Below are 72,089 nucleotides of genomic sequence, written 5' to 3'. Positions count from 1 at the left end.
GACACAACTGAGCGACTAACACACACACACACACACACACACACACACACAGACTACCATAATACAGTGGGGGGATCAGAGGAGCACTTACATGTCTCTTGATGAGATCTTCCCTCCAAGCCCTCTTGGGTGAGTAGGATGCTGACAGCAGAGCCCAGACCCTGAGCATGAGTCAGGAAGATGCTTCTCTGAAGAAGCTGACCATCCCCAGGAGAAACACCAAACATGTCCACCTCAGGGGGTTCTCAAGAACACAGCCAGTCAGAGCAGTGGTTCCCAAAGTGTGGTCTCCAAACCTGCAGGTCCGGTACCACCTGGGAACTGGCTAAAAATGCAAATTCCTGCACCCTGCAGACCTACAGACTCAGAACCACTGGGGCAGGGCCCTGAGACCTATGAATACTTTGAGTAGCCCTCTGGTTTTACTAAAATTGAGAACTACCGCTTTTGTTGGAGATAAGAAAACTGGGGCTTAGAGATGAAAACTAACCTGTGAGGAGGCAGACAGCAGCTCACTGCATGCAAGAATACCCCAATAGTCTGGGTTCTAGAAAGCCCAGTGGTCAGCCTTCTACATTAGGGAAGTCCATGGGTTCTGACATTCTTGTCCTTTATGGCTTCTAGGAGAAGTGTGAAAAAGGTTCGTTTTCTTTTTGGTTGTGTGTAGCTATCAGGGTGGAGAAGGCAATGGCAAGCCACTCCAGTACTCTTGCCTAGAAAATCCCATGGATGGAGGAGCCTGGTGGGCTGAAGTCCATGGGGTCGCTAAGGGTCGGATGCGACTGAGCGACTTCACTTTCACTTTTCACTTTCACACATTGGAGGAAATGGCAACCCACTCCAGTGTTCTTGCCTGGAGAATCTCAGGGACGGGAGAGCCTTGTGGGCTTCCGTCTATGGGGTCACACAGAGTCGGACACGACTGAAGTGACTTAGCAGCAGCAGCAGCAGCTATCAGGGAACTTTCAGGATGTCCAGGAATATTTCTCTGTCCTCTGCCTCAACCTACCAAGTTGTGCAAGCAGGAGTTGGCCCATGAGAACTTGGAGGCAGAGACCCTCAGGGCTCAGTAGGGCTCTCCAACTTGCCTCCTATTCATCTCCCTGCCCTCCAAACCCTTCAGAGGCAAAGGCTGGCCCTCAGATACTCTTCCTTCCCCAAAGGGGTGCATAGCAAAAGCAGCTATTCTAGCTTTGCTACCCACATTGATTTACTTTTTTTTTTTCATAACCCTTTAGTTTCCTCTTGATAGGATTATTCCCAGCAGATATATCAGGAGGAAACCTTGACTCAATGATCTGCAAAATTCCAACAACTCTGAAATTCTGTGATTCTGCTGTTATATAACTTAATGTTATATGAAAGATAAAGGTATGCATCACAGGTTTTAAGGGACTCCAGAAATGTCACTGGCTATTAGTGCTTTCTTGAAGTCTCTTTTAGGCATTGACTGCTAGGGTCACATTTCCACTAGGCTGAGGAGAAATCGGAAGAAAAAAGACTTTGAACTGGCCTCATGTGGTCTGCTCTGTGGTCAGCTGAGAACTCCTCTTTGTCCACTGTTATCCAACCCAGCTCAGAAGGGTCCATGAAGAGTGGCTGAGAATAGACTACCTTAGAGGGGACATCTTGGGTTGAGCATGAGCTTGGTTATCAAACACTCCAGGGTTCAACTCTCAGCTCTGCTATTGACTGGAAATGTCACCGTAAGCTCTCAACTTTCTCAACTGAAAAATGAAGGTTATGCCAACCTCTTCCTAGGACTATGGTGGGAATGATCCACATATCATTCCTACTTGATGTCATGCCCCTCTCATAGTAAGAACTGCATCATCTGTGGCTCTTAGTCACAGCATCCCTAACAAGGCAAATTGTTTGCAAGGCTCATGGCATGCAATGCAGGACTGGGGACCACTCTCATAGACATTGGGACTTTGAGTTTTGACGACCACTGATTCCCAAGAACTAAACTAGAAATAGTTACAGCTATCCCTGCTGTCATTAAAAAGAATCAAGAGTTAATCTTGTGAATTTGAATGGATTTTTAATTTGAGCTGGTTGTTCTCATCAGTGAGGAAGAATTTTCTGACACATATTGATAACCAAAGATGGACTGGCGGCTTCAATGGTGGGAGGGTTAATCCACAGAGCCGGGGAGAGGCTTAGGGCTGGGGCAGTGGACCACTTGGCCAGACCATATTAGGGGACACTGTAGAAGAGTCGGTAATGGTTTGTGTGGCTGAGTTTAAGTTTTCCAAAATTTCAAAAGTGCCTCAGAGCTCTCTGAGCTGCCCTGGTAATTTGTTGTTTTTGCTTCAAGTTTCTTTGGTCTTACAAACTACCCATCAAGTAATTGAGAATCTATAAATAAACATTAGAAGCCAGCCCCTAATTGATCAACTTTCAGGTTTTCCTTGATGAGTTTTCTTGAAACTCAGTTCTTGTGTATAATTTTATTCATGCATCTCCCGGGGAAAGACCCTTCCTCCAGTCTTTGAGGAGGGTGGCAAACAGTTGCAAAGTCAAGGCAAGGAGACAGCAGTGCTGCGTTTGCAAAGTTAACAGCCAAACCTATGAAATGAATACCATTTCCATGCAAGGAGGAGGGAGAAGGACAAATGCCTGCCAGACCTGTGCATTTCCTGAATCAATGCCAGTCCCAGGCCACAGAGCCCTGTACTCAGATGCTTCAGCTGGATTGCTTGAGTATTGACATTGCCTTGTAAACTGAGACCCTTCAAAGGAGTAAGAAGAAAAAATACATTTAGGGGAACATTTACATAGAGGCTTCCCTTGGGTTCCTGCTGCCCAACTGAATTAACATCAAACCGTTGCCCTGGAAAGGGGTCGTGAAAGGTGGTTTTTCCTGGCCCCACACAATGAGCGCAGTCAATATGGAAGCTGCCTGGTTTTCATTTGGAAGAAATTTACATTTGATCCCACCCTTACCCCCAAACAGCTACCCTCCTATCTGTTTCACTCTATCATTCTGAGGCCTATATATTTGCAAAAAAAATGCCTCCACTGTTCTTTCCCCTGACAATGTGGCTCTAAAGTTCCGCTCCCTCAATCTTTCTTCCACCTCAAGCAAAAGTCCCAGTCTTGAGTTCAGACTGGTATCAACGAATTTGGAGGGAAAACGCAGAACCAATTCATCCTAAAAAGTCAATAGCTGATAAAGTCTTGGAGCAGTCCTAACAATTTTATGAATTCAAATATCTCAGCTTTATAGTTCCAGGGTTTAAAAGTTAGCCTCTTGAACAGTTCATTTACTAAGATCATTTCATTCACTATGATCAAGGGCAAAAAAGAAATCTGAGCATCAGAAGAGTTACCTCCCCTCTTCTGTGTTGCTCCAGGAAGTTTTACATCTGGGAAGAACAGATGTTAATGTTAATTCCCCAATATTCAGGAAGCCACAGTCAGAATAGAAAAGAATCATGGAAGCCCCCTTAGACATACACGAAAAGAACAGTAACCCCACACAGAATCCTCAAATTCCTGGTCCTTATCCTGGAGCCTCCTTTTTTTAAAAAATGCTAATATAATTACAATGCCATGTAAGGGTCTGCTGCACAAAGAAGTGAACCATCCATAGGCATACATATATCCCCTTCCTCTCAAATCTCCCTCCCCTTCAACCTCATCCCACCCCCTTAGGTCATCACAGAGCATGAAGCTGAGATCCCTGTGCGTTAGAGCAGGTTCCCACTGGCTATTGATTCTATACGTGACAGTGTATATATCTCAGTCCCAATCTCCCAGTTCACCCCACCCTCTGTGTCCGCATGTCTGTTCTCTTCATCTTTGGCTTTATTCTTCCTTGGAAATGGGTTCATCTGTACCATAGGGATTCCCAGAGATGGGCCTCCCACTCCTATTTATTCTTTATTCTCCTTTCCTTCCCACTCGCAGTGCCAAATAAGGAGTGTCTTTGTCCTTAGGGAGTGCGGGCAGAAAGAGCACCGTTTGATGTTAGAGTTTTGACATTCAAGTAATGTGTTAAAACTTGTCAGTGGGTTGCTGCATGTTACTACTGCTCTAAATGCCTTCATTCATTCATTCAACAAGTATTTACTGAGTGCACACTGTGTGCTAGTAGTCACTTCCAAATGCTGTTTGCTCATTCATCCAGTGCTTGACCTCTTACGTGTCAAGTATTGTTATAAAGGCTTTTGATTCTTTGTTCATTCATTCAACAAGGATTTACCAACAGTCTCCTCTGTGTCAGGCACTGATCTAGACTCTGTAGAGGTGAGCCAAGCAAAACTTCTGCTACTTTATTGAGGGCTGCCAGGCAATATGTACACACACACACACACAAAACAAGAAAACATACCGTGTATCAGGTGATGCTAAGTCCTACAGAGATAGATCAGTTCAAGGGAATGGACAGAGCCCCGGGTAGTTGTTGCTATATTTAGGTCTCACTGATGCATTTGAGCAGTGAGCGAGCAAACAGGACGATCCAGCGGAAACACCAGTACGTAGGCCCTGAGGTGGGGGTGTGCTTGGCCTAGCTGAGAAAAATCAAAGAAGGAAGGGGTGATGTGTTCAAGAGGGAGAGGCATACCTGAGACAGAGGGAGCTGGGAGGAAACTAAGCAGGGACTTTTCGGGCTCCGCAAGGGCATGGGCTTTTACTCCAAGTCGGACGGGAGCACACTAGAGGGCTTTGACCATGGGAATGACTTGTTTTAAATGCATCCTCCAGCTGCTGTGCTGAAAATAGACTAGGACTTCAGGGTGAAAATCAGAGGGTCAATTCAATGGCTAGGACAGCAATTGAGGCTGGAGGGGATGGTGACTGTGGGCTGAGGCAGTGACCGCAGAGGCGGTGCTCAGGCCCTGGTTATCTCTGAAAGTAGAGACTGCAGGGTTGGCTGATGGGCCAGATGTGGTACTTGAGAAGATGGTCCCGAGGATTTTGTCCTGAGCAACGTCATGGCTGGAGCTGACATTTACTGAGGTGGTGGAAGTGTCAGAGGAGCTGTTCAGGGGAAGAGTTGGAGGCAGGGAGTTCAATTCGGGATGTTACTCAGTGGCAGATGCTCATGATATCCTCAGTAAAGAGCCCGAGGTGGGCATTTCAGTGTCAGTCAGCCATGCTGGGGAGGTGTCCCAACTAAGAACACAAATGAGGGCATTTGTGGTGTTAAAAGTCACAGACCAGACAAATGACCTGAGCATGTACGGGGTTAGAAGAAAGGTCCCAGCACTGAGTTCTAGGGCACGTCAAGGTCTAGGAAAAGAGGGGGATCCAAAACAGAGAGGAAGATGTAACCAGTGAGGTGGAAGGAAAAACAGAGTCAGCAGTTCTTCTGGAAACGAAGAAGCAAGGAGGTGCTCAAGACGGAGGGAAGCATCAACCACGTCAGGTGCTGTGGGTAAGTGAGATCAGACCAGGGCTCCCTGACGTCCCCTGGGAAGGAGCTGGTGGCCCCAACCAGAGCCGTTCGGAGGAGTGATGAGGAGACGCACCCCATCAGGGCGTGTCAGAGACAGTGGCATTGATGTATTTTTTTTTCTCTCTCTCTTTTTTTTTAATTGTATTGGTTTTGCCATACATTGACATGAATCTGCCCCGGGTGTACATGTATTCCCCATCTTGAACCCCCCTCCCACCTCCCTCCCCATCCCATCCCTCTGGTTCATCCCAGTACACCAGGCCCAAGCACCCTGTTTCATGCATCGAACTTGGACTGGCGATTCGTTTCACATATGATAATTCCATGTTATTATTTTCATTCTACAAATGAGAGAGGGTTGAACTCAGCCATATTAGCATGCAGACATGCCCTTCCAAGCTCACTGTGCTTGGAAACTTGATGCTCTCAATTCACCATGGGCAGTGGAGAGCGAGAAGTCTGCTGGCATCTGAGGACAACAACCAGTAGAGAAAGGGGACAAGAGAAAGGCAGAGAGCGTGACCTCACTCCCACCCCCCGGACTCCCCTCAAATCCATCCTTGCTTTTGGAGAGAAACACTGCCTAAGATGGACTGGACAGGAAAGGTACCCTTTGCCTTTTAAGGGTATTTTATGTTTCTAGAAATTAATTCAGAATCCTTAGAGCATGCCAAGTCTTCTAACAGTTAGAGGGTGTGGCATTAGGTTGTCATTGATAGAGAAGATGACTGGGTGAGGGTTGGCACTGATGTAGCAGTGTCTGGTTGTGAACTCCACACCCCTCAAAATTTATCCATGAACTGATAGCAATCTCCATGTGATAAGAAGCAGCAAACTCAAATTTTCAGGGTTTTTTTTGTGTGTGTGTGTGTGTGTGTGTGCTAGGTAAATGTTCTTGTTAGAGCGGTCTTCATACACTGGTGCTACATTAAAATTTTGAAAGACTATTATGCTGAAATTCTTAAGTTAAAATGTAGCAGGAATGAACGTAGAGCCATGAATTCAGTTTCCAAAATATCAACAGGGACAACAGGGAAGATATTTGTTTCAACAGCAGTTCAAATGAAACAGACACAAGGGCTTTTGTTTAAAACTAAGTGAGAACCAGAGGCATGAAGCGTGTACTGAAGAGTCGACAAGATCTTGGACAGTTTCTACAGAAGGATGGTTTCTGAATCAAGGCTGGACATCACTACACTGTACACTGTGCTCTTAGGTGATTCAGCCTTATCTGGAGAATAGGAGTTGATAATTAGTTGCCACGTCTTAACAGGGACAATGATAAACTTAGACCATATTCAGAAAATAGAGGGTACTGGGGCTAAAAGTCTAAATACCATGATTTATTATGCCTTGAAAGAGCTCAGAAGGTTTAGCAAGAAGAAACAACTAAAAGTGGTGCCAAGACTTATGCTAAAATTCATAAAACTTTTATGACTATGAAGCAATATCTGTAATTTATCACCAAAGGACCTGGGGTTGTTGAAGGTGGCATCCACTAGCACAAAAGTCTCTGCTCCCATCGCCCGAAAAGTATTTCAGATATAAATTAAAATGCTCTACAAACTATTGTTCTTCATAAACAAGCGGTTTAAATTATTCTGACTCACGAATGAAGAGCATTCCTGTGTTATTTACCCAAATAACCAGTCTTGTCCGAAATTTTAGGTCATTCCACCAGTAGATTTCTTCTATTGCTCTGAATCACTAATGAGAATGTTGATGGTCATAAAAGCAAGAAAATAAATCAATCCTTAATAAATAATAAATGTTCCTTCTCTTTCGACAGTGATTTATTAATATCCACTCCCAGAACTGCTTATTCCCTTTTGATGTAGGTTTTTAATTACGTATGAATTTACCAAACCATATTTCATTCAATTAATACACTTCTATCTGTTTTTAAGGAACTTTAGCAAGTGCTTTGCTGTGCCTGTGATTCCCGCTATGTGCCACGATATAAGCGCTATGAAAACTAATGAGGTTAGTATTGCACAACTGCTTTTGTGATCGCTCAGCTCCTTATTTTCTAAGAAGCCTCAATTTTTCTGTTTAATATTCAATTGTCAAATTGTACCAGGAAATAACAATCGTCTTGCTCCTAGGTTTGAAATTCATCTTTTCAAAATTTGGAAGATCCTGTTCCCCAAGGAATGTTTCAGAGATTATAACCAGGGTTCTGGGATCTGCCTCTGAGTTCCTGCTAGACTCTTCAAGACCTCATCTAAACTGGGGAGGAGGCAAATGGCATAGAAGAGGCAGCTTCATGGGAGCAGACAGGTGCAGTCAGTGGTGATTGCCCGAGGGAGGCATCGAGCTGGCAGGATTCTTAAACCTTGTCCGACTCATGCCATTGTGCCCTGGGCTGTGATCTGTCACTGGCTCCCATGAAAAGAGTGGTTGTGGGGGAACTTAGTGTTTCTAATCTAGAGCTAGGTGGTTTTTGTCTTTGAGGTTTTTTTTTTTTTTTCTTTTACTATTTCTTTACCCCTTTAAGCCTTATTTCCCTTCAGTGCATCTTTTTTTTACTCTTTTTCATTTTGGAGATTTTCGTATAAAGGGATAAAATTGAAGAAAACTCGGAAGTAATTAGTTCTGTTGTTTATTAGTTGTTGTTATGTCAGACAAGTTGTTTAACCCTACTTTATAGTGTTCAACTTAATTTTTTCTTAGGCTAATTTTCTGTAGCTGTGATTATACCATCTTGGTCTTCTTAAGTTCTCTTTCTGTCCATGGATTCAATCAAAGGCACTTATCACCCTTTTAAAAACATTTTTATTGCCATAGTTTCTTTTTCCTCAGTTTTATTGAGATACAATTTATATATAACATTGTGTTAGTCCAAGGTGTAAAACATAATGATTGATATATGCATATATTGCAAAATGATTGCCACACTAAGTTTAGTGAACATCAGTTAACTCACATAGATAACAAATGTTGGTGAGGATGTGGAGAAAAAGGAATCCTTATGAACTGTTGGTAACATTGGAAATTGGTGCAGCCACTATGAAAGTCAATATGCAGTTTCCTCAAAAATTTAAAAATAAGAACTACCACATGATCCAGAAATTCCACTCAGGTATGTATCCAAAGGAAATGAAATCACTGTCCAGAAGAGAAAGCCGTACCCCCATATTCACAGCAGCATTATTCACAATAGCCAAGACACAGAAACAAGTGTCCATCAGCAGATGAATAAATACCTATTTTTAAGCTTAAAATTTTTTTTATTGGCGTACAGTTGATTTACAACATCTTTAAGCTTCTAAAGCTTCCTTTCTTTACAGATTTCTCCAGGCTCACTTACTCTCACAGTCTCTTGTGGCCAATCTTTACTTTGGATTTTGGTCCCCATCTCACCCTTTGGACTGGTACCCTTGGGTTGTTCTGTGGTTCCCTGGACATCTTCTGCAGGCACATCCCTGGGAGTTCCCTGTGCTTTCTGCCTACAGTCTCAGGCCAATCCTTATTCCCTCCTGTCCTGCCCTTCTCCTGACACCCGCAGCCCCAGGCTGCACGGCACAGCTTCCTAGAGCAGGGAGGTCAGAGGGTGACACTGAACATGCACTCTGCAAGTGAGAGCACTGAAAAGCCTGTAAAACCTCGAGAGAGCTCTACATTGCAAAATAATCTTAATCCCAAAATGCAATATATTTGAAGACAGTATCAGTTCAGAAAACTTTTTTTTTAGGAGAAAAATAATAGATGCACTCTGGGATTTACAAGGGATTGGATTTCTGAAATATTTTAATGTGAAAAAAAGAAAAGCGGGAAACATAGCATTATTTGTTAGCATTCGGCCCTGCCCTCCCTTCCTCATGTAACTGGTTATTGAATAGGCTGGAGTGAAATAGGAGAGAGCTTTTGGTTCCCCCATCACGATTGCTGGCCCTTAACCCCACCCAGTCAGCTCTTCCCTCCCCCGGCTTTGGTGTCATCTCAGGCAGATTTTAGAATGCTTTGGTCCCCTTCAAATCTGAAAAGTGAACGTGAAATTCACTCAGTCGTGTCTGACTCTTTGCGACCCCCTACAGTCCATGGAAATCTCCAGGCCAGAATACTGGAGTGGGTTGCCATTGTCTTCTCCAGGGGATCTTCCCAAGCCAGGATTCGAACCCAGTTCTCCCACATTGCAGGCTGATTCTTTACCATCTGAGCCACCAGGGAAGTCCAACATTTTGAATTTGGGAGAGTAGTGGATTAAAACTCAGATGGGTATGATTATATTAATAATATTCTGGAAAACTAATCTCAGGATATTCTTGCCTAAATGCTCATTTAAAGATTAACAACATTCTTTCTCAAGTCATTAAGTAAGTGTTAGGAATTCAGTCATGCCCGACTCTTTGTGACCCCATGAACTGAAGCCCTCCAGGTTCCTCTGTCCATGGAATTCTCTAGGCAAGAATACTGGAGTGGATTGCCACCCCCTTCTCCAAGCGATCTTCCCAACCCAGGGATTGAACCCTGGTCGGCTTTATTGCAGGCTGATTCTTTACTGTCTGAACCACCAGGAAAGTCCAGTATAATCCAAATCAAAACTTTACTCTGTCCTCCAACAGAGGCTTGTCCTTTCTCTCCCTGCCTCCCCACCTCAGCTCAGGTCAGACCTGCTCCTTCTTCCTGTCCATCCCCTGCTCTCTCTACCGGTTCCGGGTCCCCCGGGGCCAGAGAGGCCAGAGCCGGGGCACTACTGCTTCCGGGTGCCCTGGGGCCGGAACCTGGCCAGTGGAAGGACCCTGTGCTGTGTATATGCTCCCTCTCATTGCTTATGCACATATATTGGAAAATTCCTCCGGGATCCTTCTGTGGGTTCACTGAGTGACCTCCCCACCGCTACCACCCCGCCATCACTGCCCCTCCCCTAGATGCACCTTGAAGCTGGACAAGGACCTCAGCCCCCGTCAGGGGCCGCACACTTGGGGAGGCCCGTTTAGGAGCCTCTCCTCTCTTCCTGTCTGCACTTTGCTCCTGGGCTCCTTTCCCCCAAGCCCGGGGCCCTCTTGACTGTGGTCCTTTTCAAACTGGGGCCTTGCGGGCACCCCTCCCTCGGCCCTCTCTCCTCTCCTGGCCCTCAGTGGGGCGGTCATCCAACACCCTCCTTCTGGCTGCTTCAGCGGAGTCAGGCCCCAAGTCTTATGACGAGCAAACCCAAGGGCCACATTTCAAGCTCTCCTAGGAACCCTCCTGGCCCGTCAGTCCAGCCACAGCAAAGGGAAGGCTGGAGAGTTTGAGCAGATCAGCCAGCATCTGGGCCGGCGAGTGGGCTGTCAGTCCCCCCTTCCTAAAACCACTGGCATCTCCCTCTTCACTTATCCTGGAGCCAGTGGGAGGTGGGGGAGGGGCAAGGAAACCACAAGGCTCTCTCTCTGGTTCTAGGCATTCTCTCCAAAGAAATCTTTCTTCCCTCTAACAGCCACGAGCCTCCTCCAATGCACAGGAGGTTGTTGGGTCATTTGGCCTCCTGTGTCTAAATTTCGAATCACGTGGTTGGCCTCTCCCCTTTGAACAGGGATGGTGCTTGTCATCCATTGTCTTTGGTTTGGAGGCTTGGGCAAAACTATGACACAGGTGGCCTTCGTTCTACCTGTTGCTCTTGTGTGACTTAATTGAACAAACTTGGAGTGTATGTTGCTTGCCAGACATCAATCTAAATGCTGGGATTACAATGTGAGCAAAACACGATCCACAACCTCCAAAGCTCAGAGCAAAGTGAATGCGCTAAAAGGGGCTTCAGTTGCAGCCTGGGTGCCTGGGTTTGAATTCTTACCAGCTGACGGCCATTGGGCAATTTGCTTTACATCTCTGCACCTCCATTTCCCCACCTGTGCAATGGGGATAATCGTAGTATGGTTATCGTGATACAAACATAAGTACGTAGAACAGACCCTAGCATGCAGCAGTGAAGTGCATTAAACATAAAACATTGTGCTGTCCTTACTGTTTACAAGTTTCAGCTCATCCTGGTCTTTACTTTTTTCTTTCTACTTGCCTTCTAGATTCAGGCTCGTCCTTTGCCTGAGTCTCCAGACCTCGTCTTCTCTTTCTAGTTTGTTGCCATGTCCTTCTAGCCCCCACATCCTCGTTGTAATTCTGTTTTTCAGAGTGCCTCATAACCCGCCCCCACTTTAGTTTCTCACCGTGGGTACCTTTGAAAAGTGTACTTCACCCTTTGAAATACTCTTTCTAGAAACAAAATGCATATCTAGTTATGCCCAGCGTTCCCTTCAGAACGCTCATACCAAGTTCAGAGCACTAGGCCTTGCAGTCCTTTCTTGTTTTCCTGAGAAATGAATCCAGGAGTAAAATCAAGTCAACATTTAGCACAGTTAGATTTCTAGAAGCTCTGCAACCACAAATGACTTTTCAGTCTACTCTTGCCCTCTATGGCAGTGTCCTAAGGAGTCGCTGTAATGAGATAGCCACACGATATTCCTCCTGTATGGAAATTTGGGTGAGGCCCCCAAGCTGAGAACTACCCTAAAACAGTGTTAGATCATCTGTGTGGGAGTGGCAGAAGGGTGGTCCAAAACCTGTTCCCTCACCCACCTTGAGAGCTTCAAAGAGGAACCTGGGAACTTATAGGGGCTTGAAGCAGCCAGTGGCAAGGATTCGTTTGAAGAGAGTTGGCAGGAGCTGGACATGCCCACCATTCTGCCCCACCCCACCCACCTGCTTGGGAGGAAGCAGATGGTTATTTCCCCATCACCTTAAGCAAAGCGAGAAAGGCTTCAAAACTTAGAGAGCTTAATCTGTGAGGCTCAGCATTGGGTGAGTGCAGCCTACCCTCTGCAAAACCCAAAGAAAAGATGTGCTTTCAGCTGCCTCTGCCAGGGAGCAAAGAGACAGGGCTTGGCAGGAAGGTTCCTGACTTAGGGGTATACCAGGGGATACTGGGGTAGTGGGGAGTGGCCGGCTGGATACGACTTTGGCTTCATTAAAAGAACTGCAGGTTGGAGACCCACATGATGTTAGGCGAGGTGCCAAGGGAAGACCCCGAAAGGACCCATGAAAGTGCTACATAAGAGACAAAAGCATCCTGACCCCAGACTGCAGCGGTCTCCACCAAGTGAGTTCGCTGTTGCTCCACCCTGCCCTTCACTCCCCTCCAGTTCTGTGGGAGCCTGAATTGAGAAGGATTTTAAGCAGTGATGAAGCCAACCAGCTCCCACACCACCGCCAGCTCCTTATCTTGTATCAGGCCCAACCTGGCACGAAGAAAAGAGTCTAAATTGTATGACAAATTTGAATCCTGGATTGAACCGGACGTTTTTATTATCTGAAAAATGAGGCTATTTGTTAATTTCATAGGACCTGCCTGAGATTTCATCCAGGAGCAAAGAAGCATTCAACTTAGCACATAAAAATAGTGTAATTGGTTTCAGCTTGCACTCGTTTGAGTCCAGCTCATTTAAGGAAATGGTGACTCAGTAATAAGAAAGCAGAAATCATATCATTGAGGGTCTAGATGGTCTGTGGACACAGAGGGTGATTTGGCTGGAATCTTGGAAGCATGAACCTCACATTAAGCAGCTCCTACCCATTAGGAACCCCGCCCTGAATGCCGGCCCTTTAATCCCCTCTCCTTTTAGTTTTATCCTTTTGCTTTGATCCTCCTTCATCATGAATAGAAGATGCAATAGGACCAGGGGATTCCTGTTGCCATCCTCGGAAAGGAGCTGAGCCCTTGGACGTGACAGACATGGGAAACCTCTGGCAAAAGATGGAACCCAAGGAGTGAGAGGGAAGCTCGACATCCAAGGCTAGAGACGGGGTCTCCATGGTGGGGGCACCCTGTCCACAAATTCAGCACTTCAAGATGGGCGAGCATGGCTGGAGCCACAGAAGCAAGCAGATGTGTAACAGCTCAGGGTGTGGAGGGCCCCTTAGGGTCTGAAAGGCGGGGGAAAGTCGGGGGTGACGAGAGCGAGGGAGAACTGGGCGGAAGAGATCTCAAAAGTGAGAGAAGAAAGAGAGAAGGGCTCTGGCAGTGAGTTGCCGGTCCTAGTAAGTAAAAACACAAGACACCCAGTCCTTCGTTTTCTCTGGTCATTCTACTCTAGAGTAGAATTCTCCTATTGGACCAGGCGAATGAGAATCCGTATCTTTAGCATTTGCTATTGTGGCCAGTGGAGTCATCCGAAATCAGGGTGGAACCAGTGTGGAAATAGATTATTCTCCATGTGACTCGGAGACAGAGCCAAAAAATGTTAGAAGTACTGGGGCACACCACTATCATCATGAGAAAAGAGTAACATGGAAGATACAGGACATCCTTTAGTGACGGAAAAGACACCAGAGAGAGAAAATTTACATTACCTGCTTTAAAGAAAAACGGCTTAGATATAAATGACTCTAAGGGAAGTCATATAACAATGTAAAACATATTAAAAAGTAAGTACCTTCAGCCTTTAATTTAATTCTGAGTCAAATAATCGGGTTAAATTTATTCCTTGTGCGACACATAATTTCAATCTTTTATTATGCATTTCTGACAATTCGATTTAAATTGTGGGAGTCTGTTTGGCACAATTAATTTTAATGATATTTACTATCTGCTGGATATTCCTAAAAGGCAGAACATCTTGAAAAATATGTTCAAGTTATTTCAAACCACTTTCAGACCCTTGTTAGCAAGCAGGAGCCGAGCTCCCGTCAGCAGAGGCTTTTGAAAAACTGACAGACACAAGTGCTAATCTGCAAGCAGTATCAGAAACGTGATTTTCATATCAACAAATTCCTGTGCAAGAGGTCATTGGTACTACCTAAAGGGTCCCCATCACAGGCCTTAGCTTGAGTCATGTGATGAGAGCCAGCAATAAACATGCTCTTACAACAAAATAAAGCTGCCCCCCTCCCCAGTATCTGAAAATCTGAAGCTCTACATGATTGAGCAAAAACTGCTTCACTCTTTCCTGTCCTCCACCCACCTGCCACTCAGATGAGCCGTGAGCATCTTGAGAAATGATGCTGAACACACTTTAGGATAACAGGGCATCGATGAATAAATCAGGAAACCCTTCAGGATGTAAATGGATGCAGCTAGAATTAAAGGGAGAGCTGAAATGCATCTTGCACATCTAAAGGGAGATGTGAAGCCCAGGTGGGAGAAATGATTCACTGAAGATCAATGAGACAGGGCCTGAGAGGCACTCCTGAGACCTGGACTTTATTTAAAACTCTTACAAATATTTTTGTAATTTTTAAAGGTTACTTTCCATTTACAGTTATCACAAAATAACTGTATTCACTGTGCTATACAATAAGTCAGACAGGGAAAGACAAATACTGTCTGATATCACTTATACATGGAATCTAAACAATAAGACAAACTAGGTGCATATACGGAGAAGGCAATGGCACCCCGCTCCAGTACTCTTGCCTAGGAAATCCCATGGATGGAGAAGCCTGGTAGGCTGCAGTCCATGGGGTCGCTAAGAGTCGGACACGACTGAGCGACTTCACTTTCACTTTTCACTTTCATGCATTGGAGAAGGAAATGGCAACCCACTCCAGTGTTCTTGCCTGGAGAATCTCGGGGACAGAAGAGCCTGGTGGGCTGCCGTCTATGGGGTCGCACAGAGTTGGACACGACTGAAGCGACTTAGCAACAGCAGCAGCAGCAAGTGCATATAACAAAAAAGGAGCAGACTCACAGATAAAGACAACAGCCTAGTAGTTACCAGTGGGGAGGGGAGAGGAGCAGCAGAGGGGTGGAGGGGCGGGAGGCACAAACCTCTGGGTCTAAGACAGGCTCAAGGAGGCATTTTACAATGCATTATACAAGAATGCATTGTACAATGGAGTCAATATTCCATAATGACTGTAAATGGAAAATAACCTTTAAAGATTGTATTCCTCTTAATATCCAGGTCTAAAGTCCAGGGTTTTTTTTTTTTTTTTAATTGGGTTTTCTTAAACTGAAGTGCACTTATACTTGTGTTGACATCAGCACCTTAAATCACAAAGTTCCTCTGTAAAGAATATTGTGATGTCTCTAGAAATTTCTCTCCCTGGGGAATCCCAAGCTGTTAGCTCCTCACCGTCCTGAAGCGGTCATTTTGGGAGCCCAGGTGGGTCTCCCCGATGACTTGCTACACCTGAACTTGTTTCGACCATGACCTGGCCTTCTTTTTAGATGCCGCATGTCCTGAAAACAGAACAGCTGCTCTTGGGAAGTCTGCAGAGCAGGCCTCTGTCCGCTCACCCTCCTGAGGACGGAGACCCCTTCTGCCACTTCCTGCCTGCACCCGCCAGCGTTCCCACGAGGGGCTTTGACTTCCAAGGTGCAGCAGCATCTGAAGGCTGACAGAGGATTTGGGGAAGGCCAAGTGCTGTCACTCAACATGAGTGCCGAAATCGTGGGTGTTGATAAGGTACCGCTAGGAAATCGTTGCGGAGAAGGCAATGGCAAGCCACTCCAGTACTCTTGCCTAGAAAATCCCATGGATGGAGGAGCCTAGTAGGCTGCAGGGTTGGACACGACTGAGCGACTTCACTTTTCACTTTCACACACTGGAGAAGGAAATGGCAACCCACTCCAGTGTTCTTGCCTGGAGAATCCCAGGGACGGGGGAGCCTGGTGGGCTTCCGTCTATGGGGTCACACAGAGTCGGACACGACTGAAGCGACTTAGCAGCAGCAGCAGCAGCAGGAAATCGTTGAAGGTTAGGATTCTGATGAATTCCTCTGTAAATCCAGGGATGTGGTAATAAGACTGAGAATAGTAGGAATTAACCTCTATTGGGGTCTTACTCTGCTTCCAACACTCTTTTAAGTAATTTACATGTTAGAGGATATTTAATCTCAGCTACTTAGGGGTGGGCATACCACTACTAGGGGCTTCCCAGGTGGCGCTAATGGTAAAGGGTCGCCTACCAATGCAGGAGACACGAGATGTGATTCATTCCCTGGGTCTGGAAGATCTCCTGGAGAAGGAAATGGCAACCCACTCCAGTATTTTGCCTGGAAAAATCCCACGGCCAGAGGACCCTGATGGGCTACAGTCCTTGGGGTCGCAAAGAGCTGGACACGACTGAGTTTGCACACACACACCAATACTATCCCCACTTTATACATGAGTAAACTGAGGTCCTGAGTTGGGACACTCAGATTCAGAGGCTTGCCCAGCAGTACAGAATCTGTTCATGGTGGAGCCTGGATTGAGACCAGCAGTCTTGTTTGAGCCCATATTCCTAACCACTAGACAGCACTGCCTCTGCCCAGCTGCAGTGGGCAAGTGTTTGGGTAGGCACACGGTCAGGCCTGGGAACCCAAGGATCACTGTTCCAGAGACAGAATCCAGGAAAACAGAGACAGATGGACAATTGGAGGGATGTGTGTGGCTTGCCCTTGGCACCCTGAAGCAGCCACTGTCTGTAAATAACAATTTGGGGAGTTTAATTAACAGCCCGCTTGCAGGAACGCCAAAAACAATGGGAACTCCACGGGTGAATGACTTGGGGGTGAAAATCAGAATTGAGGGGCCATCTTTGCCATCTTTCAAGCTGCTATGGATAGCAACAGACAGACTGAACTGGCCAGGTTTTGGCAGGAGAGTGGGCTCCATTAATTACACAGATGGATCGCTTTGCTCAGAAAAAGCCGATGGATGGTTTGATGGAGTAACTTCTGCAACCATAAAACCAGGAGATGTATGGCCCTCTCTGTGCTAAATGGGGCCCTGAAGAGATTAACCTCACATACAAAGTACAAATGATATGCATGAATTTCACCAGGTGGAGGAAATGCCTCCTGACACTTGATTTCATGCCAGGGATGCTGGATTCAAATGTCAAGCGATAGAAAACTTTTCTTGAAAGATGGTCTATGAGTCTGTAAGGAGAAGTGCTGGATTCTGATATACAGATTAGAACTTGATGTCAATGCCTTGAAGAGAGATCTTTGAATACATAACCTTTAAGGAAGGGATGGAGTTGGGAGTTGTATTTATTTTATGGTCAAGATATATATTCAAAGCAAATGCATTTCAGTGTCATCAACCCAGCTGTAAGCTTTGTGACCTTCCTTCTCTCCCAGGGGAGTGTGAGAGTGGAGCCAGTTGGGGATGGCAGACCAAGCTGTTAACCTCTAGGTCAGCACCCCTTACCACTTCATCAGCCTTACTAGCTGGTCCTGCATGTGGACTGCATTTCTACAAGCTGCGTGGAGACTGCTTTAGACAGGCCACTGCAGAGAAGCAGGACGAACACAGCATTTCAAGCGTGAAGACAGGCGTTAAATCACAGCTCTGCTACTGGCTGATGATATACTGTTGGATGAGTCAACAGCTCTGAGCCTCAGTTTATCCATCAGTGAAATGGGGTAATAATCCCCCACGGGGATGTTGGAAGGACTGAGACAGTGGCTGACACACGAGAGCACCCATAAGCTGCAAACACCATGAGATGCTTCTGAAGTTAGCAGGATTGTGAGGGATAGTGTACCTGATAGCCTCCTTCTACTTCTGGTCTTTCACATTCCCCTTTCGTTTTGTTTGCTTTGGCTATTTTTTAATGCACTAAAATACACAGGCATAAAGATTATGATTGTAACCATTTTTAAGTGCCTAATTCAGGGATATTATTAATAAATACATTCACGATGTTGTACAATCATCACCACTATCCATTTCCAGAACTATTTTATCATCCCAGACTGAGACCCTGTGCCCAATAAATAGCATATCCCCATTCTCCCCACTCCTCAGCCCCTGGTAACTTCTATTCTACCTCTGTCTCTGCGAATTTGCCTTTTCTACATTGCTTCCTATGAATGGAATCATACAATATTTTTCCTCTTTTGTCTGGCTTATTTCACTTAGCATAATGTCCTCAAGGTTCACCCATGTCGCAGCACGTGTCAGAACTCTCTTTCTGTTTAAGGCAATAACAACATGCCATTGTGCAGAGAGACCACAATTTGTGTATGGAGTCGTCTGTCGGTTGTTGTTTCCCGCTTCTGACAACTGTGAATAATGTTGCTATGAACGTCGAGTACAAGTTTATCTTTGATTTCCTGCTCTCAGCTCTTTGGGGAATATGTCTAGTAGTGGGATTGCTGAATCAAATGGTTATTCTACATTTTTTGAGGAACTGCTGGACTGTTTGTTACAGCAACTGCACCATTTTACCTTTTCACCAGCAATGTATGAGGGTTGCAAATTCTCCACATCCTCACCAACACTGCTTATTTTCCTTTTTTAAAAGATAATAGCCACCTAATGGGTGGAAGTGGTAACCCCATTTGCTTTGAAGGTATCAGTTCTATCTCCATGTGGTAAGAAACGCCAGAGTAGATAAAGTTGCCTATCTCTGGAACTGTGGTGTATTAGGGAGCATACCTGGCACCAGGATTTCTTCTGCAGAAGTTTTTATCCGTTTTATCCAAGCAAAATGGTTGTCCGGGAAGCAATTGGGAGAGTACCTTGGGACCACAGTCACCTGACAGTTCTGTCCATCTATTCATTTATTCATCTTTTCACTTATTTCCATGTTCCATAGGTATTTCTTGAGTCCTGGTTTGTAGGGAGGAGGGAGGAATTATACTGTATGCTGTGGCAACTAGATTTTAGAATCCACAATACCAAAAATTGGGAGGGATCTTAAGAATCCTCTAGTCCAAACACCTACCCCACTCTGCCATGTTTCTTAAAACTAGAGAGAGGGACAGAGTTCAGGTTTCCAAAGTCAGTGATCGGCCAGGAAAGAGGGAGCCAAGCCCTGAGGCAAAAATCCTCAGACTTGTAGGAGAATGCGTTTAATTAAAACAAGGGCAAGGCTTTGCAGGGAAGGTCTCTTTTCTTACAATTCACTCACTAAACAGTCCAGTCGCTCGATAAGCCAGTGGGATTTGAACACAATAAAACAAGTGTCAAGAAAGCCTGATTAGATAAGGCCTGAGCACTCACACAGTCCTTATATTGTGATAACCTCCCTCCCGAATGTCACACACAGGCTGTGTGCGATGAGGATTCTGCTCACTTGAAAGCCGGGCAGGAGGATGAGTATTTGATTTCAATCTGGGAAAATTCCAGAGGACTGGATTCAGAGGATTTAGGAACACCACCATACCCAAACAACTGGATTTCATTAACAACACAGACTTATTTTCTAGCTCAGACTGGAACACATCAGCTATGTTAAAAAGTGAAGAGAAAGAGGTGGAAACAGTGGTCAGAACGCAACTCACAGATAAGAGTTCCCACATATATGTTTATTTTACTCTGGTCAATGTTTAAGCCTCAGAAGCCCAAAAATAAACGAGGATCACAGCATCATTTCCTAAAACCACGTTCTCTTCTAGATCCTGTACACCCACCAAAGCCACACAAAAGTGCAAGATGGACTTCATCTACTGGTATCAGGTTGACAGCATCAGTTTTTTAGATCCGGGTGGAGCTTTGCAGTCAAAGTTTCCCAGTCTTCATCACCACGACCATGGTGTCCGATACGATGGCTGCAGAATAAGATTAAATCCCATCACAGTGAACTTTCCGTAACTTGAATGCCAATAGCCCCAGTTACCATTCCGTCTCTATCCCCGGTGCTCTGCCTCGTTTAATATTTTACTACCAATTTTTTTGTACATGTAAGTACTTCACAGAAGTAATTAATGTCTTAAATATATGTAAGCTCTTGGGGGCTTCCCTGGTGGTGCAGTGGTTAAAAATCCACATGACAAGGCAGGGAACATGGGTTGGATCCCTGCTCCGGGAAGATTCCACCAGGCACAGAGCAACTAAGCCCTTGCGTCATCCCTACTGAGCCTGTGCTTTAAAGCCCAGAAGCCACGACTATTGAAGCCTGTGAGCCTAGAGCCTGTGCTCCGCAACAGGTGAAGCCATTGCAATGAAGGGCAGCCCCTGCTCACCACAGCTAGAGAAAGCCTGCACATAGCAGCAAAGAGCCAGTGCAGCCAAAAATAAATAAATGAATACATCTTTTTAAAAAAGCATTAAATATATCTAAGGTCTTTCCACACTGGACTGTTAGGTTCAGGATTGTTCTGTTGGGTGCTGCAAGGTCCTTTGTTGTGTCCAGGTTTCTGTGCTTATACAGCAGGATGCCAGACTCTTCAGAGGAAGCAGAAGGCTGAAGAGTAAAGATCACCTTGCAACCTGGTAAGTGAAGAAGATTCAGCTGGTTCTTGAGTCATCTTTGGTCCCTAACCTCCGTGACTGCCTTCTGCTCCTGACTCTGGACCCTGTTGAGAAGCCCTTCCCAACTGTGATCTCTTCTCCTGTCATTCGTGGCTTAGCACCTTGAGCTGGTCCTCCATGGTTCTGACTTGCTTCCTGCTGCAAACCCCACCACCATCTAAATATTCAGATTAGTCCCAAGGCAGGGGCTCTCCAAGAAGAGCCTCAACTCCTTCAATAGGTTTTGGAAAGATTTGTAGTATCACCAACCTTTTCAAAGAAGGAGAAAGGCATCGGTTAAACTTAACATGAAATTAAACATAATCTTGCTACAAAGCATTCAGCTAATTGAGATTACCATCCAAAAACTAACAGAGGGCTTGCTGCAGATACTAAAGAAGGCTATGCAGATGTCTATCTAAGAGGGATTGATGAGGAAATTTTTAAAAGATTTTTACATTTTTATCAAGATGTAATTGAGAGTCCCTTAGACTGCAAGGAGATCCAACCAGTCCATTCTAAAGGAGATCGATCCTGGGTGTTCATTAGAAGGACTGATGCTAAAGCTGAAACTCCAATACTTTGGCCACCTCATGCGACGGGTTGACTCACTGGAAAAGACTCTGATGCTGGGAAGGATTGGGGGTGGGAGGAGAAGGGGACGACAGAGAATGAGATGGCTGGATGGCATCCCGACTCTGTGGACATGAGTTTGAGTGAACTCCAGGAGTTGGTGATGGACAGGGAGGCCTGGCGTGCTGTGATTCATGGGGTCGCGGAGAGTCGGACACGACTGAGTGACTGAACTGAACTGAACTGAACATATATCATTGTACTAATTTTAGGTATGGCATACCAATTTGATAATGAGGTGGATGAAACTGGAGCCTATTATACAGAGTGAAGTAAGCCAGAAAGAAAAACACCAATACAGTATACTAACACATATATATGGAATTTAGAAAGATGCAAATGATAACCCTGTATACGAGACAGCAAAAGAGACACAGATGTATAGAACAGTCTTTGGGACTCTATGGGAGAGGGTGAGGGTGGGATGATTTGGGAGAATGGCATTGAAACACGTATGTTGTCATATGTGAAACGAATCACTAGTTCAGGGTCAATGCATGTTATAGGATGCTCGGGGCTGGCATGCGGGGATGACCCAGAGGGAGGATAAAGGGAGGAGGGAGGTGGGAGGGGGGTTCAGGAGGGGGAACTTATGTAAACCTGGGGCAAATTCATATCAATGTATGGCAAAACCAACCAATATAATATTGTAAAATAATTTGCCTCCAATAAAAAATAAATTAATTACAAAAATAAAATGATGACCACAATAAGTCTAGTTAACATCCATCATGCCACATAGTTACAATATTTTCTTGTGATGAGAACGTTTAAGGTCCACTCTCTTAGCAATTGTCAAATACACAACACAGGGTTGTTACCTACAGACACCGAGCTGTGTGTTGCATCTGCAGGACTTGTCTTTTAATGAAAGTGCCTTTTAGGCCTCTTCACTCATTTCATCTCCCTCCCCACCAATTTTCAGGGGGAGTTCAGGGTAAGAGATTGAACAAGGTGACCTTCCAACTGTGGGATTTGGTGATTATAAGATCGGGATTGGTAAAATTGCTACTGCTAAGTCGCTTCAGTCGTGTCTGACTCTGTGCGACCCCATAGACTTCAGCCCACCAGGCTCTCCCGTCCCTGGGGTTCTCCAAGGAAGAACGCTGGAGTGGGTTGCCATTTCCTTCTCCAATGCATGAAAGTGAGAAGTGAAAGTCAAGTCGCTCAGTCGTGTCTGACACTTAGCGACCCCATGGACTGCGGCCTACCAGGCTCCTCTGTCCATGGGATTTTCCAGGCAAGAGTACTGGAGTGGGTTGCCATTGCCTTCTCCGTTGGTAAGATTCAGTTCAGTTCAGTCGCTCAGTCGTGTCCAACTCTTTTTGACCCCATAAATCACAGCATGCCAGGCCTCCCTGTCCATCACCAACTCCCGGAGTTCACTCAAACTCACCTCCATCGAGTCAGTGATGCCATCCAGCCATTTCATCCTCTGTCGTCCCCTTCTCCTCCTGCTCCCAATCCCTCCCAGCACCAGAGTCTTTTCCAGTGAGTCAATTCTTCGCATGAGGTAGCCAAAGTATTGGAGTTTCAGCTTTAGCATCAGTCCTTCCAATGAATACCCAGGACTGATCTCCTTTACAATGGACTGGTTGGATCTCCTTGCAGTCCAAGGGACTCTCAAGAGTCTTCTCCAGCACCACAGTTCAAAAGCATCAATTCTTCAGCGATCAGCTTTCTTCACAGTCCAACTCTCACATCCATACATGACCACTGGAAAAACCATAGCCTTGACTAGACAGACCTTGGTTGGCAAAGTAATGTCTCTGCTTTTTAATATGCTATCTAGGTTGGTCATAACTTTCCTTCCAAGGAGTAAGCATAGTCCTAGTTAATATCTAGATTTGCTAGTTTTCCATCACTGGGTGGATGGGGACCAAATCACTAGACTCTGGGTGATTGCAAAGTGCAGACGAACACGGTCAAGTCTGGGAAGGACTGAGCATGCGCCTTGAGCTCCAGGAGTGGATGTTCCTGCTGGAGGAAAGAGGAACACTTAAGAAGCATGACAGGTACAGGAAGGCTTCGGGGGTCCCCATTTTACCTGGTAAAATGTCTACATTTTTAGATCTTTTCTTTTTCTGATCCCATTATTCATGCTACACTAGCGCAATGTACCTGGAGAAGGAAATGGCAACTCACTCCAGTGCTCTTGCCTGGAGAATCCCAGGGACAGGGGAGCCTGGTGGGCTGCCGTCTATGGGGTCGCACAGAGTTGGACACGACTGAAGTGACTTAGCAGCAGCAGCAGCAGCACAATGTGCCAGCCTCTCTGGGCCTGGAGAACCGAGCATGGAGAGTGCAGAAGGCCCAGGCATGTCTTGGAAGTCCACAGGATGCTCAGAGAGAGTCCTGTCTCTGCTCCGTTAAGGGAAACCTTACAGTACAGTGACTGCAGATTCTAGCTGTTGCTGTATAATGGCAGAGATCTTGCTAAGGAGTGGAGACTTTTTTCTCCTGGATTTGTGCTTCCCTGAGAAGGAACCTCTTTTAAGGTCACCCAGAGCTTCCATCCTCCCGTTCTGTCTGGGAAGGAAGTCAGTTGTCTGGTCTAGCATCGGGAGGAGAATCTGAGCCTGTGTGGTTCAGCTCTTCCTGGCTCCTCCTTGTTCTAGATCTGCCTGTGGGCAGTGCCCCTCCTCCTATGCTCCATGCAGGTCTAGGGGCCCAGACCCCTGGGAAGACCTGCTCTGTTCCCTGCGGGTATTTCAGAGGTCAAGTCACAACCGTCAGGCTGCAGATCAACAGCACTATCACTAGCTGGCTTATTTGTAATAAAGCTGACATGGGCATCCCCAGTTGTTGCCTGCCTGTATCTTTCTCTCTATGGATTTTGAACTCAGGTGGAGAAGATGGGTGTTATGTGTGAGCCCCTAATTCCCAAACAGCTTCAGCATTCAGAGCTTTCTTTATTCTAATTGTCCCCCAGTCCAACGCATGTGCCTGGCACACATGCGTGCACACCCATACATTTCCCCTTCCTGTTTCAGAGGCCCTGCCCTCTGCTGTCTTCCTCTTGAGGTCCCAGGCACCTAACACATCAGGATGGGTGATCTGGCCTGAAAGGGTTCCTGGCTTCCTTTCACTGAGGGGGTGCCATGGGTCATGCCCTTGCTAATCTAGCGTGGGCACGCCTCTTCCACTGGGTGGATGGATGGACATCACTGAATCCATCTTCTGTGGAAGACCCTGGGCCTTCTTTTTGTCAGGCCCGACCTCCTTTTCATTCCAGATTCCTGGGGCTGTTCCCTCAACCTTGACGACGGGAACCCTGCTCTGCCCAGCAGGTTTGGCCAGTCATTTATAAGACACAGGCAGTTTCTGGCAGGAAATTAACCACCAAGGAAATAAGACTGTCTCCCCAGTCAGGTCAACGCCAGGTCAGATAAGACTGCCTGGAATTTTCAAGTACCTGCGGGAGCTGGTCCCACAATCTCGTCTCACTTGTGTGTGAGCCTGGGGACACTGGTGATTTTCTGACAGTTGCCAGAACCTGGGCTCTGTTAGAGATAGCATGTGAATGCTGAGTATTCCCCCACGATGGTGATGATGGAGAATTCACTCCCAGTAACACGTGGTTCCTGACGCCACTCATCTAGCTGCCAGAGCCTGGGGGACCAGAAAGGGGCTCCAGCACACCCTCCTAGCTCTCCAGCTCTGAGAACTGCTGGGCACCTTCCATGTGTGTTTATTAAAGTGTAAATGGGGTCACATGGGATGGCAAGGGCCCCTTATACAGAAGAGTGGGTGATAACAACCCTGGAGTCACTCCTTGTTCAACCAGAGAGACGTGGGACCACCCTGGGTCCTGGGGAGACAAGCAGGTTCACACTGAATGGCCTTATGGGGCAATTTTGCCACAGTCTGGGCTGGATTATCAGCTTCAGAGATTTGGCCACTTCATTTATGAGGGGAGCAGAGGCCTCTCTTAGGGAAGGAGCCACCTGAACCATGTTCACAGAGGCTGCTGTGACTAAAAATAGCAAATATACACAACACGGGGAATATAGCCAACATTTTTAATCCCTGTAAATGGAGCAGGGCTTCCCTGATGGCTCGGTAGGTAAAGAAACTGCCCGCAATGCAGGAGACACAGAAGACTCATTTTTGATCCCCAGGTGGGGAAGAGTCCCCAGAGGAAGAGATGGCAACCCACTCCAGTATTCTTGCCTGGAGAGTCCCACAGACAGATGAGCCTGGCGGGCTACAGTCCGAAAGGTCTCAAAGAGTCAGACACGACTGAGCACCCAAATTGTGAACCATTGTGTTGTATACCTATAACTTGTCTAATATTGTACAGCAACTATATTTCAATTTAAAAGAGAGAGAGATAGAGAAATGAACCAGCCACTCAGAATGGACCACTTGGGCTGGGACACATTCTCTGCGGACGATGCTGTGATGGGTAGAGTGGACACTCTATGATGTTCTCGGCTGTGTGGTCAACTGTTTGTTTTTCTGATGGCCATAGTCTTTCTGTTATTTATTTATTTTGCCATACTACATGGCATGCTGGATCTTAGTTCCCCAACCAGGGACTGAACCTACGCCCTCTGCAGTGGAAACATGGAGTCTGAACCACTGGACCACCAGGGAAATCCCCACAGTCTTTCTTTAGAGATGAAGAAAGGTTTCTACGTCCCTATTGTAACCATGTCCTGCAGGGCTGGAAGCAGTCTCTCCTAGATGACTTCATACCTCTTGCTTTGATCCACTGTGTGCAGCCCTAAACCACACACCAGGTTCACTCCCTGTTCTGTGCCTTTGCAGATATGAAACCCTCCATCCGACCCCTGCATCCTCCAAGCCACAGATCTTTACACCCCCCTGCTGAAGGAAACTTTTTTTTAAGAAATTTATTTATTTTATTTGGAGACTATGTGGGAAACTTTTTAATATAAATTTATTTATTTTAATTGGAGGCTAATTACTTTACAATATTGTAGTGGTTTTTGCCATGCACTGACATGAATCCGCCCTGGGTGTACATGTGTTCCCCATCCCGAACCCCCCTCCCACCTCCCTCCCCATCCCATCCCTTTGGGTCATCCCAGTGCACCAGCCCTGAGCGCGCTGTATCATGCATTGAACCTGGACTGACGATCTGTTTCACATATGATAATATACATATTTCAATGCCATTCTCCCAAATCATCCCACCCTCGCCCTCTCCCACAGAGTCCAAAAGACTGTTCTATCCACCTGTGTCTCTTTTGCTGTCTCATATACAGGGTTAAGGTTACCCTCTTTCTAAATTCCATATATACGCGTTAGTATACTATATTGGTGTTTTTCTTTCTGGCTTAATTCACTCTGTATAATAGGCTCCAGTTTCATCCACCTCATTAGAACTGATTAAAATGTATTCTTTTTAATGGCTGAGTAATAGTCCATTGTGTATATGTACCACAGCTTTCTTATCCCTTCATCTGCTGATGGACATCTAGGTTGCTTCCATGTCCTGGCTATTATAAACAGTGCTGCGATGGACATTGGGGTACACGTGTCTCTTTCAATTCTGGTTTCCTCGGTGTATGTGCCCAGCAGTGGGATTGCTGGGTCAGTCTTTTAAGGAATCTCCACACTGTTCTCCATAGTGGCGTACTAGTTTGCATTCCCCAGCAACAGTGGGAAACTTTCTTAACCTTCCTCCCCTTGCTGATCTCCCATTCTCTGAAGCTCCATAGCACTTGGAGATAATGGAACATACTTTAGTCTTAATTGGATACTGGCTGGGTATTGATCACTGCCATTTCCTCTGTGTTCTATTGCATCAATCAGATTCTAAGGCCATTTGAGCCTAGAAAATGTATTTCGTACTTATTCATCCACCCCATCATGTCTAGGACATTGAAAAGGTTTCTAGGCATTGAATAAAAAGGTGCCTATTAAATAATTCCTTGCTTCTTCAAATACCACTGTATATTTTCTATGCATTTTCCAGGAGACCTTCCCCAACCACTCTGGTTCACACTGATTTCTTGCCCTTCCTGATCGCTCAATACTGTCTGAGCCGTGCATTTCATCACTCAGCTCTCTTCTGTCTGAATGTATACTCTGCTTAAGGTACGAAAGTCAAATCTATACATCTGTGGCCGGGGTTGGATGATTTAGCCCTAGGCTGAGGTGCCGCCAACCAAGGCCCCATGTCAGGGTCTGACCCTCGTGGAGCTCAGCCAGTGTGTGTTGTTGCCCTGAAGCTCAACCTCCCCAGCCTTGAGGGCACATTTAGCACCAGGTAGATGCAGGCATGAGTCCTGGAGTCATCACTTACCAGGCGTCCCTCCAGAGAGGACCTCATCTGAGCTCTCTAGACTTTTATTTACTCACCTGTAAAATAGGACAGGGTGTAATACCCACCCACCCTCCAGAGCTTTATGAGTCTTAAATGCCATCATCTACTGAAAACATTAGGCAAGGAGAATAGGTGTTAAGATCAGGGTCCTTTGAAATCAACTCACCTGACCTTGACCAAGAGACTTCATTCCCTATACTTCGTCTATATAAAAGAGATTATCATGTGAACTTCACAGGCTTATTATAGGAATTATGCCAGATGATATTAGGTACTTGTATGTTTCAAATTATTGTAGGTAGTGGTAGTAATCATAAAAGACTGTTAACACAGGACTGGCACATGCAAAGCACTCAAACACTGTATCTCCACCTCACAGTGGGGCTTGTGGTCTCCTGTTTCTCTCTGAGATATTGGTCTAGGCCCCTTTTCCCACATCTGCCATTAACATAGCTCAAAGCAGGGCTTGCAGCCTCAGCAGACCTTTGCAGTTCCTGGGAAAGCAAAGACTCTGCCTGCCCTCAGCCCCACCACCCTTGTTATCCTGTATCTCCAGCTCCTCCATGCTACAGAAGAGCTGCCATAAATTCTTACCGGAGGGCAGCGTGTAGCAACATGTAGCAAAATAAAATCTGCAAGATTCTTCCCGTGGCAGAAATTTTGACAGCAGCTCTTTCCCCAAAGGACATCATAAAGGATGCCTGCTGTAAGGGAAAATAAGCTCTCAGGGGGAGAAAAAGAAAAACGCTCTGGCCCACAGGGCAGGGGAAAATCAGCATTTTCAAGAGCTTGGCTTAGGTGTTGAATCCTGTAGTTGCAGATCTTTTGATGTGCAAGCTGTTAGTCCACCTCATTTGTGCAGGACGATCCAGGTAATACCCTAGAGGACTGAAGTTTTCCACCCTTTGGTCCTGGGCTGATGCTAGAAGGCTCTCTGACCTCTCTGTCCTTTACCATATACCATTTGTAGATTTCAAGATTGGGATCTACAAATGAAGACTGAGAGCCCTGGCCGAATTGAGACCTTTAGTGCAGATTACTTCTGAAATTCTTCCTTCAGGTTCTGTCACATATGGACTTTTTATCTGCACCTTTTAGGTAGTGATTTTAAAGCAGCTAAACAGGTGCCATAATTTGCTCCTCCAAGGGCTCTGCTTTTCTGTAATGATGAAGAGATCCATGTATTCCTCTTAATCATATTAGCTTAAATTTGTGGGCTGCCTCCAGGAAAAAAAAAAAAGAGAAAGATATAAAGATGCAGTGTGGCTGTTGTTCATTTTTTTCCCATAGCTCGTTCTCGCCCATTTAATTATTGGATTTCAGGAAATCAAGACCATTTAATTGTGTCAAGGGCACAGCAGGAAAACTGCAAAGAGGCTGTAATGACTCAGGGGGAAGAAGCAAGTCCAGATGTAACAAAGGATGATTCTAGAAGCTTAACCAGAGCTAAACATAATGTGCTTCAAACCCAGAAGGAAGGGCTAAGGAAAAAAAAAGCAACACAGGGGTAATTAAAACCATGATTCGCTGATAGAGGAAGGGAGAGATAAAAAGAATATTAAAACCACTGATAAGTCTAAAAATGCATTTACCTTTGTCTGTGAAATATAGTCATGCCCAGAAGCACACACCTAGGTCGCCAGCATTACAGAATAACATCAGTGGCTCCAAGAGGCTGCCTGCCATCCAATAATATACTGCTGACCCCAAATCAGTTTTGGTAGAGGTCGGAGGGTGGGGGACTGTGATTCAAGAGGTCTGGATGGGGGGGCCACCCTTTTAACAGACGCCACCAGGAGGTTCTGATGCAGCTGGATAAGAGACCACACTTGGAGAAACTCAAGAAGAGATGACTCCAGGATTTTTCAGCTGCGTATAATATACACAGACTCTCTAAACATTTGACTCTGTATATCTTACACACTCATAGCCTCTGTGTACATATGCGGGGAGAGACTATACACCATCTGTCTCTCCTGTGTATATGGATTCCACATGTGACTCATTTGTAATAGAAAACTGAATTTTAGAAGTTTTTGGTAAAACCAAATAAATACAGTGTGTGGCTTTGAGTATTTTCTTTCCTTACTTGGCCCAGGAGGGAATTTAATTTCTAAAGGATGACCAGAATCACAAACAAAGCTCGGGATCTCTGAGAAGTAAATACAGAAGCGTTTGTGTGCCCGACTTCAGGGACCATTCCAAACAAACCTGGGTGTCTCATCTCCGCTGTTCTGATGGCTCCTCTTTCCTTTCAGCCTCAAATCTGGAGTTTGATCTCCAAAGTCAGAAGGCATATGTAGGCTCTGGCACGAGGGAGTTATTGCTACTGGGCTCTGCCCTGCCCTGCCCAAGTGGAAAGGAATTATTTTTCTCCTCTGTTAACCAGTCACCTTCAGGGATGGCACACAGGCTTCAGCTTGTGGGCTGATTATGAGCATTTTGTAGAGGCTGAGCAGAGAGCAAGTAGAGGATTCTGAGGCTCTATGTGGGCTCCAGGTGAAGGTGTGTGGCCTTGGTCCCTATGGGTCGGATGGATCTTTTTGTATCAGCTATGTGATAGGTGATGGATCTTTTTGTATCACCAGTCCAGTCCTGGGTTTTTTCTTTCAAAGGCTTCCTCTTGGTAACCATAATTTTAGAACTGGAAGAGAACTTAGAGATTTGATGACTAGAGGATACAGCTTCTGCCTCCTGACTCCGAATTCCATGTCCTTCACAATCACCCCTCCTCTCTATACGTTTATTATTTCTTGTCTTCTTGATAATAGTCTCCCAGATGACGTGAGGTGATATCTCATTGTGGTTTTGATTTGCATCCCCTTATGACTGGTATCTTTTCATACTGTTGGACTGCAGGTAGATCAAACCAGCCAATCCTAAAGGAAATCAACCCTGAATATTCATTGGGAGGTCTGATGCTGAAGCTGAAACTCCAATACGCTGGCCACCTGATGCAAAGAACTGACTCAGAAAAGACCCTGATACTGGAAAAGATTGACGGCAAGGGGAGAAGGGGACGACAGAGGATGAGATGATTGGATGGCATCACCAACTCAATGGACATGAGTTTGCCAGGAGATGATGAAGGACAGTGAAGCCTGGCGTGCTGCAGTCCATGGGGTCAAAAAGAGTCAGACACAACTGAGTGACTGAACATCAACAAGTAAATCTGAAATCTGAAAGGGTTCGATCCTGGAAAGCATCTTATTTTCATAAAAGAAAGTGAGAATTCAGACAGTCCATGAAGTCAAAACAAGCCAGACACCTGAGCGACTGAACAATGATTAGAGTGGTTGAGCACATTTTCATGTACCCATTGACCATTGGCATGTCTTCTTTGGAAAATTATCTGTACAAGACCTTCACCTGTTTTATTTATTTATTTATTTTATTGAAGGCAAATTACTTTACATTAATATATTAGTTGATTTTGCCATACATTGACACGAATTCGCCCCGGGTGTACATGTGTTCCCCCTCTTGAACCCCCTTCCCACCTCCCTCTTCCCCATATCCTCCCTCCAGGTCATCCCCGTGCACCAGCCCCAAGCACCCTGTATCATGCGTCAAACCTGGACTGGAGATTCATTTCACATATGATAATATACATGAAATCAGATTACTTATTTATTATTGAGTTGTATGCATTCCTTGTGTGTTTTATTTATTGACCCTTAACAGATATATGGTTTACAAATATTTTCTTTCATTCCATAGGTAGTCTTTTCATCTTATTGATAGTTTTCTTAGTTGTGCAAAAGCTTTTTAGTTTGACATAGTCCCATTTGTTTATTTTTGCTTCTTTTTGTCTATACTTTTAGTAGTATATTAAAAAAAATCTTCACCAAGACCGAAATCAAGAAGCTCTTTCCTTATGTTTCCCTCTAGGTGATTTATAAGGTCTTTCTTTCAGATCTTACTTTTAAGTCTTGAGTCCGTTTCAAGTTTGCTTTTGTGAATAATGTAAATGAGATTCTCAAGCCTTCAGTAGCTTATCAGAGATTTCTGCTCTAGACTCTATCAGTCTTCCACATTGCTGATTCTAAGGCTATATACGCTCACGAACCAACATACGACAAGCAGCCTTCAACCTGCTGAAGTGTATGCCTTCTCCTCCAATTGGCAGGAATCCCAGTGGACACAGTTTTCTCTAGAGTTCTTGCTGGATGCTCTTATGATTCATTGGCTTTCTTTATTATTATTATTTTTTTTTTTTTGACACGAGTTGGAGGAAGAGTGGAAAGAGAGATTGAATTAACAGGAAATAAATATAATTCCATCCAGCGCATAACTCCTTTGATTTCAGACAGGCTGATTTAGTAATCAGAATCCTAAGTGGAGGGTAACAGGAAAGACAGAAAGGAAGGGAAGCTAGTTATAAGTGGATGAAGCTGAAAGAAGTCAGGAGTTATTGGGTAGTAGTACTGTTCTCATAGCATTTCTGTTGCATTGTTTTATTGTAAAGAAGAATCAATTTAAAAAAATGATGCTCAGGGCTTTTAATTTACTAAATCTCAACCAGGATCATATCTAGCTGACAGTAGCCTGACTTTTTAAAATGCAAACACTGAGCTCAGATTTATTAATTTTTATGTTATGAATATTTAAATAGCCTATCCCAATAGAGTCATTTTACACAGAGCTAATGCACTTACATTTTTAATGAAATGAGTAGTCAACCATTAAAAATAAAATATTGATATGAATTGTTAGACTAATTGACTGAGGGAAAAGTTATTGTGCAGGCAATCAGAGATTTTAGAAAAATGAATAGAAATCAAACCCAATTATTGTTGACCCTTGGCCTTAAGGAAGACTCTATCCAACTTATCTTTTTTATTAACATGCCTTTCAAAATACCTAAAGAAAATTATCATTGCAAATCAAGCCTCAGGTAGGAAATCTGAGTCAAAAAATACATGATCTTCAGCAGTAGTGTTTAACTGCTTAGCTCCTGCTACAAAATATGGGAGAGGTGGTCTTCTTTGAAATTCAGTCCCTAAACTTGCTTTTTCCTGGATTCCACATAAACTCTAACAACTCAAACTGAAGGTGTCTCCTCTGAATTTTAAGACACCCATGCTCTTATCAAGATGTGAACAAATGTAGTTTTTAAAGTCACTTCAAAAATGGCTCCATTAAAGACCTTTTGAAGTCTTTTAAGTGGAAGAATTATAGTTTAAAGCAAACCCTGGCATTCCTTCTCTTAAGTATAATTTTCTGTGTTTGATCACCTTTAAGTGAGGCATACCTTTCTTTGAGTTGAAGGTTTAGGCTTAACTGATGAAGACTGCTTATTTCTCAAATTCCTTTAAGCAGTTGAGCCTATAAACGGACGAGTACAGTTTTCCCTGCCACGTTACATTTTTTGTGGGTCAATGAATTCTTAATTCCTGTTCAGTTAGGAGTAAACTGATAAACAGAAACAGTGAAAAGAGCTACAACCCATTCAAGAGAAGATTGGGCTCAGGTTCCTCTCTGAATTCCTCTCAGAGAGCTGTTTGATGAGCAATTGCTGGCATTTTGTAGATGGGAAAGAGAAACTTGCTGCTGCTGCTGCTAAGTCACTTCAGTCGTGTCCGACTCTGCGTGACCCCATAGACGGAAGCCCACCAGGCTCCCCCGTCCCTGGGATTCTCCAGGCAAGAACACTGGAGTGGGTGGCCATTTCCTTCTCCAATGTGTGAAAGCGAAAAGTGAAAGTGAAGTCGCTCAGTCGTGTCTGACCCTTAGCGACCCCATGGACTGCAACTTACCAGGCTCCTCCATCCATGGGATTTTCCAGGCAAGAGTACTGGAGTGGTTTGCCATTGACTTCTCCGAGAGAAACTTGAGGAGTGGGTGAATTGAGGATATTGGAAATAAAATAGTTAAAGGGACGGGAAGGGAAGTGGAGGGGGTGGGGAGGACATGGGAAGAGCCAGGTATGGGAGAAGCAGAAACAGTGGACCAAGTGAGGAGGAAAGTTCAAGTACTTGGCAAACAGTGTCATTTAGAGCAGTGCATCTCACACATACAAATCCTCCGGGGACCTTCTTAAAATGCAGATTCTGAGTCAGTCAGTCAGGGGCAAGCTGGCTATTCTGCATTTCTACCACGTTCCCAGAAGATGCCAAGGGCGCGGCTGCTCCAGACTGAGCATGGAGTACCAAGATTAGAGGGCCCCAGTTTCATCTCTCAGAACGTGAAGAATGTTGGTACCAATGAACGAATTATTTATTAAGTGCCTGTTATGTACCTAGCAATCTGCTAAGTGCTCTGAAAAGCAGAAAAGCAGATAAGAACCCCCTTGGGCAGGAGTTTAGAGTCTTAGAGAGGAGATAAGACATGCAAACACAAAGCCACAGGAGTGAAACAGAAGAGACAGTGTGTTAGAGAGCTGGTGTGCGGCCGGAAGGCTTCAGGAAGAGAGGGGGTCTGTCCAGGCTCCGTGCGGCTGAGACCAGCAGAGGAGTGGCCCGAAGCAGAAATGAGCACAGAAGGGAGAGTGTGGAAGGCAGGGGCAAAGAACTGCAGAGACCTCTGTGGGGCCTTGGTGTTCACTCCACTGCAACCCGGATGGTGACCATCTCCAGGGTTGAAAAAGCGAAGTGCAGCGGCTGGATCTGAGCTCTCAGCTAAAAAGGCAGGTGTGTCTCCCAAGCCCCCAGCATACTGGATGCAGTAACGATCCCTCAGTAAGAGACTAACTTGTGGTCGAGAACTCAGTGACCACAGAGCCCCTACCTTGCATGTACTAACATGGCCTGCCATAAGGATTGGGGCACCAAAGATAGGGGAAAAAGTAAATTCCCATTGTAACAGTGGGAGAAAAACATAAATAATTATGATAGCATGACAATCTATGGGAGTATTTCAGTTCATTTTAGTCGCTCAGTCGTGTCCGACTCTTTGTGACCCCGTGGACTACAGCACGCCAGGCCTCCTTGTCCATCACCAACTCCCGGAGTTTACTCAAACCCATGGAAGATATTTAGTTCCCTTTTTTAAAATTTTATTTAACTTAGATTAGGAAAGCATGTGTCATTAAAAATTTTTTTTATTGAAGTATAGTTGATTTACAGTGTTATGTTACAATTTCAGGTGTATAGCCGAAGACGTTCATTTCTTATTTGCTTTTACTTTACTGCTGATATTAGATTACGTTTTCCTTCTTGCTATCTTCTCAGAAGAACAACCACGAGTTTTTGTTAGGGTTCAGACTCTCTGAGTTTTGAAGTCTTACAGGATCAAACCTCTTCTAACTTTGGGAGGATCTGACCCACTCTAGGTTAGGCTGGAGTTGCCAGAGAAAGAGCATTCTCTGTACCCACAAGTCACATACTGTAATGTGATGATAAACATGGGCGTCTGGATAACCCAGCCAGGGCCAGGAGTGACAAGTGTGCCTGGAAAACAAGGGGAAGACTTCAGCCAGGAAGTACAAAGGTCTGGGCTTGAAGGATAAAGAGGAAGCTGCCAGCAGCTCCAACAGATCAGAGGTGAAACCCTTATGCTATGAGAACGATGTGCCATGGATTTTAGTTGACACCAGGACTCATGAGGGGTTGGGACAGGAGGTGAGCATAGGACAGCAGGCGAGGACAAGCTGAGAGGGATTCAGTGCCAAGCAGCAGTTTAGACCTTATCCTTGTGGGACACTGGCGTTAGCCACGACTTCCATCTTGCTTGGGTAAGGTGTTATCGCAACTGGCTTTAGACCACGTTTAGGAAAACAATGATACATTTGCTTAAACTTCCATTAGAAATCTTTGTCTTTACTCAGCTGTTTCCTGAATTATATAGAGATCAAAGAATTAACTGGGACAAGTGAACCACAGGTCAACTGCTGTGCAATTTTTGTCAAGGAACAACTTCTCTGAGCCTCAGTTTCCCCTGCTGCACTAGGAGGAATGCTTGTTCTGGGACAGCAACCTCAGGGGTTCTCACAATGACAGTTCCTGTGTGCTTTCCATGTGCCACTCACATGTATTAAACATGTACGGTCATTTTGCAATATATAAACATATATTTATATATTGTAAAATATATTTATATAAATGTATATTTATATATTATAAAATTATACATTCAGTTCAGTTGCTCAGTCATGTCCAGCTCTTTGTGACCCCATGGACCACAGCATGCCAGGCCTCCCTGTCCATCACCAACTTCCGGAGCTTACTCAAACTCATGTCCATCCAGTCAGTGATGCCATCCAACCATCTCATCCTCTGTCATCCCCTTCTCCTCCCGCCTTCAATCTTTCCCAGCATCAGGGTCTTTTCCAATGAGTCAGTTCTTCACATCAGATGGCCAAAATATTGAAGTTTCAGCTTCAGCATCAGTCCTTCCAAAGAATATTCAAGACTGATCTCCTTTAGGATGGACTTGTTGGATCTCCTTGCAGTCCAAGGGACTCTCAAGAGTCTTCTCCAACACCACAGTTCAAAAGCATCAATTCTTCGGCATTCAGCTTTCTTTATAGTCCAACTCTCACATCCATACATGACTACTGGAAAAACCACAGCTTTGACTAGATGGACCTTTGTTGACAAAGTAATATCTCTGCATTTTAATACGCTGTCTATGCTAGTCATAGCTTTTCTTCCAAGGAACAAGCATCTTTTAATTTCATGGTTTCAGTCACCGTCTGCAGTGACTTGGGAGTCAAAAAAAAATAAAGTCTCCCACTGTTTCCATTGTTTCCCCATCTATTTGCCAAGAAGTGATGGGACTGGATGCCATGATCTTAGTTTTCTGAATGTTGAGTTTTAAGCCAATGATACATTGCAAAATGTATATATTGCAAAATGATTACCACCATATCATTAGCTAAGACCTTATGATTTTGTGACTTATAAGAGAAATAAATATTTGGTCATTCACATGACCAATGTATATTTCTTATATATATTTGGTCTTCATCCACAGCTCCTGGCTAACAGCTCCCAAAACCCTTGTAATTTCCTGACACTGCAATTGGGTTCATGCTTATGAAGGTGACTTTTAAATCCTACCCCAGAGTGAGGGCTAGTGGCCAGGAAAGCGAACCTTGTGATTACAGGGTTAGCAGTTACAGTCCCACCCCCTGATTTCTGGGGCTGGAGGTTGAATCAACCGTCATTGGCCAATGATTTAGTCAATCATGACTGTGTAAACCTCTGTAAACCTCCAAAGGACAGATTTCTGACTCTTTTTCAGAGATCTTCTACCTTGGGGAATCAGAACACTTCTGTGTGCCTTCGTGCTGGGTCCCATGCTTCATGAAAACAGAAGGACCTCACCCTGTGTATCTTTTCATCTGACTGTTGATTTGTACCCAATAATATCCTTTTTTAATAAATCAGCATTCTAGAGAGTTCAAGGGTTTTCCCAAGCTCTCTGAGCTATTCTAGTAAAATTAATGCAACCCAAAGAGCAGGTTATGGGAACCTCTGAGATTCATATCTAGTCTATTAGAAGAAAGCACCCAGTTGTGTGATGGGCATCTGAAGTGGAGGGTGGTCCCATGGGACTGAGCCTTTTACCCATGGAGTCTGATTTTATCTCCAGGCAAACAATGTCAGAAATTAGGTTGACTTCTCAGACACTTGGCTGGCATCTAAGGCTTGTTTGTGGGTGTAGGGAAGGCCTCCACACAAGTTCAAATCAGGTCTGGGACCCCTTTTCCAACTCTATCCCATCAACCTTCTCATTTTTTAAAGGGGGCAGTTGAGTTCAGGAGCACCTGGTGACTCTGTTCAGAACACAGAGCAAGTGACCCAGACTCCCAGCCCCTAGGCCAGTTCGTTTCTATCATCCAGCACCACCCCCCAAAAGCTTTGAAATAAATGTCTGAGTGCTTTAAATAGGCATCTGCAGTTTATTATTATAGTGGAAACTCTGAGTCTCCACTGTTCCTCTACGTGATTCCAGCAGCAAGCCCAGTGCCAGCTGAAATCACACTGCTGACTCGTAGCCAGGGTAGTTCTGCACTAGTTGGATCCCAGATACTCTTGACCAGAATGGCAACCACTCCAGGAGCTGGACTCCTGGCAGAGTGCGTGTCCAGGACCTGTGGCGGGAATCCGCGTGGCCAGAATTCATGAAGGTGAAAGGGAGACGAGTGTCCCGTGAATGTAGCATTTTCAGAAACTGGGTTCACACACTGGTAGAGTGAGAATATTCTTAGCCCACTTCATGGAAATGGCTCACTTCTTCCCCTGCCTCAGGCATCCACCCCAAGGAGATTATTGCCCTTGGAGGTAGAACAGTGAGGAAAGGTTGGGGTCCATGATGACAGCAGAATGAGCCTCCAATGCAGAAAATCCTATGAGGATGGAAACGATGGATGTGGTGATCATGGAGGGAAATGGGCTGGGGGAAGAATTGAGCTGAGGGCAAAGGGAGACCCCTTTGGGGAGACATGGGGACCCCTTTACTCCTTCAAGGGCAGTGGAGGTGCTTTAAGCTTTCTAAGTCAGGGACACATGCGGGATGGTGGTCTCAACATCAGACTCTAGTAATTTCTGCACTGAATGCTGCCCAGCCCCGTCTGGTTCCTGGAGGTATCCAGTTCATTCTAGTTCTGTTGGTACCTGGGATCCCAAAGCACCTGGCAATGCCTGGGAGCAATGTCACGTTCGTGTAGACAGCAACACAGGTGACAAGCTATCAGGAAGTGGGGAGGGGGAGTGGGGAGGGGGAGCCTCTTCCAAGGTTGGAGGTACAGCGTGACCTGATGGTGACATTAGAGGTCATCAGTGTTTGCAGGAAGATAAGCCTGGCTTCAGTTCAGTTCAGTCGCTCAGTCATGTCCGACTCTTTGCAACCCCATGGACTGCAGCACACCAGGCCTCCCTGTCCCTCACCATCTCCTGGAGTTTACTCAAACTCATGTCCATTGAGTTGGTGATGCCATCCAATCATCTCATCCTCTGTTGTCCCCTTCTCCTGCTTTCAATCTTTCAGAAGCAGAAGATATTAAGAAGGGGTGGCAAAAATACACAAAAGAAATATACAAGAAAGATCTTCACAACCCAGATGATCACCATGGTATGATCACTCACCTAGAGCCAGACATCCTGGAATGCAAAGTCAAGCCTGGCTTCACAGAGGCAATTTTCCAAGGACTACCTCAGGTGGAGTCCTGCCCTCTGCTTCTCACTGCCCAGGCATCTCAGCATTCTGGGGGCACAGACTGTCTAGTAATGTCTTACAAGGCGGTGAAAGAAAAGAGAAGGGACACTTAAAGCAAATTCCCAAGTCCTCCTTGGAGAAGCAACGTGATAGGTTTTGTCCCTTTAAGTCTGTGTGAGGCTGCAGGCCCTCCCCCCTCTGCAGGCTCTCCTCTGCCAGGAGCTGGGGCCAAGTCAGGACTGAAGGCCAGACTTGGCGTGTTGACTGATGGCCCAGAGAAGCACGGAGCTCTCTGATGCTTCCTGAGGGCGCCTGCGCGGACCCCTCATGAGAGGAACGGTGGAACCGAGTCTGCCAGGCCCCCACCCTTGGAGAACTCTCTCATGTCTGACCCTGGGGGCTGCCCCACACAGTTGAAGGCAAAGTTAGTTCCTGCTAGCTCTGGCCGGAGCAGCAATCCACTGGAGAAGAGCCCAGTTTCTCTCTTCTCTCATTCGTGTTCAACACGAGCAAGTAAGCTAACACAATTCTAGCAAAACAGAAAAGTTGAAAGAACTTGTTTTACAAGGAAGACAGATGAAGAGGAGAGCTATTCACACCAGCTCTCCCTTTCACCCCAGGACCTGTGCGTTCAGAAAGGCCTGTTCTCCAGGGAAAGGAGAGGAGATGGGCAATGTTTTTTGCTGTTTGTGTAGAGAACAAGAAAACTCAGGAAGCCTGATCCAACTATGAAATGTGAATTTTCATACACCAATAAATCTCATTTTTCATTTGCCCACGCTCCAACCCAGAGAAAGAAGAATTGAAAAGAATCTGCTCTAGATAGCCTGTCTCTCCAAAGAAATGCAAAGAATGCTTAAAGGATGCAAGGTTGCCACCATAAGATGTTCCGAAAGTCAGAAGCAGGAAAAATAGAGAAGGATGAAGCAATCCTTTGTAAAAATTGACTGCCCGACTGCTTCTTTATTCACTGAAGCCTGGGATGGTGGCTGCAACATGAGAAGTACTGAGCATTCATCTCTTTTTATTCCCACCTTTGGCTTAATGGGTTTCTAGGGAGTGAAGACTCAGGGGTTAAAGTACAGGCAAATTCCCTCTAGAAATTCCACACAAAGCAGGAAAAGCCAGTAGATTCTGGAGTAATTTTCATAATGTCATCTGGGGTTACCTCCAAGTTGCAGGTTTTTATGGAGTTTTCCTTTGTTTTTTAAATATATTTTTTCTGGATTGTTCGAAATTTTTCTTTATAATGAAACTGAACTATGTTATAATCAGGAATGCAGTAAAGCATACATGCAACTGTGGTTTTCTCCTTCTTCCAGAGACCTCAGTAAAATAAAAACACAGGGCTAAACTTAACAGTCAAGATAACTGGAAGAGACAGTGAAGGACAGACCCCAACACATTTTCAGAAGAAGGGAATAAAAACCCATTGATGGATAATCAGATCTCAGAAGCCATATTGCAGAATGGTGGTGGGGGTGGGGGATGGGGTGGCAGAGGAGAGAATTCCAGTTGTCTGCAGATGCACGAGCCAGTTGGTGGTACCCTACAGGCTCCTCACCCACCTCTGAGTCTGGAACCTTGTCAGTCAAGCAAAAATCAGAGCTCCCTTTTCTCCAGTTATTGACATCCTTTCTGAGAAGCAGCACTTTTAGAGTAAACACACTAAACAGTGCTCGAGTAAACATCCCCCTAGTTTTTGACCCTTGAGAGCCTGCTAGCCAGACTCCTCTTTCTGCTCAACCAAAGTGATGCCTGCTTGTCAACAAGCCCCATAAAACAGTGGCATGATGGCCACTGTGAAAGGGTCATGAATGGAATCCAACTACCTAGCACACGCTTTCTGACTTGGGGACCATAGTATCGACAGAATCTTGGCTCAGCATCTGCCTCAATGTGTATGGGGAAAAACTGATTAATGTATTAATGCTTTCAGTTTATATTAACATAAAGTTGACTGGTTTCCCACCTTGAGAATCAGCCTGATAGAACACAGAAGACTTAAATATGGTTGTAGGAAAATGCGTAATATGATCAACCTCAACAGTGTAAAAACAAATTCCAGCTGTCAGAAAATGCAAAGAATATGGGGAGAAGGGTGGAGTGCTCATATCTTAACCTCATTTTGTTGGGGATCAAGAAGCACCTTCTATGTCAATCGATGCTGCCATTACGGGAAGTAGAATGGAGTTTCATCAAGAAATTAAAAATTGAACTTCCATATGACCCAGCCATCCTACTTCTGTGTGTATATCCAAATGAAACGAAAAGAAGATCTGAGAGAGGGACCTGCTCTCCCATCATTGCAGCATTTTTTTTTTTTTTTTTTTACAAAAGCCAAGACAAGGAAACAAGCTAAGTATCTACCAGTGGATGGATGGATAAAGAAGATTTGGTGTATATATGCCAGAAACAGAACTCCTGCGAGTGACAAGAACATTTCAGTGGGTTAGTTTCGGGTGGTTGGATAGTTTGATGGACTGTGATTTCCAATCTTCACTGCTAAACTTTCAAATCTCATTAAAACAGCTCTTTGTTGCTATTTGCTGAGTTCAAACAGCAGTGATTCAGCAAATAAGCCGACACAGCAGGTTCCCTCTTGGCAAGTAGAATCAGGGACCTCCAAAGTAGACAGCGGAGAAGGAAAAATGCGGTTTCAGAGCTAAAGCATGGTGAACGCCTTCCTAAGGACTGTCTTCTGTCGATCTTAATCGATCTTTATACGTGAATGACTCTGGAAGAAAAAGAAGACTCTTTCTTCTCCCCGATGGTTGCAGTGTATCTACTGGCAGCAGTCCGGGACGAGTGCATTGCTCAGGAGTTTGGAAATGTCTGTAAATGTCTGATGCAACCTGGTGTCCTGAAGAACATTAATTTAAAAAAAAAGTTCTGGACTAGGAAGTGTCTCTTTTAGATTTAGAGCTGCCTTTAATCCCCTCGCTGGCCCTTACCTAGGTTTTTTAGTTTTTCTTAGCATCTGGCCAGAAGAGTTATGAGGAAAACACTGCAATAGCTCCAAATTTATTGCATGTCTCCCAGGGGCAAGGGACCATGTTGGTGCTGAGTCAGATGGAATCGTCTCTCAAGTGGCTCTCAATCTAAAGACGGAAGTGGGACGGGGCTCTGAGAACTATAACTCAAGGTCCAAAGAAAGAAGGACCCTGAGAAACGCAAGGCAGGGACAAGTCCTACAGAAACAGCTAAAGATCCACGTGCTCCTTCTGATAAGACTTGCAGATTTGCAACGTGGATGTGTCTAAGGACCCCCGTGATAGTGACAGAGGGAGGTCAGGCAGCTTTGCGGTGATCCGAGGAGATGGGGACTTGTATGAGAATGCAGGGGGAGACTGACCTTTAGGGTTGGTTTTTTTTTTCAAAAATTTTTTTTTTTTTTAGACGGACCATTTTTAAAGTCTTTATAGAATTTGTTACAATATTGCTTCTGAATTATGTTTTGCATTTTTGGCCTCCAGGCATGTGGGACCTTAGGTCCCTGACCAGGGTTTGAACCCACACCCCCTTCGTTGGATGGTGAAGTCATAACTACTGGACCACCAGGGAAGCGTCTGGCCATAGGCTTGAGTCATTGTGGAAACAGGACCAGATGTAGAGAGCCAGCCTCTCAGCGCAGTGACCTCCCCTCCCTGACCTTGACCCCCTGCCTTTGGTCTTCGTGTGTATCTCGAGCGTGCTCAAGCTCTGACTTGGTCGGCCGGGACACATTCCTGCCTGTCTTCATTCTGTCACCTTCTCCTCCCTCCCGAGGAGCCAGGTCTCTGCCTGGTAGGCACTCAATTACTCAGTGATCCGAGTGACCAAGTTGGTAATGGCTGCACAGATTTGCCTCTTAACAACCTGTTTCTAAGAATGCGCCCTATCTCTCCACAGGAGGCCAGCAGGAAGACGTTTGAGGGCTTGGACGTGCAGTCCAGCCTCTGACCATTTGTGTCCAAACTTCCTAAATCCACCCCGACAGCCAGCCAGCCCGCCCCCAGCCCCTCCTGCCTGTGGGTGACTCAGAGACCCATCCCAGGAGTGTCTCTACCTTGGTAGCATTCAAGAGGACTGAGGTCTGAATTAAGGGCACAAAGCCCCTCTTCTCTTCAGCCCCAGGGCGGCGGGGTGGGGTAGGGTGGGAGGGGGCTCCTAGCGTCGGGGAGACCTGGCCCAGCATCAGCAAAGAGAACAAGCCGCTACTCAGGCTGGCCGGCTGTTTACACCGGGGACACAGGCCCCACACCAGCTGCCCGGGTTTGTGGCTGCTGACAGGCTGGGGGGATAATGCGGGCATTCATCCCCCCAGCTGCTCTGCACAGCGTGCGCTCGGGGCACAGAGGGGAGCGAATGGTGGGAGAGGGAAAGCAGAAGGAGCAGGCATCCGACTGCAGGGCCCTGTTGGCTCCAAGCTTAGCCATGGGCTGCAGGGGAGGATGCATTCTCTTGCCTGACCTGCCAAAATCTCTAACGAGGCTAGTTAAACATTCCCAGCATTTCCAAATCATCTTCATGATAGTTTCCCCCAATGAGCTGCCTGCTAAGAAAGGGTGGATAGACCCAGTACCCTCAAACCAATTTGGATACAATTCAACCTTCTTTTCCACCCCCTGTGAAGATGAGCTGGGTCAGTGATTCTGTGATTTCCTGATAAGAGTCCTGGGTGGGAAATGAGGAGAATTGGCCTCTACACTGTGACCATGACCTCGGTGTAGTTATGTAACTGTTCCAAGCTTCTGTGTCCTCACCGTTAAAATGGACATGCTAACGGCTGCCCTACCTACTTCACAGGGTGGCTATAAGGATTCAATGAAAGAACAGCCATAAATCATGCCATACACAACAGACCAAGAAGGCTTCGAGACCTGGGGTGCGCAAGCTTTTCTGCAAAGAACCAGGTGGTAAATATTTCTGACTTTGTATATCATGTAAGGCCTCTATTGTACGGCCTTGTGTGTGTTTGTGTGTGTGGTTTTTTTAAACGACCCTTTTAAAATGCAAAAATTATTCTCAGCTCCTGGCCTGCAGACACACACACAACAAACAAACAAATAAATATCCTAGTTTTCAAACCTCTGATCGAGACAAACTGCAGATGAGGACTGGAAGCAGGATCAGGCTTCAGTGGCTGTGATAAATCTAAATATTAATAAATATATATGAATAGTCTGTGAAAGTGATTGTCGCTCAGTTCCATCTAACTCTGCAACCCATGGTCAGTAGTCTGCCAGGCTCCTTTGTCCATGGAATTCTCCAAGCAAAATTATTGCAGTAGGTTGCCATTCCCTTCTCCAGGGGATCATCCCAACCCAGGGATTGAACCCAGCTCTCCTGCATTGGAGGCAGATTCTTTACCATCTGATCCACCAAGGAAACCCTGCATAATTTGTGAATATAAACGAATATATATCTAGGAGTTCTTAAACAAGATGGCCAATGGGCTTGGGTTCAATTTATTTCACAAATAAGGGCCACAAGTCAGAAAATACTATGAGGATGTTTATTTATTCAATAGTTTGTGATATAAATAAATAAACATCCTCATGGTATTTTCGGACTTGTTCAGTTCAGTCACTCACTGACTCTAAAGAACCAGTCAAACTAAAGACAAGTTCTGTGTTACTTGGAAGAGTTGTAACCTCTGCAGCCCACATTCCCACTTATTGAAATAATGGAGACTATAACACTCGCCTTGCCCATCTCCCAGAGTCCTTGTTAAAGTAAAATAAAACAGCTTCCATCCTGTGTGTGTGTGTGTTAGCATCAGTCGTGTCCGACTCTATGGGACCCCATGGACAGTAACACCCCAGGTTTCTCTGTCCATAGGATTCTCCAGTCATGAACACTGGAGTGGATTGCCATGCCATCCATACAGTACTAATTTCTATGTAAGTTCTAAACTCCGGGGTAGTGTATTTTCATCTTTCGACCTTCAAAATTACTCAGGCCAGTGACTTCACACTTAGCTCAGTTCAGTTCAGTTGCTCAGTCGTGTCTGACTCTTTGCGACCCCATGGACTGTAGCACACCAGGCTTCCCTGTCTATCACCAACTCCCAGAGCTTGCTCAGACTCGTGTCCATCGAGTCAGTGATGCCATCCAACCATCTCATCCTCTGTCATCCCCTTCTCCTCCTGCCTTTAATCTTTCCTAGCATTGGGGTCTTTTCCAATGAGTCAGTTCTTTACATCAAGTGGCCAAATTATTAGAGCTTCAGCATCACTTGTGGCCCCTATTATAAAATAATTTGAACCCCAGCCCATGGGTCATCTTGTTCAAGAGCTCCTGGAATATCTTGCCATTTACTGAGCTATTTGTTGTCTAGACTGGAGTATCCAAGCTCATTGCTTAGTCATCTTAAACTGGAGGCCAACCTTCAGCCTCAACTTGACCCAAGATGTTCACTGGGTCCTTATGAGGAGACCCAGAGCAGACCACCCTGCCTCCCCAGCCAGTGCTGCCTGGGTGCAGCTCCTGAAGGATGAATGGGTTAAGACCCTTACTTGGGGACCACTACTGCCCAGGTAAGAGGCAATTAATGTTCCTTGCAACAGTGAGCACATAAACAGTGCTTTGTTGACCGTGGGGTTTTAAGTTGTGCCTTATTTCTCCCGTAATACCCAATAAGGCAAGCTGGCTCTGTCACTGTCATCCACAAAGGGGAATACTGAAGCATAGTATTAAGGCACTAACGTCCACTTTCATGGGGCGCTGGCTTCTGGCTCTGCCTCTCTCTGGTGAAGAGTCACATCCCTGTGTCTCCATGTATGTCTCTTTTTATGTTTCCTTATCCTCACTCCTTGTTTGAAAATATTAGAAGAGGCTCAGAATGAAGCCAGGATGAAAACAGGAGAGAACAAAGAGTCTGTCTCGTGGTCTGCACTTGCAAAGAATTTTCTAAAAGAGAAACGGCAGATCAGTACCATGATCTAGACTAGAATAAGAAAAGCAGCCAGATTCAGATATACCCATACAAGAGGCAGCACTGATCTAATAAATGTTGCTTTTGTTCATACTGTGTGGAAATGTGATTAAATATATGCAGCACTTTAGAACCAGGTACCTAGATAGAAGAACCTTCTTTGTCTTTTTCTTTTTTTTTTTACTTCTACTTCATATCTTCTTTCTTTTTTTTTTTATTTCTTTTTTTTAAATTGGAATATAATTGCTTTACAATTTGTTGTGCTAGTTGCATTACAATTTGTTGTGCTAGTTTCTGCTGTACAACAACGTGAATCAGCCATAAGAATATATATATCCCCTCCCTCTTGAGCTTCCCTCCCAGTCCCCTATCCCGCCCCCCTACGTCATCACATAGCACTGAGTTAAGTGCCCTGTGCTATGCAGCAGCTTCCCACTAGCCATCTGTGTTACACATGTGCTTGGTTGCTCAGTCATGTCCAACTCTTTGCGACCCCATGGACTGTAGCCTGCCAGACACCTCTGTCCATGGGGATTCTCCAGGCCAGAATACTGGTGTGGGTTGCCATGCCCTTCTCCAGGGGATCTTCCCAACCCAGGGATCGAACCCAGGTCTCTGGCATCGTACGCAGCTTCTTTAACAGCTGAGCTGCCAGGGAAGCCCATGTGTTACACATGGTAGTGTATGAATGTCAGTGCGGCTCTCTTAGTTTGTCCCACCCATGTCCGAAAGTCCATTCTCCACACTTACATCTAGATTCTTGCCCTGCAGATAGGTTCATCAGTACCATCTTTCTAGATTACATATATACGTATTACCATACCTTTTTTTTTTTAAGATCAACCATAAAAAGGATTGAAATTGAGTCAGTTGTAGTGATGTGAATGAACCGTGTGCCTTCTTTTGACAAGAAGGGCTGTGTGAGCCAGAAAGGGTGGGAGCTTTTCAGGAAGATGGCTGGTGTACAGAGCTGAGCCCAGCACTGCAGATTCTGACTCTGGACCAGCTCGTTGTCTGCTACATCCTGTGTTTCCCAAGGTGTCAGCTGCCCCCATGGCCACATCCCTGCCGGGCTACGCTTCACATTTGTCATTTCATTGTTGTGATCTTGAGAAATCTTTCCCCACTGCAGATGAAGAGCACTGTCATTTCTAACTGGACGTGATGTTTTTCCTCTGAATGATTATTTCATTCTGTTAGTGCCTAGAGCTAGAAGGCTAACACTATCATTCCACTGCACTGAGTAAAAGTTCTATTTTGCAGAGGAAAGTTCTAGTGTTTGAATTTAGACCACCTCAGACATGGACCAAAGATCTTACAAATGTCTGACCCTGAGCACAAGAGGGAAAGCATGAATGGTTCAGGGTAAGTTTGGCATCCTCCTGGGAAAAACAACCCAAAGGGACCCATCGTAGAGATGGTGACCATCTGCACCATTTTCACATATAAAGGAAAAAACTTTAGAAATGAAAACCTAGCTCAAGACCCAGCTGAAGTAGTCCTCATGAGGTCTTTTCCTTTCCCTGTTCTCCTTTTGTGCAAACTGTGATGATAGATATGTCTGTCCAGGAGTTATTTATTTATGAGTCTACCTTTTCCACTGGCCTGTAAGCTCCTGATCTGTTGGGGCTCTGGTTACTTATTATTATGCCCTGAGTCTAGCCCCATGCCTGGGCATCATAGTCTCTAAGAAATGTTGAGTGAATGAATGAATCACCTGGGACTAGGTCTTAGGAGGCCTTGGTGGCCCAGGAAAATGATGCAATCCCAGCCTTTGTCAGTGGTGTCCACAATGGGGTATGCAAAACGGTCCACTGGAGGACAGGGAGAAAATATTAGAACTGCTATTTGTGTTTGCCAAAAGGTGAACAATGAAAATAAGCTTTCCTAATATTTTATCAGAATCTAGAGTAGTAAATTGACATACACATTAAGAAGGAGGGTACTGTTACATACAATAAGTCACTGAAAAATTCTGAACAGGGAAAGACCATGAAAGAAGGGAGTGTGTAGGAGAATTGATCTTGTAGACTGGAGGGACAGAGGGCATGAAATGGTATGGAAAACACTGCAGAGGTCTCTGCACATAAGATTAGAGACAAGTATGGGGGCCATGGGAATGGGTGGGGGGAAAGGAAAATCTACTAAAAAAGCTACTTTCGTTATCATTATCTTCATTATTATCATTGCATCAGCAAGGTGAAGTTTCATATTGGCCAACAATAAGCAGAAAGCCTTAGAGACTCTAAAATGCAGTTGGCACCTGGGGCGGGGAGCAGGGGGAGTGGGCAGACAGAACTCCAAGGTAGACCTAGAAGGCTTGGCCCCAGGTTTGGATTCTTGTAAGTGACACTTAAAATTTTTTTCTCCACTTGTTTGAATGGGCAGCAAATAGGGACTGCCCATCAGGCCTGCTCAGTCCCCAACGTGGCTTCTTAATAAAGACTATTTATAGCCTCAGGTGGTTGCAGCAATGTTTCGCAATTACTGTGTGGGTGGGGAGGACGGCGGGTCTGGTGTGGCTGTGTGGTGACAGTCTCCTGGCTGCTTCCTGCTGGCTTAGGAAAGAACAGAAGAAGGTGGGTTTGTTTGTCAGTTGAGCAACCAGCCATTGCCTGAGCTATGCCTGACTCTGTTCCTTTAAATATTAACCATCTTTTAAAACATTTGGGTTCTGTGCCCAAGGCCAAGGGGGCCCCCAAGAGAAAGGAGAGTAGGAAAGGGCAGAAGAAGAGAAGGGAGGGAGGAGGAGGAGGGTTTGCTGGATCAACAACTTATCCCACAAACTGCAGTGGAGCATCTGCATTGGGCTGAAGAGCTAAGTAGAAACTGACTTCCATTCTAGAAAGCCACGGTCTAGAAGAGGAGACAGACGGGCAGACACAGGACGACAGGGAGAGGCTAAGCCCTGCACTGACTGGTGCCTTCTCAGCATCTCCCCTTTCCAGAGAAGGTTCCATGGGAGAGACGAAGGACAAGATCAGGGATGTGAAAGTTTCCAGGGTCTCTGTCCCCAGGGCAGTGATTTTAAAACTTCATTGAGCAAAAAGTGACCTGGAAACGCTATTTAAAAAGTGGAGGGGGGTTCAGGAGGGGGAACTTATGTAAACCCGGGGCAAATTCATATCAATGTATGGCAAAACCAACCAATATAATATTGTAAAATAATTTGCCTCCAATAAAAAATAAATTAACTACAAAAAAAGAAAAAAAAGTGGTTCCTGGCTCAGCAGAACTGTGTCAGGGGCTCTGGAATGGGGCCCCGGGACTCTGCATGGGTCCAGGTCTCTGAGCGAATTCAGATTGAGGTGGCCCCTAACCACAGTGGGGCTCTGCCCTTCCAGGGCCAAAATCTGGGCCTGGTGCTGTGGGCCTTGGAGCGAGTCCCCCAGAGGGTAATGGAGGAATCTGGAAGAAAGAGCAGAAGAGATGGTTAAGGAAGCAAATGCAGAAAGAGAAAATCCAGCTTAAAAAAAAAAAGGAACTTCTTCTTTTGTATTGAGGTATATCTGATTGACCGTTTCAGATGGACAGCAAAGGGACTCAGCCATACATACACATGTGTCCATTCTCCCCCAAACTCCCCTCCCACCCAGGCTGCCACATCACATGGAGCAGAGTTCCCTGGGCTCTACGGGAGGTCCTTGGTTATCCATTTTAAACATAGCAGTGTGTACATGTTGATCCCCAAATCCAGTTTTCGAGAGAGAAAAGGACTGTCTCTCTAAGGAGAAATAAGCGAATGCTCCCAGGGGCCCTGGCACTGCTCAGCTGACTGCTGTCCATGTGTTAGTCATGATTTTAAGAAAGCACAAAGCATTGCACAAGGAGCCAGCTCTGCTAGAGCCCTGGGCATCAACAGCACCCGTGGAACCCAGGCTTCTCTTCGTCACACCTCTTGTCTTTCTTCTAGGTCTGTTAGCGGCCACATCTTGCTCCTCTGCAGGTGCTGAGGCTGAATACAGATGTGGGCTATGGAAGCCGGTGGAGGGGTGGGAGGGGGTGTGGTCCATGTTCTGGAGGAGGTACGCTGACTTGACACTGTCTTCAGTGACTTGCCTGGTTCTTGGGAGTTCTGTCTAACTACACCCCGCCCTCCACAGCCCCAGGCTGGTCTATACCAGAGCAGGGTCCGGTGGGCTATCGGAGGAGGCCTCAGTGGACCAGGCTACAAGGAGGTTGATCCCTGATAGCCCCCAGCAATTTCCGCTGGAGGGTACAGCCCTTGCTCCTCATCCTGGTGGCAGCACTATTCTCTTTGTGAAACTGGTTTTCGGCCCAAAGCTGAGCCCCTGGGGTATGGCCGGTGTGACCCTAGCACCATTTGGTTATTTCTCGACTCCAGGCAGGGTGCTTCTGTTTATCCTGGCACAGTCCCTCAGTCAGCTAAGCTGTCCCAGGGCCCCTGGGACTATTGGCTCACTTCTCCTTAAAGAGGCATTCGTTTTCTCCCTGGAAAACTGGATTTGGGGATGGACATGCATGTCCTGCTATATTTAAAATGGATAACCGACAAGTCCTACTGTATGGAAACTTCCTCACTTCTCCCCACGTGGCCATCTCCTCCCTCATTCTTTAAGCTCCTGTGCTAGTCCTAGCTTCCCAAGACTCTTCCTTAATGGTCCTATCCCATATGGACTCTTGCCCTTGTGCGCCCCACCCACCCGACTCCAAGTTTCAGGGCTCTTTCTCCTGGGAGTCACTGGACACCCGCTGACCTGAGTCTGAGACACCACCAGCTGCCAGCTCTGGGGCCTGATGACTTCCCTGTTCTAAGTTTCAGGGTCTTTGCCTATAAAATGGGCAAACCATGGGAATTACGATTAACTGAGCTAATAGTCAGTCCAGTGCCTGAAACACTGCAGCCCTCCATGAGTGTTTGCTCTTCCCCTGCTTCATATGGACAGCCTCACTTTCACCCTCATCCCCATGGACTTAGAACAGAGCAGATGCTCAGTGAATATTTACTGAATTCGCAGTGAAGACAGGCAAACTTCCCACTGGATCTGTTAATCAGAACTTTTCAATAAGGACTGGGTAACTCGGTCTTTTGCTTTTGAACTGTGGTGTTGGAGAAGACTCTTGAGAGTCCCTTATACTGCAAGGAGATCCAACCAGTCCATTCTAAAGGAGATCAATCCTGGATGTTCATTGGAGGGACTGATGCTAAAGCTGAAACTCCAATACTTTGGCCACCTCATGAGACGAGTTGACTCACTGGAAAAGACTCTGATGCTGGGAAAGGTTGGGGGCGGGAGGAGAAGGGGACGACGGAGAATGAGATGGCTGGATGGCATCACCGATTCTGTGGACATGAGTTTGAGTGTACTCCGGGAGTTGGTGATGGACAGGGAGGCCTGGCGTGCTGTGATTCATGGGGTCGCGGAGAGTCGGACACGACTGAGCGACTGAACTGAACTGACTGAACTCGGTCTTTTCCTTTATTTCATCACTGTTTTATGGTGTTTCCTCTATTGGACGGTTTGCTCACTCTATTTGAGTGGAATTAATCTAAGCTTGGGCAGCTTTTTCTTAATCACTCTTCTTTTGTGTCCATCGATTCAGCGTGCTTTTCTCACTTCTGTTCTCATCCTCCTATTTGCTGTCCACATGTCCAGGTCGTGTGGCCATTTAAAAGCACTTTAAACTGAGTCTAAGTTCTCCAGGTTTAGAGAGGAAAAGAGCTACAGAATTCTATAAAGTCTGTTAGAAAGTTTGAATTCCGCTTCCCCCACTGTTTCTTTTCCACTTTGTGAAATGAAATGGGAAGAACTAAGTAAACTCCAAAGTCCCTCTTAATTGCAATGGTCTGTGACCTCCTCCTCTGCACAGCTGGATCTTTTAGGGTCAAAAAAATCAAGCAACTTCTGTGAACAAACATAATTTTAATGATTAGTTTGATTCCCTGATATGGATAATCTCAGGAAGGGAATAGACACAACCTCTCTTTGCTGAGCATCTTTCCTATCTGCCTGGAGTCACTAGTGGCCATCAGCATAGCTGAGCTAAATGTCTGGATGTTTTAAGTTCCCTTGAGGCCAGGGATTCTGAAGAAAGATAACAAGGGTGGACTGAGCTTCAAATGAACTAGGCTCTTTTAGCGATTTAATAAAAAAATCGAAGGTTAAATATGAAGAAGAACTGTCATAAAAGTAGCTAAAAAGTGGATCAACAGCTTGAGAGAATTCCATCCCCATCCAGGAGAAGTTGAACACAAGCCTCATCGATACCAGGGAGGCTGATGGAGGGAGTGCACCCCCCCTGACCGCTAGCCAGGAGACCCCTGAGTCAAGGAGCCTCTCGCAGTGCAGAAGGAGCATCCTCACCCCAGCAGGGAGGCCTAGGGACAGTCAGCCGTGTCTCTTCCTCAGTCTCTTATCCCGTATGACTCACTTTGAATGTAGTCTGAGCTACTAATTCTCATCATCTTGTAATCCATTCTCCTTTTGAAAAGCATCTTCTAAAAATCTCATATGTAACTCTTTCCCTGGAGATTGCAACAGGCGCCCACTGGGCCCAGGGCTGTCCCACCCTCACCCAGTGAGGCCAGTGCCAGCTCTGGGGCCTCCTCCTTCCCACTCTCCCTTGACTGCTGGTGACTGCTGATTGGTACACTTGTCTCAACACAGACCCAGAATTCCACAGTCAGAGACAGGTCCTAACTGAATCATCCCCTCAATTAATGCTTTGTAAGCATCGTCTACATGCCATTAGGCGAGGCCCACGGGGTGTCACGATGGGGCCCTGCTTTTCAGACGCTCCAGAAGGTACACAAACGACTCCAAGAGCATTGGTATTGTCTAAAACTAGGTACAGAGGAGAATTTCCCTGGCAGTTCAGTGGTTGAGACTTTGCCTTCCAGTGCAAGGGGGTCATGAGTTCAATACCTTGTCAGGGAGCTAAAATTGCCTCGCAGCCATAAAACCAAAACATAAGCAATGGAAGCAATATTGTAATAAATTCAATAAAGACTTTTAAAATAGCACACATCAAAAATTAAATTAAAATTACAGAGGACCAGGGGATCCAGAAGAAGGAGTGACTAGGTCTGCCTTGGGATGCTGGCAAGGTTTGCAGGTGGAGAAAGGAAACCGTAGCCAGGAAGAGGGCAGAGTGAGTGTTGAAAGGCAGGGGTTGGAGGAAGTAGGGCCCGTTCGGGAAGTGGTGGTGGTTGTAAGGGAGCAGAAACACGATGCACAGGGCAGGAAAGGGATCAGAGAAGAGCTTGTAAAGCTGGGTCGCTGTCAAATGTGAAGAGAAGCTAAGGTACCTGGATTTGATCCTGTTGGCAACAGTATATTCACCAGATAACATAGCAAGGAACTGAAAAATAATATGAGTCTTAGGTCTTCCAATATAAAATTACCTGTTCAGTCAGCATCCTCGTCAAGTAATTAGAGGTTAAACGAGAAGGGATCAGTGGGGGAAGAACCTCCAAGGCAGCCGTGGGCGTAGTCTTGACTGGTTGAAGCTGCTGTAGAAAGTGGGGATATAGTCACCCTAAATCTTCAGTTTTCTGATTTAACTCCTCCATAAACCAAACTAGTTTCACCACACTCCTCGAAGGGAGTCAACTTGAGAGATGATAAGTAATCAGGTTTCTGTCAAAGTGCTTCAGAACACACAGGATATCCAATAAATACATTGAAATTTAGTACTGCGGCTTCTCTGGGAGGGGAGATGTTCAGAATTCCAGCCAGCATACATCCCTACGTAGATAACCTCCTTAGAGAAAGTTGTCCCCTTGGAATTTTAACAGGTGTCTTTGAGGCAGAAACATCTGGCAGCAAGAGGGAACAGGCATAGCCTATCAAGTCAACCGAACCAAATTTGGTGACTGAATATTACCATTCTCACTGTTCAGAATAATAACTGTAAGGCAGGGAAGATAAAGCACGTTCTGTAGATCTCTAGCTTTCTGGCTTGTTTAGGGGAGGGGGGTCAATGAAACTGGGGGTTTTTTAACAGCAGAACACTTCAGAGACTTGAATATGCTTCTAAGCATGTGAATTCAGAGGAGGTTTTAGACATTGTGTCTCTTGAGCTCATTTGACCACCAGCTCCTTTCTATTTCTTGGTCCACACTGCCTGGAGCACCCCCACCCCCCTCAACTAGACCCTTAAGAAATATTAGCATCCACTCGCTGGCCCTGCTGTGTTTCAAGAGGAAAAGGCCAGTTTCTGGGGGAAGTTGGAGGTAATCTGTGAGGCAGGAACTAGCAGCAGAAGCCCCAGCAGCAGCCGAGTCACCTAAGACCATGAGCGCGCCTCTGGGCTGGAGCCTTTGGGGCTGACCTGAGCAGCTTCCCCTCCTGTTTTTGGCCATGACCTGCCCTGCCCTCCACCTGCCTCAGCCCGCATGACCAACTCCTAGTTACCAGCGCTGGCCAGGAGCCTCATCCCTAATCCTGATCGTTCCTAGGCCTGGATATTTTTAGCCCTGGTGCAGAGCTTGTTATAAGAACTCAGCCAGCGGGACCCAAGGCTACATCATGAATATTCTCTCCTGGCTTTTCACACTGGCTTATGAAATGTGACTCTCTAGCCTCACATTTTAAAGTTACTGTTTGGTTCTCTTGGTGGGGAGGGGACAGGAGGCTCTTTTAGGACTCCTTTTGTTCCATATTCTAATTCACAGAGTTAGTAATTATTTCTGCTGGTTTTGTTTGTGTTCTCCAGGGTTTGATCTGCATTGTCTTGTTTTCATCTCAGACGCTTCAGTTATCTTTACTTGGGGGCATACTTTGGTTTTGCTTCCATGTTTAGCATTAATAAAATGTGGTATTTTTTTTTTTCAAGTGATGTTTGCAGGGGGTCACAGTGAGTTCAGAGGCACTGAGTTGGAGGACTGTCCCCTTTTTACCGGGAAGAACTATGCTCTCCTTATTTGGCCCTTCTGGGTTGTCACTTGTGGGTCTCTGCCCCTCTAAAGATACCCCAGAATTCTCTTTGCAAAGCAAAGCTGATTTCTGAAACCGCAGGATCCATTTTAAAAATTAAATCCCAGCTCCTCCATGTGAATAAGGAAGTCGTCCTCTAGCTTCAAGCTTTACTTTAATCAGTATTAGTTTTATTCAAGTTAAACATGTGGGTGTTTCTGGTGGTCCAGTAGTCAAGACTCCGTGCTTCTGATGCAGGGGGGCGTGTGTTCTATCCCTCGTCAGGGAACTAAAGTCCCTCATGCCTGCTGTGCTGTGTGGACTAAAAAAAAAAAAAAAATGCCTCACAAGGAGTTCCCTGGTGGCCTAATGGTTAGGAGTTGGCACTTTCACTCCAGAGGCCTAGGTTCAATCCCTGGTCGAGGAACCATCCTACATGCCTTGCAATGCAGCCAAAATACAAATAAATTAATTCATTTAATTAAATAAGATTTTTATTTTTAAAAAATAAAGTATCTTAAAAAAATGTACTCCTGCTGCCCTCTTCTCCCGCTAAAAGTCTTGATTCCTTTTAAAGCCTCATTTTACTCAAAATAATACACTTTCTTCCATTCTCTTATTCTCTAGAAGTTTATTTCCATCTGTTTATGGGGGGAAAAAATCTCTCTGGAGGGCCTGTGAGCTTATTACACTCAGTCTGTCCTGAGATAAGGCCCACCACCCTCCCCAGCCCGCCCCTGCCTCGCTGCTCTCAGACATCTGACAGCCTCCGCGCCGCTGAGCAAGCTTAGATTTCTCAGGCTCATGGCATCTTCCTTCTTCCCCATTCCACCCATCTAATCTGGTTTAATTCACATTTTTCCCCCCAATTCTGAATCAGTAATTCCTCTTGCAGGAATGTCTTTCTTTTGCTCCTGTCTGCTGTTGTCAACTCTCATCCTCTCTTTTCTGAACAACAAGCTCCCTGGTGATCTTTATGAGAACGGCCCCTCCTCTGAATCCACCCTCTACTCGCTGCAAGAAAGGCTTAATCAGCAAAGAGTGCTCCCCTCCCCTTCCCTCCCCTCCCTACCAAAACCCTATCACCTGGATCTGGCCTCAGGGCCTCAGCAGGAAATGGAGAAGCAGCCACGGGAGCTCAGGCCTTCGAGAGAACGGTTGCCGGCCACTGTGTATCTGCACCAGGAGACTCTGACTGCTCCTTTACCTGTTCACCCAGAACTGCAGAGATCTTCCACAAAGGACCCGTGTTCCCATGGATCTGGGAACCCCTCCAGGCTCTCCCTCTTTCCTGGTTTCCCCACTTTCTATTCTATGCTTCATATCAAGATCTTCCTTCTCTCCTAGCTCCCAGATAGTCGTGGCCCAGTAGGACTCTCTGATGAGTTTTGGAGGTTCATTCTTGCCTCACCCCAGGTATCATGGTCTACTAGCCACAGGCAAGCCCTATGCTTCCTGGTGACTGCTGCTGCTGCTAAGTCGCTTCAGTCATGTCCAACTCTGTGCGACCCCATAGATGGCAGCCCACCAGGCTCCACCATCCCTGGGATTCTCCAGGCAAGAATACTGGAGTGGGTTGCCATTTCCTTCTCCAATGCATGAAAGTGAAAAGTGAAAGTGAAGTCGTTCAGTTATGTCCGACTCTTAGCGACCCCATGGACTGCAGCCTACCAGGCTCCTCTGTCTATGGGATTTTCCAGGCAAGAGTACTGGAGTGGGGTGCCATTGCCTTCTCCGGTCCTGGTGACTGGGGTGCTGCAAACCAGCCCACAGGTCAAGGGGGTCTAGATGGGATGCCTGACACCATCAGGTTTGAGAGATGAAGTTCACTGGCAACCTTTTGGAATCCATAACAAAGGTTTCTAGTTTGTCCATTCATTGATTCATTTAACAAATATTTATATATAGAAACTATCGAGTGCCAGGTACCTTCATAGTGTTGAGGATCCAACAGTGAGGGTGGCAGACCAGGTACCTGCTCATGGAGTCTCTATTCTGATGCTGGAGGGACAGGGAAACAGATCTGTCAGCTCATATGCAGCATCAGTAACAGTCAATGGTTCCCAAAGTCTAAAGACAAGCTGTATGATATGCAAGTGACTAAGTGGGAATGGCTATTGAAGACAATATCTTCAAGAAATTAACTTCTGAGTATTGACACGTGGCACTGGTGGTAAAGAACTTTCCTGCCAATGCAGGAGACATAAGAGATGTGGGTCCCCTCCAGGGGTCAGGAAGATCCCCTGGAGGAGGAAATGGCAACCCACTCCAGTGTTCTTGCCTGGAGAATCCCAGGGACGGGGAAGCCTGGTGGCCTTCCGTCTATGGGGTTGTACAGAGTCGGATACGACTGAAGCGACTTAGCAGCAGCAGCAAAGAATCTGCCTGTCAACGCAGGAGACATAAGAGACATGGGTTCGATCCCTGGGTCGGGAAGATCCTCTGGAGGAGGGCATGGCAATACACTCCAGCATTCCTGCCTGGAGAATCCTATGGACAGAGGAGCCTGGCGGGCTACAGTCCACGGAGTAGCAAAAAGTTGGACACAACTGAGCAAGTAACACATTCATGGAGGAGGGCAGCAGTGGGGAGGTAGAGAGAGGGTCTTAGGATTCAGGGAACCTGGACATGTGAGCTCCAAGGCCACGCTATTGCAGCCCCAAAACAGATGCAGTCATAGGTGGCAACAGGGGGGCCATGTTGGAGAAGCAAAAATACTCACTCTTAACCCCAGCAGGCCCTGCACACACCCTACTATAACTCAGTCTACTTTCCTGTACAGTGGACATCCCGAAACAAAACACACGTCCGTAAAAATACATGCAAAAATGGCACTCTGATACTTATGTACAAGTGTCCAGTGTGCTAGTATAAATTCAAACTCCAGGCAAAATGACCTCCTTGACCTTTTTAGTGGCCTAATCAGCAGATCTCCCTTGAGAAGGGCTTCCTCCTATCATGATTGTCTTTTTTCTTGCATAGCTGTTTTTTCCTTGACTACTATGTAATGGTTAAAAAAAAAAATGAAAGAAAGAAAAAGAAAAAAAGCAACCCTACGAAATAGAAGGCACTTTGAAATCACGAGGACTGCTCCGTTCTCTGTCAAGTCCTGCTACCCTGGCCAACAGTGAGGCTTTGGGATAAAGTTAGGCCTGTGTGAAGGATGAATGGGTCCAGTCTGTTTCCTGCAGAGCTCTGCCGTGTGGATGGGGCCAGAGTCGTCACTTGGTTCATAAGCTTTAATAGAGCGTCTTTCATTCAAAGATCCCAGGACACTTCACAGCTGCTAAAATGATCCTAAGCAAATATTTGTAGCCACACAGTACAGGTGGGTCTATGGAGGCACCAAGAAGAAAAAAAAGGACTGACCAAAGACCCCAAGAGTCAACTGCAGAGGCAGGTCCAGATTCCAGGACCTGGACCCATTCAGAGCTCTGCCTGCAGGCCCAGGCCTAGAAAGGACCACTGGGGCTTTGTGATGGAGATGAGACTTGACCAAACAAATCTGAGATCCATAGTAGCAGCCAGATGTGAGCCCACCAGGTCCTAATCCTATGTTACTCGAGCACTTGTGCGTGGTGAGTTGGTGACCTGCTGCTAACAGTGGTTGGGAGCTTTAATAATTAAAGCCCTCTAATTAGATTGACAGCATCTGTCAGACTGAGCTCATGCACTAGAGTGTGTTCTGTGTTCCTGGCAAATTCACATTCAGCTTCAATTATCCTCATTTCCTATGTGCTGGGGCCAAAAAGACCAATGTAAAAAACAGTCACGTGACCATATCGCCAAGATTAGGGCAGACACGATACAATCCACCTGCGTAGGCTACAGGCTGGGGTCCAAGTCAGGGGGGGAAGAGAGAAGATGGAATGTTATGGTCTGAATGTTTACATCTCCCCGCTTATTCATGCCATGAATTCTTAACCCCTAAAGCTGATAATATTAGTAGGTGGACTACCAGCTTTGGCTTCACTGGTGACTCAGTGATGAAGAACCCACCTGCCAATGCTGGAGACGCAGGTTCAGTCCCTGGGTTGGGAAGATCCTGTGGAGGAGGAAATGGCCACCCACTCCAGAATTCTTGCTTAGAAAATCCCAGGGACCAAGGAGTTTGGCAGGCTACAGTCCATGAGGTCTTGAAAGAGTCAGACATGACTTGGCGACTAAACAACAACAATTAGTAGATGGGGCTTAGGAAGAGGTGACCAGGTCCTGAGGGTGAAGCCCCCATGAATGAGATTAGAGCCCTTATAAGAGACCCCCAAGGAACTCCTTTGGTCCTTCTGAAATGTGAGGACACAATGGGAAGTCTGTGACCTGGAAGAGGGACCTCACCCAACATGCTGACATCATGACCTTGGACTTCCAGCCTCCAGAACTGTGAGCAAGAGATTTCTGCTCTTTGTAAGCCACTAGGTCTGTAGTATTTCGTTACAGCCACCTGAAGGGACTAGGACAAAGACTGTACTTTGATGGGTCCTTTGGGATGGGTGCTGCTCCATTCTTGCCACTGCTGACCTGAAAATAAACAAAACGCCACAAAACATAGAGCCATGACCTAGGGGCTCCTTCTTTGAATTGGCCACACTGGGACTGATTAGCTGAAAGACAGACAAAGCAGGAAGGATTCAGGAGGAAGGATGGGAAAGAGAGAAAGACTAAGGACTCCAAGACTCATGATGGGCTGCCTGACACTAACAGTACTTCTCACCTGATTTTCTCCCCAGAGATTGGTTTGTTCTGGAGCTTCTCCCAAGGGCAGGATCTCAGTTGAGATCCCCCTGGATAACAGGAACTCAGAGGAGCTCAAAAACGTGTAGGCAACTGCCAACATGCTTATGGGAGCTCAAGGGCCATTTTGATACCAAATAGTGGTTATGAATTCAGATTCAGCCTCCTCCATTACTAGCTGTGGGATCTTGGTTAAGTCACATCATCTTTCTATGCCTCATTTTTCTGGGCACATGTAGTATGTGCTTGCCAGGATTCTGAAGGAAGAAATTGATAGAGTGAAGCACTTAGGGCTTGGTTGACAGTACGAACCCAATAAATGTCAGCCATTATTATGACTATGATGTAGCAAGCTCAGCATACCCCAGAACTTATTAGATTTCTGGTTCCTCTTCAATGCAGATCCAATTCGCTCTTGGGTCCAATTTAACTTAGGAATTAGACACATAAGACGTAATTTCCCAATTAAAGGGCTTTAGCCAAAAGACCACATTTGTTGGCGGGTGAGGAAGGAAGCTGGGCTTTGCCAAGTGGTACTCTCATCACTGATGTTTTGCTGGGCATCAGCCAAGGCTGGCCCTGGGTACCCTGAGAGACAGGCCAAATTTGCTTACAGGGAGCTTCTCCCCTTTGGTGCCCACCTTCCCAGGCCCACCCAGGATCTATGACCCCGGAACCCCCCAGGGAATGGGCATGGGTGGCAGCCTTCCAGTATCGATTAATCATCAGATCTGCCATGAATCAGGGAGCAAGGGCCAGCCCGGCGGGGAGACCCATGGCTTGAGGCCACGGTGGGAGAGGTGGCCAAGGTGAGAGCCAGAACCCAAGAGGGGCGGACCTCAGTGCTAGGATTTGTCTCAGCAGGTCCTGGGCAATGGAAAAGCATATTGTATACATAAAGGACCACCCAAATGTTAAGGGGCGCTATTCTATAACTGTTACTACTTTCCATTCAAAAACCACACTTGTTTAGTATCCATGCAACAGGCAACACAGCAAAGAAAGCCTGAGATCTCTGGGTGTGCCCCGCCTCAGTGGCTGACACACGTGTGACCCCAGGGAAGTATCAAAGCCCCCCTTTCAGAGCCTGACCTGTCCCTCTGTGAAGTCCCAGGACAACAGGGTCTTTGATGAACAGACGGTGACAACATAAAGCGTCTGGCCCGTAGCAGAGAGTCAGCCGGGTCTGCGGTCCCTTTTCTCTGGTGAAGACACGAGGTACTTTTTCCACATAGAAATGGAACTTCCTAATATTGGAAAACAAGCCTGACCCCAGAGAAGGCGTCACTAGTAAGTGATTTTCACAGCATCTTTTCTCTCCTTCAAGTCCACGCAGGGAGAGACTATTGATTTCAGCATGGTTCAGACACCAGCTGGAGTTGCTCACAAAAAGTGGGGTCTAGGGATGTTTTCCATGTGTGGGGTGTTTTTGTTGACTATCCTGTCTCAATGGACTCTGCCCAGCAGGAACCTCCAGGTATGTGTTGAAAGGGCAGAAGGAGCTTGCCAGGGAAGTCCAGCGTGCTGGGAGCCTCAGTGCCAGGCTTTGTGTGTTGGCTGGAAGGCTTTCCCGGGCGATTAATGACCACAGCAGACAACTCCACTGGCCCAGGAAGGAGGAGGGGTGGCCGGGTACGGAGGGAGCACCGCTCTCACGTCCCCTGAACACAGCCAGCACGCCCATGGCTTCTCACATGTCCCCTGGCCTGGGCTGCTCCCTAGCCTCCAGGCAGCTGGCCTGGGATCTGAGAAGCCTCTTTGCGAAATCACCCACACCCTAGAGGCCCGGGCAGGTGTTTGTCACATGTGGGGATGGGAGTGTGCGGAGGTGGCATGGGTTTATTATTTCAAGATCAAGCTGATTGGCTTCCCTCTATGCCCTGACCTGCTTCAGTTGTGCTAACGACACCACCTCATGGACAGACCTACTCACTACAGATGACGTGGGTTCCCCCCCGACCCGCACCCCCGGCAATGTTCTCTGGGAAAATGAACTCTTCTCCAGACATCCACAGCAACCGTCTAGGCCTGCGGGAATAGGAAGGAAGTTGGGAGCTCCAGGAACTTCAGCGTCAGCATTTCTATATTGTCTGGAAGCTTCCTGTGGTGGTCAGGGACCGCAGAGGACAACCCAAGGAAGAGCAAAAGGAACAGCCCAGGGAAGAGCAGCCCAGGAAAAATATCCATAGGTAGTGTGAGTAGATCAGACCCATGGTCCCAGAGATTATGTAAATAGATAAACAGAGAGGTGGGGGGGCTTCCCAGGTGACTCAGGGGTAAGGAATCCGCCTGCCAATGCAGGAGACGTGGGTTTGATCCCTGAGTCAGGAAGATCCCCTGCAGAAAGAAGTGGCAACCCACTCCAGGATTCTTGCCTGGGAAACTCCATGGACAGAGGAGCCTGGCGGGCTACATTCCATGGGTTGACAAAGTCAGACACAACTGAGTGACTAAAAACAACAAATAGATAGATGCCTTAGGACTTGTAACCAATGTGAAGGAAGAGGATAGGTTGGTCTCCTCATCTGATGAGTGACGTTGGTCTCAATGATCTTGATGTTTCCTTTCAGGGTCAGCAATCTCTAATGCTCAATGAAAAAAATCTATAAAAAGTCTGAATTAACTTTAGCAATCCTAATTGAGTTGTTAAAACAATGACACAGAGAATCCCAAACAGTGGAAGATCAAAAAAAAAAGTTTGTGTTTGATTCAGAAATGCAGATGGACCATGCTTTGTGTCATATTGAAATATTGATTGTTTTGCAGAGAACTAAGAGGGTCCTGGGAAATGAATAATTCATATTAATAGTAGTTTGCCTTCTATGACCACTAACGGTGGTCAGCTGAGGATGGAGTGTGTGCTTGAGAGATATGGATCCATTCACTGGTTTGACAATTATCTATTGAGAGTCTGCACCCAGCCCTCACCCTGGGAGAGTGGATATGTTCTGCCTTGCATCCGTGCATGCTAAATTGTTTCAGCTGTGTCTGACTCTGTGACCCTATGGACTGTAGCCCACCAGGCTCCTCTGTCCAAAGGATTCTCCAGGCAGGAATGCTGGAGTGTATTGCCATGCCCTCCTCCAGAGGATCTTCCTGACCCAGGGATCGAACCCATGTCTCTTATGTCCCCTGCGTTGACAGGCAGATTCTTTACCACTAGCGCCACCTGGGAAACCCATTCTGCTCAAGGGAGCATCCTAAAATGCAGATTCCAATTTAGTAGGCCTGCCTGGGGTGGAGCCCAGCATTTTTAAAAGGTTTCCAAGGGAAATCAGACACATGTGTGCAGTAAGACAGGTGTCTTATAAGATTTTCTGCTGGTTGTTGGAGGAGGGATCCAGATCTTAAAAGCAGTGCAGTTCAAAGGTTGGGGACAGTCCAAATGTTAGAAAGGAAGGCATAGCTTTCTTAGAAGATGAGGGTCAGACCGTCTGAGAATAGAATGCTGCTGTCATTAAAATGTTTGTGGATAGTTGAGAATTAACAGTTAGGGGGAAAGGAGGGACGGTAAAGGAGTTCTCCAGGCAACAGGACCCGGGCATTGTGATGTCAGCGGGGCTATTAACATGCAGCGACGGTTCTGAAAAACAGACTCTCATCTCAAGGCTCTGGCCTTTCCATCCTTTGAATTGAGGTTTGCCTTTGACTTAATGGAACAATTTTCTTCTGGTGCCACAACAGCCATTTCATTCCAAGATGGATTGCAATGTGAACTGATCTTTTTCCATTTCGTGTCCCAAACCGCAGCACAATTAGTTTCTAAATAAATGCCAGAGGCTTCTGGGGGAGGCTCTGATTGCGAGGCTGGAATAACAGTGGGCAGCCACAGAGCGGGTCCGTGCTGGCTGGTTCCTACCAGGGCTAAGAGGTCCTGATGCCCCCATCCTACTTCCATACCTGGATTTCCTAAGAGGCATCCACGCTGATGAGCCCTGATTGAACATTTTGGTTGCAAAGTGGTTTCGGGGACAGTAAGAAGATGGAGTTTGTTTGGAAAGTCAGCATACGTTTTAAGGTAAACACACATCGCCTCTGCCAAAAACAGTTGTGTCTGCTTCCAGGAACTCCTGATCCCGTGTCTTGACAGACTCTGATTGCATGGGGAGATGACTCCCACCACGCCCCAAGCTCTGATGTGAGTGAGGACAGATGTTATGGGTTGAAATGTGTCCCCAGCCTTCCAAATTCATACGCCAATGTCCTAACCCCTGGTCCCTCAGTATGTTACCTTGTTTAGAAATAGGGTCATTGCAGATGTAATGAGATGAGAGAGCATACTGGAGGATTGCTCAGTCACTCAGTTGTGTCCAACTTTTTGTGATCCCATGGACTGTAGCCTGCCAGACTCCTCTGTCCATGGGATTTCCCAGGCAAGAATCCTGGAGTGGGTTGCCGTTTTCTCCTCCCGCATAGTGGAGGAGGGTGAACCCTAATCTAATCTGAGTGATGTCCTTGCTGCTACTGCTGCTAAGTCACTTCAGTCGTGTCCGACTCTGTGTGACCCCATAGACGGAAGCCCACCAGGCTCCCCTGTCCCTGGGATTCTCCAGGCAAGAACACTGGAGTGGGTTGCCATTTCCTTCTCCAATGTGTGAAAGTGAAAAGTGAAAGTGAAATCGCTCAGTCGTATCCAACCCTTAGAGACCCCACGGACTGCAGCCTACCAGGCTCCTCCATCCATGGGATTTTCTAGGCAGGAGTACTGGAGTGGCTTGCCATTGCCTTCTCCGAGTGATGTCCTTACAAAAGGGGAAATCTGTGAAGATGGAGGCATGGTCTGAGCTGATGCTTCTATTGGCTTGGCAAAAAAGTTTGTTTGGGTTTTCTATTACAACAAAAACCCAGACAAACTTTTTGGTCATCTCAGTACAAACAAAGGTGGCCAGCAGACACCAGCAATCGGGGGAGAGACATGAACACACATCCCCTTGCAGATCTCAGCAAGACCCAACCTTGCCCACACCTTGACCTCAGGCTTCTAGTCTCTAGAAATGTGAAACAATACGCTTCTGTTGTTTAAGCCTTTCGGTTTGAGGACTCTTTCAGAGCAGCCCTAGGATACTAATACAATAGACTGAAATAGAGTTCAGTTCAGTTCAGTCGCTCAGTCGTGTGACCCCATGAATCACAGCACGCCAGGCCTCCCTGTCCATCACCAACTCCCGGAGTTCACTCAAACCCATGTCCATCGAGTCAGTGATGCCATCCAGCCATCTCATCCTCTGTTGTTCCCTTCTCCTCCTGCCCCCAATCCCCCCCCCCCCAGCATCAGACTCTTTTCCAGTGAGTCAACTCGTCGCATGAGGTGGCCAAAGTATTGCAGTTTCAGCTTTAGCATCAGTCCTTCCAATGAACACCCAGGATTGATCTCCTTTACAATGGACTGGTTGGATCTCCTTGCAGTCCAAGGGACTCTCAAGAGTCTTCCCCAGCACCACAGTTCAAAAGCATCAATTCTTCAGTGATCAGCTTTCTTCACAGTGCAACTCTCACATCCATACATGACCACGGGAAAAACCATAGCCTTGACTAGACGGACCTTTGTTGGCAAAGTAATGTCTCTGCTTTTTAATATGCTATCTAGGTTGGTCATAACTTTCCTTCCAAGGAGTAAGTGTCTTTTAATTTCATGGCTGCATTCAGCATCCGGAGTGATTTTGGAGCCCCCAAAAATAAAGTCTGACACTGTTTCCACTCTTTCCCCATCTATTTCCCATGAAGTGATGGGACCAGATGCCATGATCTTTGTTTTCTGTGTGTTGAGCTTCAAGCCAACCTTTTCACTCTCCTCTTTCACTTTCATCAAGAGGCTTTTGAGTTCCTCTTCACTTTCTGCCATAAGGGTGGTGTCATCTGCATATCTGAGGTTATCGATATTTCTCCCAGCAATCTTGATTCCAGCTTGTGCTTCTTACAGTCCAGCGTTCCTCATGATGTACTCTGCATATAAGTTAAATAAGCAGGGTGGCAATATACAACCTTGATGTACTCCTTTTCCTATTTGGAACCAGTCTGTTGTTCCATGTCCAGTTCTAACTGTTGCTTCCTGACCTGCATACAGGTTTCTCAAGAGGCAGGTCAGGTGGTCTGGTATTCCCATCTCTTTCAGAATGTTCCACAGTTTATTGTGATCCACACAGTCAAAGGCTTTGGCATAGCCGATGAAGCAGAAATAGATCTTTTTCTGGAACTCTCTTGATTTCTCCATGATCCAGCGGATGTTGGCAATTTGATCTCTGGTGCCTCTGCCTTTTCTAAAACCCGCTTGAACATCTGGAAGTTCACGGTTCACATATTGCTGAAGCCTGGCTTGGAGAATTTTGAGCATGACTTTACTAGCGTGTGAGATGAGTGCAATTGTGCGGTAGTTTGAGCATTCTTTGGCATTGCCTTTCTTTGGGATTGGGATGAAGATTGACCTTTTCCAGTTAGGCACTCATAATATTAAATATTTTTCTGTATGTGTCCCTGGAAAAATCATTTAATCTCTATAAAAAGTGAAAGTTGGAGCAAGTGGTTAATGAAATTCCCTGCATTCTGTGAAGGTGACGCCTTCTTCATTCTCAGAGATTCTGATGTATTGATCAACCAAGGGTCATTTTGTCAATCACACCAGCCAAGTGAGGGCTGAGAAACAACACCCACATCCACAGGAGGCTGAGGACAGGTGGAGGAGATGGAGTTCAAACTACAAGGTAACCAAGCAGAACCTTAACCCTGTGTGGCCTCAGATGCTAAAGAGAGACTGGACCCTGCCTTGGAGGGCGGGGCCCCGGGAGCAGAGGTCATTCTTGGCAGGAGGCTAGGACAGCCCCGAGGGGCTGACGGTGTCCCCCAGGCTCCTTCTCCTGCAGGGAGCGTGGTCTAGAAGCAGTAGGTAGGAGTCAGGCTGAGACCGCTGGCCTGAGTTTCCATACCCCCAGGTAAGCAGTTAGCAAAGAAAGGTCAAAGAGGACCGTTCACTAACCGAGGGAGGCAGATCAAGTGACTTTCTGGAATATTTGTTGAAGGAGTCCCTTGGTAAGTTGGCAGGTAGGAGCCCAGAGTCATTGTAACTTGGGTATAAAGGAAATGTGGCTTCACATTGCCGTCACTGGTAGGTAGAATGTGGACATCGGGGTGACATGTCCTGTGAACAGGACAGAGCAGGAGCCAGTCCATGCTGCTCATTAGTGATTTCCCTAGTCAGGGCCCTGCGCCTTGTAAACCATCAATTCACTGCATGAAAGAAGGACGATGAAGTAGGAATTTGTTCCAGGAATGTGAGAAACAATTAGCCAATTTAGTCATTAGGGCCATGTTACCCTTCTAGACTCAACTTTAATTAGCTGCTTATTTGAATTAAGTAGTTAATCACTACATTGATTCTATTTAGTGCATGTTGGCAAAGGATAATGTGTATGACCACAAAGGTTAGCTTAGCAATTCGAGAATTTGAGTAGGAGAGGCAGAGTTAAACATCCCCATGTTATCAGTCGCCAGATCTCAACCAGCTCTCTGATATGTGTAAAGTTCTGTGCTGGATGCTTGTAATCAATGTTCAGGGTCATGTAGAAAGTGGCCAATGATTATTCTTCAAAATAGTGCAGTAAGCAGAAACCCCACGCTCCCCGAACAGCCTCTGTTTTCTCTGTTTTTGTACACGTGGTTTTTCTCTTCCAGAAATGCCCCATCTTACAAAATCATTCCTTGAGGCTTCTTTCTCCAGTGACTGTATCCACCTATCACCTCTGGATCTGCTGAGTAGGAGTACTTCCTCCTTTGCATGCCCATCATTCATCACCAGTGTCTTCCGGAACTCGTACGAAATCTTGTATTCTAGTTCACCACCATTTGCCTCATCTCTTTAACTAAATTATATGTTCCCTGGTGTGGTGGATTGAATAGTATCTACCCTCCAGAATTCCTGTCCATCTGAAACCTCAGAATGTGAACTGATTTGCCAAGAGGCTCTTTGCAGTTATAATTCGTTTAGGATCTTAAGAAGAGATTATGCTGGCTTTAAAGAAGTCCCTAAATCCAATGACTGGTGTCTTTATAAGAGAAAGGAGAGGGAGATAATGGTCATAGCAAGACACAGAGCAAAGATGACCTGGGAAGACCAAGGCAGAGATCAGCCACAAGCCAAGGAAAGCCAGGAGTCACCGGAAGTTGAAGTCCTCAAAGGCAAGGAAGACTCAACCTTCCCTTGGACTTTGGTAGTAAAGATGCTGACACCTTCCTTCCAGATTTACAGTCTCCAGCTCTGTGAAAGAAGAAATTTCTATTGTTTGAAACCACCACGTTTGTGGTAATTTACTATGGCAGCCCACGGAATTAATATACCTAAGTATAAGGTGATGATGCAAAGGTAATTCGTTTGCATGATGGGTACCATGTTATTATTCTGAGTCACAAGTGAAAGGTGCTCAGTCATGCCTGACTCTTTGTGACCCCATGGATTATACAGTCCATGGAATTCTCCAGGCCAGAGTACTAGAGTGGGTAGTTGTTTCCTTCTCCAGGGGATCTTCCCAACCCAGGGATCGAACACAGGCCTCCCACATTGCTGGTGGATCCTTTACCAGCTGAGCCACAAGGGAAGTCCATTATTAGTCACAAACCATGGGCAAATCACTATTTCAATTGGTGTTTATAATAAATTATTACATCAACTGCTCTAGACTTCTATAGCAATGCTTTCCCTGCTAAGGTCCCTCAAGAATAGGAAAAAACAAAAGCCCAGGAAGATTTCAGACCAGAACCTGTCAGCACAGGGCTATTCCTTTGACATCTTGCCTCAATGTCATTCCCTGGCATTGCGAGTTATTTAATGTTTACGTGGTGATATCTGATCTTTCCTTCTACTGTTTCCCAGTGGCCACCAGAGCTCTCTCATTCAAACACAAGCTGGTGTGAAACCAAAGAGAAGGCAGTGACACCGCAGGGCACCACACAGCTGTGCTTTCTAGTATTTGCCCAAATGGCTTCCTAGGGTAATAGCGATCACTAAAGCACTCTGTTTTGAGTAAGCAACCTCTATTTTAACCACAGATGGCTCTGAGCATTGTGGCCCTATAAGTGATTCTAGAATGGCACATCCCTTCTCAGCCTGGGCAACCCAGTGTGGGAGTGTGCACTCAACAGCACGGATTACTGGTGTTTTTTTGGCAAGGCCAAGGCAGCTGCTCTCAGGGTGGGCTGGGAATGCAGCCACGATGCATTTATAAAGCAGACCTCTGCGCTTAAGGCAGAGAGTAACATGTATTGCTTCCTGGAAAACTGGACTCCATAGCTGAATCTGGGTCTGCTGCCCAGCGCCACGCTATCCTCAGTCTGGAGGGAAGCAGTGTGCTCCATCATGGCCATTATCAGGTCTTTGGTGGTTTTATTTTTTAAAAATCCTGTGCTTTGGAGTTTGAGAAGAGAGCAGGAATAGTCTATGCCTTTGAATGAATCATCTCAGACACATGGCTCTGCAGCAATGTATTCGTATTGATGAGTGTAGTGTGCCTGGTCCCATCTCCACCCGCCTATCTCCTCTTGACCTCTTACCGCAGAGCAACTCAGGAGAAAGGATGAACAGACTGGTGAAGAAACCGGCTCTCCCATATCAAGTCCCTGCAACCTCTTGAGTGTCTACTGCCAGAAAGAGGAGCTAAGGCAAAGAGGACGACTCGGGGTGAAGGAAGGCAACCCCAGCACTGTCCATGTTATCCTGGGGGTGGGGTGGGGGTCGGCACTCAGCCGCAGTGGCAGATGGAAGTCCAAGGGGACACCCCTACTTTTGGTGCTCACTCAAGGGAACACCCTGCTTCCTGAGTCACCCAGTGCTTCCTGCCCCTCCAGGGGCCACATCATAAGAGGTATGTCTCACTGGGTGGTAAGATTCATGCCAACTGGCGAAATCACCACCCAGACTTGTTAAAAAACTCTTGATGTCAAGCTGTTAGTGGCCACACTCCCACTGTCCTTTTTTTTTTTCTTTTCTTTTCTATTTTATTGGAGGCAAATTACCTTACATTAATATATTGGTTGGTTTTGCCATACATCGACACAAATCCGCCCCGGGTGCACATGTGTTTCCTTTCTTGAACCCCCCTCCCACCTCCCTCCTCCCCATATCCTCCCTCCTCCCCATATCCTCCCTCCAGGTCATCCCGGTGCACCAGCCCCAAGCATCCTATATCACGCGTCGAACCTGGACTGGTGATTCATTTCACATATGATAATATACATGCTACAATGCCGTTCTCCCCAATCATCCCACCTTCACCCTCTCCCACAGAGTACCAAAGACTGTTCTAATACCTATGTCTCTTTTGCAGTCCCGTATACAGTGTTTCCCTGGTGGCTCAGAGGTTAAAGCATCCGCCTCCAATGCGGGAGACCCGGGTTCGATCCCTAGGTCGGGAAGATCCCCTGGAGAAGGAAACAGTAACCCACTCCAGTATTCTTGCCTGGAGAATCCCATGGACCGAGAAGCCTGGTAGGTTACAGTCCACGGGGTCGCAAAGAGTCGGATACGACTGAGCGACGGAACGAGCGAACGATACAGGGTTCAGGTTACCATCTTTCTAAATTCCATATATATGCGTTAGTATACTGTATTGATGTTTTTCTTTCTGGCTTACTTCAATCTGTATTCCGTTCCGTTCCATCGCTCAGTCGTGTCCGACTCTGTGCGACCCCGTGGACTGTAGCCTACCAGGCTTCTCCGTCCATGGGATTCTCCAGGCAAGAATACTGGAGTGGGTTACCGTTTCCTTCTCCAGGGGATCTTCCCGACCCAGGGATCGAACCCGGGTCTCCCGCATTGGAGGCAGACGCTTTAACCTCCGAGCCACCAGGGAAGCCCCTCACTCTGTATAATAGGCTCCAATTTCATCCACCTCATTAGAACTGATTCAGAAGCATTCTTTTTGATGGCTGAAAAATACTCCATTGTGTATATGTACCAAAGCTTTCTTATCCATTAAAGTTAGCCTTTAGTCTCACACATGGAAACTCTAAGATTGTCCACAGGAGTAGTTCTCATCGTATGACTCACTCACAAGCAGTGGTCTCTGAAGGCTCTGCAGATGACCACAGACTGATTTCTCACAGGACAGGGAGACTGGCTCATCTTTCTGTATCTTCAAAAGCTTTCTTACTCCAAGATCGTCCCCACGGACATGTACATCTGACTTGACATAGCTCATCTTCAAATCAAAAACAAACAAATGTTCCCTTGACCTACATTCCCACACAACCATGGTACATGGCTCTGTTTCTCCTTAGAGTGCTGTCACTTCAGTAACATCCTACTCTTTTCAGTCCCATGGACTGTAACCCGCCAGGCTCCTCTGTCCATGGGATTCTCCAGGCAAGGATACCGGAGTGGGTTGCCAGGCCCTCCTCCCAGGGGATCTTCTTGACCCAGGCACTGAACCCTCATCTCTTATGTCTCCCACACTGGCAGGCAGGTTCTTTACCCCTAGCGCCACCTGGAAAGCCCCTCTCCTTAAAGTAAACCTCCTGGAACATTGTAAGCTATCACTGTCTCCATCCTCTCAGCCTCCATTCTCTCCCAACTCTTCATTCCCAACTCTATCAGAGGGGAACCACTGACTCCACTTACTTAATCCGGAGACCAGTTCTCCATTCGAGCAGTATTGTCACGGTTGACCCCTCCCACCTTCTTAAAACGTTTTCTTCCCCAGGGTCCTAGGAGACCATGCTTTCTTGGTTTTCCTCCTCCCTACCCTACTGCTGTTGTTGATTTCATTCTCATCTGCCCAGCATCTTAATGTTAGAGTCCGCTGGGATGGAATCTTCAGAGTTTTTCTCTTGCCTTCCCTCCCTTTTCCTTCTCTTCCCTCTGCTCTTCTCCTCTCCCATCTCTGCACCCTCCTCTCCACTCTTTCTCCAGGTAATCTCTTTCAGTCTCCTACCACCTACATATTCACGGCTCCCAATTCTGTCTTTCCAGTCCTCATCTTTCCCTAAGGAAGCTGTCTCCATGACATCTCTGCTTGGACGTCTAATAGACACCTCCAATTGCATGTGTTGGCATCCCTCCAAAGCCTATTTCTCCCCCGGGATGCTTGTGTGAGGCAAATGGCTCCATCATCTACCAAGCTGCTCAGGTTAAAACTTAAGAATCGTTTATCTTTTATTCCTTCCAGCTCCCCGCCCCCGGCAGTTGTTATCTCACATTCAATGCCATCGTCCTATTAGCTCTAACTTCAGAATATATCCCAGACTCTAATTACCTCACCACATCCTTTGCTACAGCCCTCATCCGTCATCATCTCCCTCCTAGCCCACAGCACCAACTCCTCTGTGTGTCCAACTTCCCCTACTGTACTGCGTTCTCTCCCTAACAGGCCAAATAACCTCTTAAGAGTGTAAATCTGCTACTTTGCCCTCTTGCTTAAATCCTGTTAATGGTGTCTAAACACAGAGTAAAATTTAGGCTGCTTGCCATGTATGTAATCTGAGCTCTGTCCACATGGTCTAACCCAGTCCTCCTTGCCTCCATTCTCATCCTGTTTATTAGGTTCAGTTACACTGGCCTTTTTTCTAGACCTCAGACACCCCTCGCTTGTTCCTGCACCAATGTCTTTGCATTTGCCGTTCCTTCTGCCATGAATGCTTCTCCCCCTGACCTCGGCATAATTAACCCTGCACCCTTCAATCCTCAGCTTTATTGCCACCTCCTAAAAGAGAACTTCCCCAACTTCAGTTTAAAGAAGGTTCCAAACCTCTTCATTCTCCATTTCATTACACTATTTTCCTACATGTTGATGAACACTCTTTTCTTAAAATGATCTTCTTATTGATTTATAGCTTATTTTTGTCTTCCTACACTGGATTATAAAACAGCAATCTTGTCTGTCTTGTTCACTGCTACTTCCTTAACTTATACTAAACCAGAGCTCATATCATATGTTCAATAAATATTTGTTGTGTAAGGAAATGCTCAATAAATTCTCTAGTGTGTTTCTGATTCT

The sequence above is a fragment of the Moschus berezovskii genome, chromosome 26 (genome assembly GCF_049115385.1).
Source record: "Moschus berezovskii isolate FMDL1 chromosome 26, NW_MosBer_1.0, whole genome shotgun sequence".
Classification (NCBI taxonomy): Eukaryota; Metazoa; Chordata; class Mammalia; order Artiodactyla; family Moschidae; genus Moschus; species Moschus berezovskii.
This window is presented reverse-complemented; position numbering follows the sequence as displayed.